At 39.1% G+C, this 72,089-nt stretch overlaps 3 protein-coding genes and 1 pseudogene across 4 annotated transcripts; all 4 read right to left on the reverse strand.

Annotated features, from left to right (window-relative positions):
- Window positions 1-12,238: 12,238 nt before the first annotated feature.
- LOC145088775 (monolignol oxidoreductase AtBBE-like 13 pseudogene) lies at window positions 12,239-13,920 on the reverse strand (annotated as a pseudogene).
- A 1,646-nt stretch (window positions 13,921-15,566) lies between these two features.
- LOC145085901 (outer envelope pore protein 21B, chloroplastic-like) lies at window positions 15,567-18,002 on the reverse strand. The gene is made up of 5 exons (XM_079023585.1): window positions 17,704-18,002; window positions 17,353-17,427; window positions 17,109-17,261; window positions 16,467-16,565; window positions 15,567-15,872 (listed from the first exon to the last, which is right to left on the reverse strand). Exons 1-5 carry the CDS (start codon window positions 17,854-17,856, stop codon window positions 15,789-15,791), a joined length of 564 nt encoding a protein of 187 aa, XP_078879711.1. The 5' UTR covers window positions 17,857-18,002; the 3' UTR covers window positions 15,567-15,788.
- A 2,168-nt stretch (window positions 18,003-20,170) lies between these two features.
- LOC145085902 (FKBP-like peptidyl-prolyl cis-trans isomerase family protein) lies at window positions 20,171-23,118 on the reverse strand. 2 transcript variants are annotated; one of them, XM_079023586.1, is made up of 5 exons: window positions 22,828-23,118; window positions 22,131-22,291; window positions 21,248-21,397; window positions 20,752-20,811; window positions 20,171-20,451 (listed from the first exon to the last, which is right to left on the reverse strand). In XM_079023586.1, the coding sequence occupies exons 1-5, from the start codon at window positions 23,057-23,059 to the stop codon at window positions 20,389-20,391; spliced, it is 666 nt and encodes a 221-aa protein (XP_078879712.1). In that variant the 5' UTR covers window positions 23,060-23,118; the 3' UTR covers window positions 20,171-20,388. The 2 variants fall into 2 exon arrangements, with proteins under 2 accessions (XP_078879712.1, XP_078879713.1); XM_079023587.1 differs by having other exon boundaries at window positions 22,131-22,288; window positions 22,828-23,115.
- Window positions 23,119-28,935: 5,817 nt separating this feature from the next.
- LOC145085903 (uncharacterized) lies at window positions 28,936-37,640 on the reverse strand. Its single transcript, XM_079023588.1, has 6 exons — window positions 37,562-37,640; window positions 33,444-36,351; window positions 32,726-33,253; window positions 31,741-32,313; window positions 30,288-30,952; window positions 28,936-29,546 (listed from the first exon to the last, which is right to left on the reverse strand). The coding sequence occupies exons 2-5, from the start codon at window positions 36,321-36,323 to the stop codon at window positions 30,317-30,319; spliced, it is 4,617 nt and encodes a 1,538-aa protein (XP_078879714.1). The 5' UTR covers window positions 36,324-36,351; window positions 37,562-37,640; the 3' UTR covers window positions 28,936-29,546; window positions 30,288-30,316.
- Window positions 37,641-72,089: the final 34,449 nt, after the last annotated feature.

Below are 72,089 nucleotides of genomic sequence, written 5' to 3' on the forward strand. Positions count from 1 at the left end.
TCCTGTAGGATATACACACAAATGGTTGAACTTATTAATATTGAACATTAGATGAAGGATAATAGCATCCAACCATACTATCCAAAAAGAAAACATAGGAAGAACTCCAATTTAAGAAAAACATCGTACAAGACAGTCGTAAAAAAGAAAAAGCCAAGGAAACAAACAATAATGTCATGTTTAGTTTGCCTTTGTGACCGAATGGGAATTCAAGAATCCGACCCAAACTTTGATGCCTTGTTTGATTTCCAAATTTTGAATATATAATTTTGGACAAAAGTAACCTTCACCTTCACCATTTAAAACGGTTTTGCAATCTTGAATAGATCCACAAAGAGGTACAAGGGTGACTGAAAGGCAAGTTTGTTTCCAATAATGATGATGACAAAAAGGTTGAATCAAAACTAAAAGCACATTTTTTTGGTTTAATAGAATGACTACAATATGATGTTAAGGAAATAAGTGAATGTAACAGATTAAAGTGTAAAAATTATTATAACTTCTTGAAAATGGTACCATTGCTCGCTAAATAGCAGAAATGGTAACCTTCTAAGAAGATGATTACACTGATAACGTTGTTATGATGTAATGGAATCTAATCTTCTGAAACCAGTACCCGATCCACCACATTCCCATCTTAATCATGCCTCCCTAAAACTATCATATTATGAACCTTTTCTCTTCATCTGATGAGACCTACCACAAAGAAAATTTAACAAACAATGTTGTTTAATTTGTTAATCTTATAAAAAATAAACATAAAGACCCATCTTCCTGAAGTGATCAATTTAACAAACAATGTTGTTTAATTTGTTAATCTTATAAAAAAAATAAACATAAAGACTCATCTTCCTGAAGTGATCAATAATAGGTTTAAAGTTTGTTGGTTATTTGTCATCAAAGCATCAATACAAGTTATATTTCCATTTCGTGCTTTTAAGCATATTATTTAATGTAGATTTTAGGTTGCAAAATTAAATATAAATCAATGATGAACAATCAAAGTCATCGTAATAAGATATATTAGCTTAACGATTAAAAAAATACGTTGAAAAGCATACCAATGAGAAGTCCAGAAATACCCATACCTTCTATGGAAGCAAGCTCTATAAGTTTATCCCGCATGTAAAAAGGAACTGCAATTAACAACCTTTAAATCTACAGTAGGAACAATCTTGTATAGTATAATGTTAAAGATGCAATGCCCTTATATGCGTGCATATATATTCAAACTACCAAATATAATAACTTCAAGTTTCATATAACTATGTAATTTACCCTTGAATTTGATGAACCATGGAGGCATGATGGAGAAATGTGACATCCCCAATTTCGCGGCCAGAAAAGACCGATTTTTTTATGCTTTGTTTTAAAATCAGAGTAATCCTTTTTAAGGAAAACAGTTGCGGAATTTGTCCCAAAAACAAAATATGATAACCATTTATCAAAACATTTCTCAAAGAGAATGTATTTTCATTAAATAATAAAACCTCGGGATGTCATGTTCCGATACAGACCAAAAGCATAAACAATATAAATTAGACCTTACAAAAGTTATTTATAACTACTGATCTATAATCCAAATTCTCTCGTCAAGTCCACCAACTTATACCCTTGTGCCATTACCTGTAATGCAAAGAAAACTGAGTGGGTCAGGCTTGGGAGCCTGGTGAGCATATAGGGTTTTCAACCCACAATAATATAATTATTATATTCAATCATCAAACAATCAACCCAATTACCCATCCCCATTATCTTCGTTTATTCTTAAGTACCTTCCCTAAAGAATTATCCTAAGGGTCAACTCCTACATCGTATTTACCTCTCATCTCCTTACATCACATTTCCTTATATGTTTGTTCCTAAGGATCATCGCATGAATACGTAGCCACAACATCACCTGGACTAGTAATTTATAATAAGGGTTAGACTATCATCGCATGAATACGCAGCCACAACATCGCTTGGACTGGTAATTCATAATAAGGGTTAGACTATCATCGCATGAATACGCAGCCACAACATCGCCTGAACTAGTAATTCATAATAAGGGTTAGTCTATCATCGCATGAATACGTAGCCACAACATCGCCTGGACTCGTAATTCATAATAAGGGTTAGACTATCATCGCATGAATACGTAGCCACAACATCGCCTCGACTCGTAATTCATAATAAGGGTTAGACTATCATCGCATGAATACGCAGCCACAACATCGCCTGGACTGGTAATTCATAACCTATCTATCATCACCTAATTATACTCACCTTTCTATCATCACCTATCTCTCATCACCTAATTATCATCACCTATTTCTCATCACCTAATTATCATCACACGTCATCTAATTCATCTACCTATGTTCTACCCAACATATTTGTAGATATAAAATACATATACATATTAACTCATTTATCACCTATATAAAACATCCATTCCACGCTCATCTCAAATAAACAACAATATATAAACACATAGCACGTATTTCATAGCAAATACTTAATATATATATATATATATATATATATATATATATATATATGTTAGAAGAAAGTGATCACATACTCACCCAAAACATATACTTAATACATTCACACAATACTTGTATTAACAACTTTATACATTCACACGTATAAACAACTTTATATTATACACATAGAACGTATTTTATAAAATACTTCATATCTATGTGTAAGATGAAAGTGACTATACACTCACTTGATCAGAAGATGATCGGACAGCACTATGGCTCTAAGAGTAGATATTCTTTGGTGAAACCGGGATTACTTCACACACCGGGTTTCTCGCGGATAGAGCTTCGACTCGAAAACTCTTTTCTTCTCGGGATCTTCGGGTTTCGGAACTTGCTTCGGGTCTCGGGGTTGATACCGGGGCTTAGGGGGTTAAAATAGGGCTTAGAGGGTATATCGGGAGTGGGAGAGAAGGGATGGAGCAACCATAGTCGGCTGGCCCTTCAAATCTATTTATAGGGCAAAATTGGCCCTTGCCACGTCGTGGAACCTTTTTCCCGTCGTGGGCTTGGTCGTCACTACATACGTCATCGCAAGTTGCGTCTGGGGGACTCTCGGAGGTGTCAGGAGACTTGCCACGTCGTGGCATTGCTTGGCACGTCGTGGTCTCTGACACAACTTTGGGGTTCGCGCCCCGAACTTCAGAAATTCATAACTTTCGCATACGAACTCCGTTTTCGACGTTCTTTATATCGACGCGAAGGTGAGATTATGCTATACAACTCTCGTTAGACTCCATTGGCTAATTTTGCCTTTATTTTTAATATATTATAATTATATTACTTATATATTATTTTTAGTAGGCCGGGACAGGAAAACTCCGTTCGAAATTCATAACTCCTTCATCTGAACTCCATTTTCGTCTATCTTTTTATCGTTGGAATACTATCGACGAGATCTTCGAATCTCGTTTAGATTATTTCGGTTAAGAATCACTCGATCTCATATTCGAGTATTCGGGCTACGTACCGCTGAGTCGAAACTTCGGAAAATCATAACTTCCTCATACGAAGTCAGATTTGGTCGTTCTTTTTACGCACGATCTCGGTTTAACGTATTCTACAACTTTAATTTAAATCGCTAAGTTCAAATATCGATCTAACGTAAATTCACTATTTACATCGCGATGTGTCGTACCGGTTCTGTCGCGAAACTTCGACAGGTCATAACTTCTTCGTTATAACTCGGATTTCGGCGTTCTTTATATGTACGAAATCCTTGTAACATATAATACAACTTAGTTAAGATTAATCCTTCTAAATAATATTCCATCAAAAAGTCATTTTTGATGCTTATCGTCTCTAAATTGACTAGTCCGGATCTGCGGGCGTTACAAGAAAATTGGTTCGTATTGTGCATAATAATTAATATGACTAATATTATAAAAGCCCTAAATTTTTAACGTGTAATTGGAAAAAGCCCTAATATTTTTTTTATTATTGCTATAGCCACAACTTTCTCGTAAAATTATCACTCTAGCACACTTAACGAGTTTCATGATTAACTTGGTTAATTTTTTTGCAAAATCAATCCTAAAAGGTTTAAATTTGGTCCTTGAGGTTTGCAAAAAATTAAACCACATGGTTTTTTAACTTAATTTTTTCTTTTTTTGTAAACTTTATTTATTTTTGTTTTTTCATAAATATATATACATTATTTATTTATTTTTTTAATAATTTGTTTTTTTACCTTTTGTTTTCTATTTGTAAACTAGAAAATAGATTTAGGGTGAAAATAATCTTGTTAATTGTACACCTATTACAAGAAGATGTCAAAGTATATAAAGAGGCAGGATCCCTAGACATATGAAACCCTACAGGCCCATGGGCTAAAACTAGGTTAATGCATATGTACAATATTTACATTCCAATACTCCCCCTCAAGCTGGATCATAAATTTTATACATTCCCAGCTTGTTACAAATTGCAGATATCCACAAACCAGGTAAAGCTTTGGTAAAGACATCAGCTAGTTGGCTTCCTGTTCGAACATGAGGAGTAGAGATGGTTCCATCTTCTAGCTTTTCACAAGTGAAATGACAATCTACTTCGATATGTTTAGTCCTTTCGTGAAACATGGGATTGTTTGCAATATGGATAGCCGCCTCATTATCACAATATAGGTTTCATTGGTTTTGATTGAGAAAACCCAATTTCACCTAACAAATTTCGTACCCATATCAGCTCACATGTAGTCTGAGCCATAGCCCTATATTCAGATTCGGCACTTGATCGTGAAACGACATTTTTCTTTTTACTTTTCCATGAAACTAGGTTCCCTCCGACAAATACACAATAACCTGTGGTAGACCGTCTGTTTGTAGGATCTCCATTGTAATCAGCATCTGTGAACCCTTCAATGACATGATGACCATGATTTTGATATAGGATGCCATGACCTGGAGCACCCTTTAGGTACTCTAGAATATGAGTAACCGCATCCCAATGAGAAGTTCGAGGTGACGACATAAACTAACTTACAACATTCACTGGAAAAGCAATGTCTGGACGTGTAATCGTCAAATAGTTAAGTTTTCCCACAACTCTTCTATATATCTTTGGGTTCTCAAGTGAATCTCCATCGTCTGCTTTCAATTTAATATTCGGAACCATTGGTGACTCACAAGACTTTGTTTCAATCATCCTAGAATCTCTCATAATATCCAAGCAATATTTCCGTTGAGACAAACAGATCCCTTTTCGAGTATGAGAGACCTCAATTCCCAAAAAATATTTTAAAGGACCTAGGTCCTTGGTTTGAAATCGAGATGCAAGAAAATCTTTCAGTTTCTTGATTCCAGTTCCATCACTCCCAGTAATCACAATATCATCAACAGACACCACTAGCAGAATGCATCCAGAAGAAGATGAAGCAAAGAACATAGAATGATCATAAGAGCTTCTTCGTAAGCCAAACTCTGTTACCACAACATTAAACCGTCCAAACCAAGCCCGAGGGGATTGCTTTAAACCATACAATGATTTACGCAACTTACAAACCCTGCCATACTCCCCCTGAGCAACAAACCCAGGTGGTTGATCCATATAAACCTCCTCATGTAAATCACCATGTAGGAAGGCATTCTTCACATCCATTTGGTGAAGGGCCCAGTCATAAGTAGCAGCTAATGAAATGAACAAGCGGATGGAAGATACCTTAGCCACAGGAGAGAATGTCTTTGAGTAGTCAGCCCCATAAGTTTGAGCATATCCTTTAGCAACCAACCGTATCTTCAGACGAGCCACAAATCCATCCGAGTTGACTTTCACCGTGAATACCCATTTACAACCAATCGCCTTTTTACCTACAGGTAATTCTACCAACTCCCATGTATTATTATGATCAAGAGCATTGATTTCATCAATCATAGCATCCTGCCATCCAGAATGGTTCAAGGCTTCACCAATCGTTTTAGGAACATGTATAGTATCAAGTGTAGAGATCATAGAGCGTGAAGCTGGAGACAGTTTACCATAGGATACGAAAGAGGCTATAAGGTATGTACATGAACGCTTACCTTTCCTTAGGGCAATTGGAACATCAAGATCAGGTTCCAGTGTATCGGAAGGTGATGAATCGCTCATAGCAAGAGTCTCATCGGTACTTGGATTTGCAGAAGAAGATGGTAGGATCGGGAGTTGATGTAGGTCGTTGGCGTCTATATACGTGAATAATAGGTGGCTTAGTATGCTCTTCACGTTGTGTAGAGTTACATGGGCTAGGAGACTCAGGAGAAGGTATGGTATATACCAACAGATCATCAGACACTCTTGGGTTGGAACAATTGGTCATAGGAAAGAAGGGTATATTTTCATGAAATGTAACATCTCGAGATACAATGTACCGATTGAGTGTAGGAGAGAAGCACTTGTAGCCTTTCTGAAGTCTAGAGTAACCAAGGAAGACACATTTCAAGGACTTCGGATCCACCTTGGTTAGGTGTGGTCAGGTATCACGAACAAAACACGTACTACTGGAGATCCTTAGTTCGACAGGAAACAATGACTTTGTAGGAAATAGAATCGAGAGTGGACTCATACCATCCAAGACAACAGAAGGAATTCTATTAATGAGAAAACAAGAAGTAGAAAGCGCATCAGCCCAATAAGTTTTAGGAACAGACATGTGAAATAGAAGAGCCCGAGCCACCTCTAAAAGATGACGATTTTTTCGTTCTACGACCCCATTTTGGGCTGGTGTGTCAACACAGGAAGACTTATGAAGAATACCATTTTGAAGCATGTAAGACTGAAATGTTTGAGACAAATATTCTTTTGCGTTATCACTACGAAGGGTTTGGATGGCGGTTTTAAATTGTGTTTTAATCTCAGCATAGAATGAACAAAAATGTGTAAACACTTCAGATCGATTTTTCATAAAATAAAGCCAGGTAGTACGTGAATAATCATCAACAAATGTAACAAAATATTTAAACCCAAGTTTTGAAGTAACAGGGCATGGTCCCCAAACATCATAATGGACTAACTCAAATGCGGATGAAACCCGCTTATTGACTCTTGGACTTAAATGAATACGTTGGTGTTTAGCAAACTGACAAGACTTACACTGTAAAGACGTTAAATAAGAAAACTGAGGACACAACTTCTTTAGATTCTGCAGAGACGGATGGCCTAATCGACAATGAAATTCAAATGGGGATGAAGTGGATGACGCCAAAGAGTAAGGTGTTGGATGTTTGAATATGTATAGGCCATCAGATTCCTGTCCTCTACCAATAATCTTCTTCGTCGACAGATCCTGAAAGACACAATAATCAGGAAAGAATGAGACACAACACTTTAAGGCACGAGTAATTTTGCTAACTGATAACAAATTGAACGAGAAATTTGGTAGACTCAATACAGAGGATAAGGAAACAGATGGCGTAAGTTCAATAGTGCCAGAACCAAGAACATGTGGGGTAGACCCATCAGCGATCGTGACATGAGATGAAGATGTGTGTTTATCAAGACTAGAGAAGAGGGTAGGATTACCTGTCATGTGATCTGAGGCACCCGAATCGATTACCCATTTGAGGCAGAAGATAATAGGCATGTATTAGGGTTACCTTTTTCAGCAAATGCAACAGTTGGACCAGTGGAGTTCTCAGTCTTTAAAAGGCGTGCATATTCTTCTGCAGGTATGGTAATAGTGTTGTCTGATGCAGAAGCAACATGTGCTGATGAGCTTTTCTGATTTCTAGACAAGAGCTTCTTACAAGCGCGTTTGGTGTGACCAAAATCATGACAATAATAACACTCAACGTCATCAGAAGTGGAGATAGCAACCCGTGATTCTGTAGTTCAGTCACTATGACCACCTCTAGAACCCCCTCTGTGACCCCCAAGGGATCCTCCTTGGGAGCCACCATGAAATCCTCCTCGACTAACCAAAGCACTATTATGATCAGAAGGTTGTGGAGACTGAATATTCTCATTTCGAAGAACACGAGCAAATGTTTCTTGAAGGGAAGGAATGGCGGATTCATTCAAAAACTGAGATCTAATAGAGTCGAATTCTGGTCGCAAACCAGTCAAGAAACTGATTACAACCACTTGTTCCCTCTGAGTCTACATAGCTTGGACATCAGCACTCAAGGGAAGAAGAAAGTTGAGCTCCTCATATACTTTCTTAAATTCCATGACATAAGTGGTGAGTGATCGATCTTGTTGTTCCCCTCGATGAAAAGACTTACTGTAACACCCGTGTTTCTGGGCTTGCCATTTTTAGCAATGTAATAGTCTAGGTTAACCTTTGTAACCCAATTTGAAATAAAAAAACGTATTATTTGAGTATCATGTGTTTCGTGCTTAATTGCTTAATTATGTGATATGATTAATTAAGAATAAAATGAGCGTCAAAATTTAAGTGTAAAATAAACTCAATATCTTTGGATAATGTTGTAGTAGTTGAAACAAGGTTTTCGAATATATATAGAACGCCCAAATCTGACTTCGTATGAGGAAGTTATGATTTTCTGAAGTTTCGACTTGGCAGTATGCAACCCGAATACTCGATTTGAGATCGATCAGTTTTTAGATGAAACAATCTAAACGAGAATCGAAGATCTCGTTGTTAGTAGCGAAACGATGAAAAGCTAGGTGAGAACGGACGTCGGACAAAGAAGTTATGAATTTATAAAGAAATTTTACTGTCCCGGCCTCCTAAAAATAAATAATAAAAATAAATTCAAAATTAGCCGATGGAGTCTAAATGAAAGTTGTAGAGTATGGCCTGACCTACGCGTGGATATAAAGAACGTCGAAAACGGAGCTCGTATGCGAAAGTTACGCAATTTAGAAGTTTGACGAGTCAAATTACGCTGAGCGTAATTTGAGTACGCCCAGCGTACTAAAGAGGATGCAACTTGTCTGACCAATACTCGAGTGCCACTGATCGACGCATGCAGTGACGTCAAAGTACGCCCAGCATAACCAAGTTACGCCCAGCGTACTGAGTACGCCCAGCGTAATCCCAAACCCAGCAGCCTATAAATAGAAACCAATATCAGCCATTTTCCCTTGTTCAAACTCTTTCTTCTCTCACCTTTTGCCTCAATTTGCGTGCCGTGTATACCCCGAAGCCCTGGTAATATTCCCGAACCCCGAAGCAAGATCCCGAAGAACGTTATTCCCGAGCCGAAGCCCTGCCCGCGAAGAGCCGGTTTTTGTGAAGATCTTCCAGATCTACGGAGAAACACCTCTTCCGCAAGCCGTAGTGCTGCCTGATCATCTTCTGATCAAGTGAGTGTGTAGTTATTTTTATTCCAACACAATATTATGAAGTATTTTATATAAAATACGTGCTACATGTATATATTTTGTTGTTATATGTGTGAATGTATATTTACTCTCTTCTATCTCATAGATCTGATTTATTCTCTATGAAATATGTGTTATGTGTTTGTGGCTCATCTGTTATGTGGAATATGTATTGATTAAAGCATGCTATATAGGTTTTTTTTAAACTATGTATAAAAATGTATATTTTTATCTACTAATATGTTGGGTAGAACATGGGTAGATAGTTGGTGTGTAATAAACAGATGAGAGGCCTCGGTGTTGTTGGTGTTATTCTAGTCATTCAGCATAGTATGGATGACGACCACGAACTATTCTAGACTGTCTTGTGGAACACTAGCAGGCTCATAACCTGTAGGTGTTGTGAACGACGTGTTCACCGGTGTACTCTATCCCCCACATAGTTGCCTTTAGGACACTTATTGTTGAGGAAGCCCCTCTGCAGTAATGTCCGTCTCGAATGAAAATCCTGAATTAGGTTCCTTATAATAGTTGTTATTTTTAGGAACGTAAAGTGAGGATAACGGGAACGGGTAATCGGGTTTATTATTGATTGTTGAAATTAAATATTTATTGTGGGTTGAAAACCCTATATGCTCACCAGGCTCCCAATCCTGACCCACTCAGTTGATTTGTTTTACAGGAAGTGGCGCAAGAGCTTAAGATGGGCGAAATATCAAGTTGTTTTGTTTACAAGTCTGTATATATATATATATATATATATATATATATATATATATATATATATATATATATATATATATATTTGTTGAATGACTTGTAATGCTATCGTTTATGCTTTATGATCTGTATCGGAACATGACATCCCGACCTTTGATTGTCAAATGAAATCATATCTCTTTATGGAATGTTTTGATAAATATCTATTTTATCATGTTTTGTTTTGGGGAACAAATTCTGCATCTCTTTTAAAAACTAAAATGATTTAATCTGAAAACGTTTAAAAAGCATAAATGAAATCGGTCTTTTTTGGCCGAGATTTTGGGGATGTTACACTTACAAACACTATAGATTCGTGAGATGTTGCTTTGTCCAGAATATAAGAAGTTAAGATAGTCCATAAGTTCTTTCACATATTCACAGTGACTAACCAGAGAAGAGACAGAAGGCTTAACAGTATTGACAATCTGCAAATACAAACGAGCATCACTTTGTAGCCACAAATCAGAATCATCACCTTTGGGGGGATCAGATGTCAAATGAGAAGCCATTCCCATGCTTCGGAGGTAGATCTGAATAGTTTTGTTCCACTCAAAGAAATTGGAGCCATTAAGTTTGTTGTCGGTGAGTCTAGCAATTACCGGAAGCAACTCAGGTACTCGTGGACCACTGCTGCTAGATGATTTGTCTCCTCCGGACATCTTTACGAACTAGAAACAAATAAGAAAAGAGAACGGCACTCACAGGATGCCCTAATCAGGAAATGGTGCACTTACAAGGTACTGGAACACTGATGAACAGTACCAATGAACAGTGTCGAAATAGTGCTCGATGAACCGTACTTCGTGAACAGTACTCTCAATGCAAAAAACCCTCCAACCCTAAACCTCGCTCTGATACCATGTAAACTAGAAAATAGATTTAGAGTGAAAATAACCTTGTTAATTGTACACCTATTACAAGAAGATGTCAGGGTATATAAAGAGGCAGGATCCCTAGACATATGAAACCCTACGGGCCTATGGGCTAAAACTAGGTTAATGCATATGTACAATATTTACATTCCAATACTATTTTTTTTTTCTATTATGGTTTTTCTAATATTTTTATTTATTTTGATTCAAGTAAACGAACTTGAATTCAATTTGAATTACTATAACAAGTTTTTTTTATAGAGACCGACTATTATTATATTTTTTGTTCTTTCTTTTAGTTTATTATCAAATTGAAAAATATTATATTGAATTTAAACTATTGATATCACATATAGAAATATGATTTAATTTGCAAGTTATATAACACATTGAAACACTAATTCTTAATAAACAATCTAATTTTTTTAATTTTTACTTTTTCGTAACATAAATATAATAGCACTAAAGAAAAAAAAGAATAAAAAGAAAATAAGTTGGACCGAAATTACAAATATATACATAAATATTTTATTTACTTGAATAAAATAAAAAAGTTACAAAAACTATAAATTATCAAAATTATAATATACTCTAATATATTAATACATTTTATGTTTTTTGAAAAAGATCATTAAAAAGTTAAAAATACTGAGAAAAATAATTGGAAAACAAAATAAGAAAAAAATAAATAAAAAAAAAAGAAAAAACTAAAAATATAATACGAAAAGAAAAATAAAAAAAAACAAAAAAAAGACGGAAAACAAACTCTAATATACTCTATATATAGTTATATACGCTAGAAAATAGAAACAACACGTAAAAAAATCAAATTGTTGAAAAGTTAAAAAATTGAAATTAAATAAAGTATATATAAAAAGAAAATAAAAAACGTATGTACATTTATTATAAAAATAAAAATAAAAACTCGAAAATAAATAAAGTATATAAAAAACGAAAAAAAAAAAAAGTTAAAAAATCATGTGGTGTAATTTTTTGCAAACCTTAAGGATCAAATTTGAACTTTTTAGGACTTATTTTGCAAAAAAATAACCAAGTTAACCATGAAACTCGTTAAGTGGGCTAGAACGATAAGTTATGGTCATAACAATAATAAAAAAAATATTATGGCGTTTTTCAATTACGCGTTAAAAATTTAGGCTTTTCTAATATTAGTGCTAGTTAATAATTAACCACATTTTGGTTTTCCTTAGTGATGCAAATCCACATTTATGAGATATAATTAAAGCGTAGCCACATACAAAGGCATGAATATGACAAACAAAATTAATGCATTATTCATAATTGATTCTACTAACTAGTCCCTCTCGACAATCTCGGAATACTCTGTTCATGGATGAAGAAGTAATCAGGGTCGAAATCAGCCTTGATTGCCACCAGCCTCTCGAAGTTATCTTTGAAATACATCTTTCCCCAAGAAAGTCTTTTATCATCTATATCGTAAATGAATTCATGTTTATCATTCCTTCCAAGATCGAGATCTCTGAAGTTTGCATAGGCTTCTCTTGGAGAATTTGAAACATATTGGGTCATGCATTCGTAGAGCTTCCGAAGCACACCGACATGCTTCTCCTCCATTACAGGATCCATCCATGATGCTACATACTGAATCTTGAAAAGAACCCCTTTTCTGTGAGGAAACGGGGTCGATGACTCTAAAATCTCGTTCATCATTCCTCCATATGGATTCCATATCATCAATGGACTTCCTTCTTCATTCATTATCTTCCAGATTTCATCTAACCCTGATTCCGGAATTACTTGTCTCACAAAATCTGATTTTGCTTTAAAATAGTTCAAGAAAGATGGTTTTCCTTCAAGGAGGACAGAAGGTGGCACGTTTCTTGGGTATCCAGCGAAGAACATTACAGATTCTATCCAACTCATTTCAATACAATCCTCTTTCTGTAGACCCAACTCGGGAAAATTCACGTTCATGATCTGCATGAGTCTATCTATTCCACCAAGAAACAATGCTTGGTAAGTTGTACTTACTGTTTTATTAGTTGTACCCGATACATTCGATCCAGCCAAAGTGACTTTGATAAAGAGATCTTCGTTAAAAACCGAACCCACTTCTTGCCATTTGTAAAGAATCTTGGTGGCGTCTTGTTCTAATGTTTTGGTAACAGCGAACACAGTCACAGTTTCAGGGACATTGACGAGTTCGAGTTTCCATGAAACAATGATTCCAAAACTACCCCCGCCACCACCACGTATAGCCCAAAAAACATCTTCCCCCATCAATTTCCGATCAAGAATATCTCCATTTGCGTTTATGATTCTTGCATCTAACACATTATCCGCTGCAAGACCATATTTCCTCATCATCGTTCCATACCCACCTCCGGTGACATGTCCACCGACACCCAAACTCGTGCAAATCCCAGCTGGAAATCCTAGGGTTTTGCTTCTCTCCGCCACTCGATAGTAAAGCTCGCCGATGGTGGCTCCGGCCTCCACCCAAACAGAATTTTCAGTAGTATCGACGTTAATACCACGCATCTTTGACAAGTCAATTACGACAAAACTAGAATTCATAATTGATGTGTAGGACAACCCTTCGTAATCATGCCCTCCACTTCTAACCCGAACTTGAATCCCGAGCTTTTTGGCACAAATAACTGCGGTTTGGATCTGGGTTTCATTCAATGGAGTGAAAATAGCTTCGGGTTTGGGAGTTGATTGGGTTGTGAAGCGAAGATTTATGGCTCTGGAGGTGAGAAGTGGGGTGAAGTCGGCGGAGTCAGGGGTGAGGAAAGTGTTGGGGACTAGGATGTCGGAAAGACATTGCAAAAAGGTTTCTTGGATTTGATGTGAATATGAAAATGAAGCAAGTGATAGTAGTAGGAAAAGAACAAATCTTGAAGAAGCCATGTTTTTTTTTTTCTGCATGAGATGGAGGGTCAAATACAATTTTATATTGACGAAGGTTTGACCAAATAAAGGTAAAGTTAATTTGGGCAGTTTTCTCTTTATTCATTAAGGTGGTGTCATTGAATTTTGCAATTTAATAACATCTTAATAAGCTCTTTACTTCTTTAAGTGACATTTAACAAAAAAATTGAGTTCTTGAAGATTTTGTTTACGTTGGTAAATAGACTTCTTTTGAAACGTTTAAGAACATCAGAAAAAAAAAAAACATTTAATAAATAGAGTAAGATGCTGTTTGTTTTTTGGAAAAAACCTCTTCAAACCTCTTACTGCTGCACGGCGCAGCACACGCGCAGCACTTTTCATCTCGCAGCTGTTTGTTTTTTAAAAGTCTTTTGAGTCAAAAACCTCTGCGCAGGCTCTGTTTGGCGCAGCACTTGTACTGCCTCTTCTAACCTCTTCCAACCTCTTATTATTCTTTTTTTTATTGCTGAAATTTTGATTATATGTTATTAAAATTTTATTTCATATTTTTTTTCTGTTTTTTTTTTCGTTTATTCTTATTGAATTTATTTTTCATTTTTTTATATTCAATAATGATAATTTCTTGATGAAATATCATTATTTTTTACTAAAATATCTTTATTTTTTTGTTGAAATATCATTCTTTTTTACTGAAATATCATTAATTTTTACCAAAATGTTATACATTATTAAATTTTACGTATTAAAAAACTATTTTTGGTTTATAAAATTAGTTTATTTTAATTTTTTAATATCTGCAGCAGTATGCAGATGTTCAAAAAACAAACATGCTTCTTATTATAGTCTGCAGCCGTTTGGTCCACCTCTTCTACTGCAGAGGGTTGCAGAGGTGGTCCGCAGACTTCATGAATTTTTGCTTCAGAAAATCAAACAACACCTAAATTACACGAATGGTCCTAGGGTAAGTTGTGTGTTTGGTCTTTAACTATTTTTTTAATTCAGAAGATTTCTGCTGTTTGCTTTTGCTATGCTTTTGGTCTCTGTCTTACCTAAAAAGACTATTTTAGCTTTGATTTTTTAATTTATTTAAATAAACACACCCCAACCTCACCCCATCACTTTATCTTACATTACCCACAATTTTTCCCTAGTCTTTTTAGGTAAGAGATGGTTCAAATGCGTAACAAAAACAACAATATGGACCTTCTGAGTTAAAAAAAAATTAGTTAGAGACCAAACGCACAAATTATCCCAATCTATAGGACCATTCGTGTAATTTACTCTAATAAATAAAATGTTACATGTGGTAGAAGTTGGAACTTAACATTCAAATTTTACTATAACAGAAACAGTAGTCGAGACTCAAGAATAATCATTTATATCTCTTTTTATTTTTCTTTTCAAAAGCTAATGACAAGAAAATCTTTTGACCTTTGATTAGATTTTGTGAAAAGTTGGAATTTTATCCATTAGCATTCATCTCAATAGCAGTCAAACACACAAAATGTTACAAGGGTTCGAAAATAAGGTGTTTTGATAAACAAAATATCTCAATTTCTCAAAGATCATGTAAATTCACTTTCCCCTATTGATATTTCTCCTCTACGCCTAAGCTTCAAAAAATTCAATGTGGGATACTCCTTTAGTTTACATTTTATATTTTAGGCACAAAACAGAAAGCACATTAGTAGAGAGTATATAATTGTTTAATAGATAGTATATGGTTGTTTAAAAACCTGAAAAAGTCTTAGAATTGGGGAAATACGAGTATAATATGTTTTAGCCCAATGGATTAACATGAGACAAAAATACACTATTTGGCATTAACAAGATGACTGACTGATTGTGAATAATAACAAGCATGTATCAAAAATCTTAATTTAGGAGTTTTGGGCTAATTCTACAAACCTACACATTAGTTCTTTTTTTTTTTCTTTTGCAATTGAGACTTGTTAGAAAACAACAACATAATGAATTGTCCATCTCATAGGTGGTATCTCACATTCCATCTTCCATTAATATCAACATTAAATGTCCAATTGTTTTCCCTGAGTTGTACATACGGAATCTGCAACAAAAAGACACATGAGATTACAAACATTACCAATAAAATTAACAAACAAAAAAAATTTATTATTATTATTAGAGAAAGCAACTAATTACAATTTTACATGTTGATAAGTTACAAAATGCCAAATTACATAATACCAATGCATTTTATTCTCTCTACCAATATGGACAATCTACTTTATTTTTATCCATCATAGCAACCTACTTACATTTTTAACTCATAATACCTATTTACTTATGTTTTTTTTATCTAAAACAACGCCACTTTATCCTTTTTTTACAAATAATAGCAATGTATTTATATTTGTTACATATTGCTATTATCATTTAAAACCTTCAATTGAAGATACATTGCAATCTATGTGTAAAGAATATAAGTATGTTGCTATTATAGGTTACATATTGCTATTATCTGTTAAAAAGGGAAGTACATTATTATCATGGGTAAGGAGTAGCTGCAAGAAAGCTGATTTTGAAGGTTTATATAAATTTACATAACTATCCCTATCTTTCATTGCATGATTATATGAATTATGATCCTTCAAAGTTTCAATAATTATTTTCAAAAAGACACATTAAATATGGAAAATACCTTGTCAACGATTTCCAAGCCAAGTTTGAGTCTTACATCTTGGTCTTTCTGAAAATCTAGAATGTTCCATACCAACTCAAGAGCTCCCTGTGGTATTGGCTGTTTAAGAGATAAGCAAAAAGTAAATAAGTTTAGAGATTACACAATTATATTCATACCTTGAACACTAGCTAATTAAGAAAGTAACATTTTTTTATTTATGGAAAACGAATCTTGATTTGAAGTTTTCAAATGTGTGCTTTATATCATTTCTGTGAAAATGGACAAAACTTGGATTATATTCAATAGTTTATAACCTCTTAAATTGCTTTAGTTAAAAAAAAGGATCATTACTTTGATAATAGTTTAGACCATGGTATTTGTTATATGCTAGAAACAGTCATGTACTTCCATTGATTTGTTTTTATATCATAGACCTTCATGTCTTCTTATTACAGCATTGTTACTTTGAATTATCTACCCAATTATAACAATGTCATACAAATACAAAGCATATTTCTTGCATTTAGCACTTTAATATAAAAATTATATATGAATTTGAAATAATAGGTAAAACAACATTGGCAGGTCAACCCATTTTCTTTTGACCCATTACTTGACTTGCCACTAAAATACCCAGACAAATAAAATTTCCACACAAACCTGAGTCAAATCTTGGTCAATATTGCAACGCCCTTTAAGAACAAAGTTCACATCACGATTGAATGAAACTGGATATGCTTTTTTCCCACGCAAGGTGCAATGGAGATTTTCATTTTTATCATAATGCAATCCAGCTCCAAGGCTAGCTGAAAGCTATATCAAGTAAGTAGATGTGTTAAAGATTGTTAATTTAAGCCTAGTTTGCTACAAGATTCATAATTGAAGGGTAGAAATTGTAACATACAGTAGGATAGGAGTGTCTAATAAGTGCACACAAGAAAGTTGGAAGCCCAGTTCCTGTATCAAGCTCTCCGCTAAGCTGCAATATTGGAGAATTAGATGTCAACGTAAAGCACAAGTTTTTGAAATCCCTAATTTGAACCGGAGTTAATCTTCTTATCAAATTAATCAAAATGCGACAGAATCAAGAGCTGATTTCTTTCAGTAACGTCATTGATACACAGATAAAACCCAAACAGAAATCCGGAACTCCTTATGATCAACAAATACAAAATCAAATAAAGACAGTTCAAAATTGCTGCCAATAACGATAAGCAAAAGATATAGTTTGAAACAAATGGTGTGAATTTGCGACCTGAAGTAGCGTGTTGGAATCGATTTGGAGCTTCTGCTTAGCGTGGATTTTGAGGGCACTTACATCTCCGGCGTACTTCACCGTAGGAGGATTCTTGTTTGTGGCGATCCTGAGAGCGCGTGATTCTCCACCGTATCTTAAGGAAGTATCCATTTCTGCGAGGTGGATTATCAGAAGCTGTTGATAAAACTAAAACCCTAGCTATGGCGGAGATTCATATATATACTGTACTTCAGGCGTAAGCAATTTTGTCCCTCTTGTGGATAGAAAGCCAACGGAGCATAAATTGGAAGTTTGGGACTTTGGGCAATAAATTTAGTTGTCTTATTTTAGTGATCTCCTTTATTTTATCTTTTTAGACTTTAGATTGTTAATTTATTTTAAAATAATATTTTATCCCTCAAAAAAAAAAAAAAAAAAAAACTTAAAGTAACAAATAATTCTATAAAAAAAGATTTGAACAACCATATACTTATAATTTATAAAATAATAGTTCTTTATGCACATATTTTCTTTATTTTCAAATTAAAACTTAAAACCTTGACTAATAACTAAACAAATCCACCATCCTTAGGGTAGCTTGGAGTTTAATGGGCTAAAGATATGATAGGGACTACTACTATATATGATTTTTTTTTCTTTCTTACATAATTTGCAACAAAATCAGGATTGTTTGATAACATCTATATCTGACATTCATGGGAGTTTTTGAGGGTGTGCGAGGTGGGCGACCGCATAGGACCCACATCATGGAGGGGCCCCAATTTTTACGTAGGATTCATAATAGGAGACTAGTAATCCAGGTCCGGAAACAAAATTGATTCAAGGGTATCACCAGGAGAAAGTCAGTTCACCCTCTGATTCTCGCAAATCTAAGTCGGAAGTCCCTATGACGTTACTCCTTCTCTTGAACCCGCTAATTAAGTCGTTGAAGGTGTGTGTGTTTCACTGTTGATTAACTGATTGTTTCAAAATCAGTTTCGGAAGTCAAATTTGTAAGTTTCAAGATCCAATAAGATCGCTCAATTTCATATTTGTGATTAATTTATTGTTTCAATTTCAAAAATTATAATCGATTTTCTTATAAATCTGATGCTCACTTGTTGTGCTTCAAAATTAGAATCGACCTACTTATGTTGTTTCTTTTGTGTTTGATTGTTTTAATTTCAGTCGATGACATCTTTTAAAACAAGATCTGAACAATAAAATAAATATGAAAGAATTCTGATTTTGCTTCCAAAAACTTGAAGGAATTTGATGACAAATATATTAACTTGTGTTGTATCCGTCTTGAAGTTGCACTTAAATATAGCAAGCAATCAGATGTTGACATCAATGAACTTAATTTGGAGTTATATCTTGTTGACGAGTTCTTACCAAGTGAAACCACTAACCCACCAATGTTTTAAAATATATGAAGAAGTCAATTGTTTTCCTGATGCATATATAGTTTTGCTGACTATTCTATTAATTGTTACGTCTTTAAAAACAAGCTTCTCAATATTGAAGTTGTTAAGTTTCTACTTACGGTCAATAATTTCACAAGAAAGACTTAATGACTTGGAAATGATAGATTTTGAGAAAATATATTTGGTAGATATCAAGAACAATATTTTGGAGAGTATTTATTATGACAAGTCGGTGAACACCTTCGATTCTAAGAATGTTATTAGAACATTGCGATTAATGTAACTATGTAAGATTGTATAGTATGTTATCATTCTTTTTTTTTCTAATAATAATCGACTTATCATAATATTAACGAATTTTACTTATATAATAAAATTATGTTTAAGGGCCCAATTTTATTTTCCGAACAGGGCCCTCAAAATCAACGGAACGCCCCTGCTGACATTCAAATGTTACATCTAAATCGATTGGCATTAGTATCTTTGATTCAGCTTCTAAATGCATCCAAATCCTTTGAACAGTTAAGGAACACGGCCTTCTTTGAACCACAAAAATATAATCATTCGACATTAAATGATTTAGTTTTATGGAACAACCCCTTAGTGAGTTATACCAAAAAATGTGGCATGATGTATTAAGACACCAACCATTTATATGTGTTATTTTTTCTACCCAACTATTCTCACATTAAAATTGATTAATATTTTGAAAATTGTTTCTAGTGTAAGCAAATGGTAACTTAGTCTCTTTCATGTGGTTTATTCAATCTAGAAATAAATAAAGATTATATATACAATTCTTTATCAGACATCATTAAATATTTGACCACTTAATGGGAAAAAAAACCCTTCGATTATAATCACTTGGGAATTAAACACTTCAAATGGAGTTGTTCCAAGTCGAAATTCACAAGACTCAACCTTGGGTGACCCAACATTCAAAAATATAAAGATTAAACAATTTACTATAAACCATGTATTATTATGTCAAATATTTCTGTGAATTTTTTTATGAGCCCAAATGCTTCCAAAAACCTAGATTGTGCTTTTCATGTGAATTATTCCAAAATGATAAAAGGAGTTGGTATATAAATACAGTGTTACAAAGAGTTTTTTGTCACGCAATGTCATGTACAACTTCATATTAAAAAGCTTTATACATCTCATAAAATGGTATGGTAGTAAAATTTGCTCTTTATACCCAAACTACCCCTGCAAACTCATTCAAATCCTGCTAATAAACAAGATGAAGAAACCCACAGTTCCTGGAAACAAACTACTTCCCTTCGGGTCGGATCACTTGCAATAGTTCAAGATTCATCTCAAAGGTCGCTCCAGGCTTCACAATCAACCATAAAAATTTTTAGATACAGATTAGAATCGTATTTGTCTAAATTTTCAGATATTTGGATTGTACAAAAATCTAAAATATATATATATTTGTATATTGCAATTATTCGTATTAGGATGAAACAACTAGGTTGAAATTTCATGTCTAATTTTCAACCTACAACTCACATGAAATTATTAAATTTTGAGAAAAACTAATAGCGACCTTAAAATCACAACCTTTTCCACAATTAAGCAAAGAAATATGGTTTGGAAACAAAGATTAAAAAAAATCAAACGAATTGCTCACCGGAATTTCATTCATGCCCCTTTTTCCATACCCAGCCTCCGGGGGAACAATCACTCTCCTCTGTAACAAAATAATAATAAAAAAAAGGATTTAAATACAGGAAATTATTTAAGATGCGTTTTGTTTGTATAATGTTATAAGAATGAATGGAAGCTGTAAAAGTATTTGGAATACCGAAGAATGTCATTTTGGAGGTGTGGTTCATTGGCAAGAAATGGGAGGATCTCAGTAAAAAAATTAAATAATTTTTGAAATTTTATATATATTTAAATATTTTTGTTTATCGATATATCATATATGTAACTGAATTTTTTTATTTTATGTATTTTAAGATATACAAATGGAAATCACTCTTTCCACTGGAAAATCTGAGAGATTCCAATGGAATTTGAATTCCGTTCATTTGGCAACCACACACGCCATGGAATGGAATTTCGAATTCCAATTCCGTTGGAATCTGTGAACCAAAAAAATGATGGTAAATCTAAGTGACCACCTTTCCACCAACTTTCATCCCCTCAACCACGGTGTACATGGCGGGGGGAGGTTTTGGTGCCGCTTGTGCAGAAAATAAACCGTTGGGATTGTCTACAAAATCGCGCTTTCTTTCCCTTCCCGGAGGAGCTCCAACCTTAAACTCGTAAGGCTACTTAAGGCCATCAAAGGAACATGTCAAAAGGATAAAAATTTTGATCCTTCAAAAAGGTTTATAATGTAAAACACTTATTTTACAGTGAAGGTTTACTTTATATTACCAATGGGCTAAATGCAAAATTTTGCGTTGCACTTTGTGTATTAATGTATTATATCGCATCTTACTTCCATTTCTTTATATGATAGCGTTGTACTTCCAATTTCTTTTGTATTTTGAAAAGGCTGCCCAATTATACTTTTTTTTATTAGCAAATTATATTTTGAAAATTCTATGCAATTATAGCACCAAAATTGTTTTGTATGAGGATGACAAGTTGACAATGGTATAATTCGGTAGATTTTTTGAAGTATAATGCTTTAATATGAAGAATGAAAGTATGTTGCGAGTTCTTGCATTTAACCCTTTACCAAATTATGCAACAAAGTCAATTCATTACCAATTTACGCAGCCTTGTTTCAAAATTTTTTTTTACCAATTTATGCAATAAATTATAAACTAAAACATGAATGCATAAATTAGTAAGAAATCCACTTTGTTGCATAAATTTGTAAAAAAGAAAGTATTGGGAACTAACTGAAACATAGCAGCATATTAGTTGATAGAAAATGATAAGAACTTGAAACATGGATGCATAAATTGGTAAAAATAAAATCCACTTCACTTCATAAATTGGTAAAAGGTAATAGCTTTGTTGCATGAATAAACACAAACTGTAGAAACAAACCTGTGCAATTGTACGATTTCCAGCTAAAATTTTAGACTCCCTGCTTGAAACTGCTGTGATTTTGTTATAAACACAATCAAAGTGAACTTGAACGAATGATCCCTTTTCAGCAGTGGGGCCCTTTCCTTCAGCAATATCATAGTATTTCAGTCCATCAGCTGCTTCAAATTCAAGAAAACTTTCAATACAAGAATTTCCTTCTTGTTTTTAAAGTTGAATGCAAGAAATAAATACCCAATTATAGCAATGTGATTCAAATATAAAGCAAAATTCATTGCTATAATTGGAAAGATTTTTCAAAGTATTATATGCTAAAAGGAAAAAAAAAAGTACAATGCAACAATTATGTAGATTTCAAAAAATCTAAACAGCTATAGCTTTTCGTTAGACATTTCTCTTCAAATATTCACTTTTCGTTAGATATTGTTCAATTTAAGAGGGACTACATGACATAATTTCACATTACAGAAAAAGTTTTAGCAGTAACAAGATTTGAATTTTATGTGATAAGAATCAAATCATGTCAATTTTTTATTCCAAAGAAGACGATTTTGACTATGAAAGTCCAAATCAATTCCATTAGCATACATCACATTCATTTCATCTTACATTGCCAAATGGAGTTTCATTACACAAAAACCAGCCACTCATGGAGTTTCATTAACAGTAATATATACGAGAGTAGTAATTTACTAACAGCTGGTGAGGTAATCTTCAAGAGGGATGACCTTTCTGTTGCGCCTTTCTCTAGCCGCAGATTCTAGAGGGTTAGAAATTAGGGCAAATGGAAGAACAGATATCAAAATTGCTGATCTTCTTGAAATGGGTAACGGAAAAAATGCTTGATTTTGATGAAATTCGTGAGGTTCGTTTATGGGTTTCGAGGAAATCAGAGGACTTTGAAAAGTTATTTTCTGCAAAGAAGCCATGGCCACGTGAAAAAGACAAGAACCCAAATCGTGTAAGGCTATCCACTTTACTTGTACCAAATTCACATCATAATCCCTCCAATTTTGAAGCATTTTTAAAAGGATAAAGTGAAGTTAGAGTGTGGAAAACGAATTGGTTTTTACTATTTACTACCTCCAGAAAATTACTTGTGGGGACTAGGGACATTTCCAACTTTAGTGTATATATATATATATATATATATATATATATATATATATATATATATATATATATATATATATATATATATATATATATATATATATATATATATATATATTTTTACTACTTATAAAAGAAATCTAACTATTTCTATAAATAGATTGAATATAATAATATTATTTTTTTAAGACGTCCAAACTATTAAGCTTGAAGTACAACCCATTTATAATATAATAATATTAAAACTTTAACCTTATCCTTTATCCCCTAAAAATCTCGTATCAAGTTAATAGAAGAATTCATTTGCAAATTGAACCCGTCAATCTCAACACTTCAGCCATTTGAAAAGGTCAATGTCAACAATTTATAGAGGATCTCTTCTCTCACATTGGTAACAAACCATCTCATAATATTTATCTTCGTAATCCCTTCAAAGTAAGAAATATACGCACACTCTCTCGAAGAACCCTAACCAGTAACCAAGACAGTATAACCACCACCACCACAGCCGCTCTGCCTCCTTCCGCCTTCAACCAACCACTATCATGACTACCGCCCTTCCTCTCACCCACGACGTGAACTTTCTTTTGGAACATAACATTTTTCTTTAAAAAAATATCGTTGAAAGAAGCTATTTGTCCCCGCCGCTGTGCGCGGGTAACGGCTAGTGTATATATATATATATATATATATATATATATATATATAGGCTTAGGTTATTTTGTTTTTAGTAAGTATCGTGTGCCAGAATGCACAGATCTGAACCAATGGATGAAATTAATCAATGGACATGATTTGAGAGTGTATGATATTACAATGGGGTAACATGTAGCATATAATCACACAATTTTAAGCAAAAGGGTATTTTGGACAATTAACTACATTTATAAAAGGAAATTTTCGGATTTTTAGGGATGATTAATTATCCTAATTTAAAAAAATCTGAAATTTTTAATTAATTCAATTTTAAATTTTTACCGATTTTATTCTGTCAGAATATTTTTTGTTAGAATGATGTCCTTTCAGAATTTTATTCTAATAGAATATTATTTTCTTAGAATGATGCTCTTTCAGAATTTTATTCTAATAGAATATTATTGAATAATAACAAAATTTTTGAATCAGATGTTGAAAAATAACAAACATTCTAATATATTCTTATACATCCGAACTTAAATACAAATTCATACATATTCTTATAGACTAATATATTTATACATTTTAATATAATTATACATATTCTAAAAGAATATTAAGGTCTTCAACGCCTTCTTCCAGCCATTCCTATCACATATACAACAAAAACTAATAATTGTTAAAAACATGTTACTTGCAATTAACTATCACTTAATATATTCTGATAGAATACATAGAATATGACAGGATATATATAATACATTCTGGCAGAATATGATAGGATATATATAATACATTCTGGCAGAATACATTCTGATATAATATATAGAATACATTTAAAAGTATTGTATTTACTGCTAGTAATTCTGACAGAATGCATACCACAAGGTTAAATTCTTTAAATTATCTTTTAGACATTTCAACAAACACTTGTTAGACATTATCATCAAACAAGCCAAAAACCATATTTGATTTACTTGCAATAGTTTACCTATAAACATAATTTCCAGCAACATGATTTAGAATGCATACCACAAGGTTCAAAGAGTAAATTAATTTGTGTTGATGAAAAATAAAAAGGCACAAACAACCTAGAATTGTATTCTATAACAGAAAGAAAAAAAAATATATGGCAGACCCATTAAAACATAGAAACGTATATGAAATCAGAGATGGCAACAGTCTAAACCTAAGAATCCCAAATGATAATAATATATCAAAAAGGTACATCAAAAGGGCTGTACATTGGCACATAAAATTCAACAAATAAAAAACTAGATAGCAGCCAATACTTCATATAATTAGATATGGAACATGCGAGAGATAAATAAGCATAAATTAAAAGCTTCTTTTTATGCCACATTATGATGAAGGAATAATACCAATATTTTATTTGTCGACAATACTGAGAGCACACAAAATTGATTTATAATCTTGATTTCATGCGTTTCACATAAGCAAATATAATGAAATCATAAATTGAGTAATAAACACATACCAGTGCTACGATTTGAAATGAAACTCCTTCTCTATTATCCAACAGTTATGGTGTTAGTGTAAGACGACAACGGCGGACCTATTCCGACAATGAATAATAGTGTCCGACGGTGGAGAAAGGGGAGGAAGAGGCGGCAATGGTGATATGACGTAGGTGATGATGAAGAACGTGATGAGGGAGGTCGACGGCTAATAGGGTTTTTAAACTGATTTCTCTAATGTTAAAGGGATATTAAATGTTTTAAATCTTTACCATAATTAATTCTAGTCAAGATTACTATCATACCCTTACTTATTTAATAAATTAATAAATTAATTGCTAATTTGTGATTGGTGCATTTAGGCACACAATATTTGCTAAAAACATTTGAACCTATCTCTCTCTCTCTCTCTCTCTCTCTATATATATATATATATATATATATATATATATATATATATATATATATTATGGGAAAATGAGTTGATAGGGTAATTATTTTTATGGTTTTGTTTGTATTTAGGTAATTTTTTTTATTTATTTTACATATTTAACTATTTAACTTGTTAATTTAAATAATCACAATAATAACAAGTTAAATAGTAATGTGTAAAAAAAATTCTAAATGCGAACAAAATGAAAAGTTAATTATTCTGATAAGTCATTTTCCCCACTTTTAATAGTGATTTATTTTTCATATTTGTTTGTATTATTTTTTTTCAAACGTTATTTTTAAAATATCCATAATTTTCTAAATATTGATTTAATTTTAAACTTTACTTTTTAATTAATTAATATGTTTTTGTTTTGTGAAATATTTTATATAGCTTCTTATAATTTTTTTTCTTTTGTTTTTAAGTATATACAATATTTTTAAAGTAAATAGTATTTAACAATAAAATTAAATATGTTACAATAAGTATGGAGGATTTTAAAAAAAAAATAAAAGAAAATATTACTTAGCAAATAAAAAAACAAAAAAAAATCTATATAATGTAAATGTTTTAAAATTATTCCAACTTTTAATAATTTTTTAATTAGAAGTTTATAAAATTTTAGTTTTTTTTAATACAACATTTTAAACTAGTATATAACGAAAATATTTGAAAATATAATAAAAAATATATTAAATTGTCATATATCAAATCTGTGAAACACTTTAAAAATGTTGTAAAAGAAAGTTTAGAAATAAATGTATGAAAGTTATAAAAAAAATTATATAAAAATGTAAAAAAAAAAAAGTTAAGAATTATAAGAAAATTTTAAAACATTTATAAAATTTTTGGTTTAAAAACACTTGTATTAAAATTATATGAAAGTATAAAAAAAAGTTTAAAAAAATTATAAGCAAAGTTTAAAACATTGTATTAAAAAAACATATAAGAAAAAATATCATAAGAATGTCTTCGAGTTTGAGGTAACATTTTTAGTTATATTTTTACCTCTAAAGGTCCAAGATATTTGTAGTTCCTCAAACTCCAAAACATCCAAGAAATTATAAAAATATCATAAGAATGTCATATTAAGCTTTGGAGTTCCTCAAACTCCAAAACATCCAAGAATGGGACCAAAACCAACCAATAATGACCAACAACATGGGTATCAAAGGAACAAGGTCAAGGTGCAAACTTTTTACCTCTAAAGGTCCATAAACTTGAAGAAGATGGTGGATCTAGTCTTGCTCTATGCTTCTTTGTGCCAAGAAGGAGTTACTTGCTTCACAAGCCTCACCAGATTAAGAACAACCTTGAAACCAAGTAAACAAGATCTTAATATTCCATGGATTCTAGGGTTTCGTAATGGAGAGGTGGAGGCTAGAGGATATGCCCTAAACCAAGAGTTAAAGCCTTTAAATATGAATGGAACCCTACAAATTATGGGCTTGGGTTGCAACAGCTGCTACGTCGTGGCTATCTATTTGCCACGTCGTGGTAACCAAGCTAGATGTGATCCTTATTAAGTTGTTACGTAGAAGCCTGGATAAATTTTAGAAAGTAAATTAACCCATAAATGTCTATGAGGTTAAACAGAAGCCTGGATAAATTTTAGAGTAAATTATTGAAATGGTCCCTATGGTTTGGTCAAAATTACATGTTTGGTCCCTAACTTTTTTTTTTTTTTTTTTTGCACTTGGATCGTCCCTGTGGTTTGATTTTATTGCATTTTTCGTCCCTTACATACATAAAGTTAAGGACCAAACGTGCAACTTTGACCAAACCATAGGGACGAAAAACACAACAAAATCAAACCACATGGACGATCTGAGTGCAAAAAAAAGTTAGGGACCAAATGTGTAATTTTGACCAAACCATAAGGACAATTTCAGCAATTTACTCTAAATTTTATAGTAAAAGACGATCAATTCAAATGATATACAGTTTTATTATACAATATAAGATTCACCAAAATACGATCGGTTGTACTTAACAACATATAACTAAACTATTTTAAAAATGCAAGACTTGAATAACCTATTCAAAACCTACATTTTGTGTGTTAAGAACAACCTTTTTATAAAACATAATATATGAACATTTGTAACAATTATTCAGTCTTATCATTAGGTATGTCAACACTTGCAACAATGTTGGCAGATTGTCTTTGTGTTGTTGACTTTCCTATGTTACTCGGTTTGACTTTGACTTGAGCATCTATTGGTTGATTGGTTAAACTTTCTGATCTCATGTTTCTCGTTTCCTCTGTCCTTTTAATATGTTTATGCCAATGCTTGAGAATTTTTTTATGTGTGATCATCGAAAATAGACTTCTTCATCATTGAAACCATTTGAAATTTCCACAATAAAGATACTTTACTTATATGGTTAATAGAGATGCACAAAACCCGAATCCGATCCGATCCGATCCGGATCCGAATCCGATCCGGTTTCTCTTACATCATCAAAAATCCGATCCGGTCAAAATCCGATCCGAATCCGGTCAAAATCCGATCCGGTTCTAACCAAAATCCGAATCCGATTCTAATCCGATTTGAAACCGGTTTAAACCGATTTTAGTGGGTTTTAATCGGATTTTGGGGCGGATTTGGATCCGGTTTTTAGCGAATCCGGTTTACGATCCGGTATCAAATCCGATTTGGAATATAGGATTAGGATCCGATTGAAAATCCGGTTTTAAATCCGATCCGATCCGGTTTGGTCAAAACCGGTTTTGACCCAATCCGGTTTCGGATTGGATCCGGTTTTGAATAGTGAATCCGGTTTTTGTGTGCATCTCTAATGGTTAATCAAATAAATATCAATGCAATTTCATTTATTTTCTTATTACAACAGTTATATTTTGAAAATCTACCTGGTTATAACAATGTTATCCAATGTCTATTTCTATAATTTGGTAGATTTTTCAAAGTGTAATGTCTTGATTTTTGTAAGCAAAATGTTATAATTAAATAGATTTTTATAATTACAATGTCTTGATAAGAACAGGTACATTGCAATAGAAAGAAATGAAATATGTTGCTATTTCGTTCATCTAATCTTTAACCTTGAACTTGTATCATGTCTAAAATAAGAGGTACTTAGGATTTAATGTTGGTAATCCCATAAATCTTATGAATGCGGTCGCCATAGAAGAAGATATAATTGTGAAGAAGAAAAAAAAATGGAAAATATAGTTGACAGATGAGAATGTCGAGAAGAAGAAGCACGATTGACTAGGGTTAGGAGAAATTAGCATGATACCATGTTGATTGTATATTTCCCATAACAGGCATATAGCCTTTCCAACAATATATATAGATACGAAATGGACTACCAATAATTACATGTGCTAATGTTCTAACAAGGCTAAATACTAAAGTGGGCTAATAACGAACAATATAAACAATACAACAATTACATATGGGGGTGTTTGAGATTGTTTATTTAAGCTTCTTATTTGCTTATACCATTTTGGTACCGGTAATAAGCAAATTTTAGTGTTTGGATAGGTACAAATTATAAGCACTTATTTGATCAAATAAGAAGTTTTTAATAAGTTGGTTTCTCCTTAGTTATTTGAAACTCCTTATTAAGATATAATACCTAATTACTCATTTACCCCTAATTTACCTTAAAATACTCCTTGTACATCGACGACTTTTTATTTTTTCGTGACTTTCTTTGTTCACGAACATCACAGACAATGTTCCCCTCCTTTTCTTCAAATCCATGTTTCGTAATTCTCACCTTGTGCTACAGTAATGTAAAAAATTAATATTATATTGATTCTTGATTATTGGATAAATTATTGGTTGGTTAGTATTTATAATATATTGATTCCTATCATGTAATATACATGCATTCCTCTTACAGTGAGCTATCAAACCACCTGCATTTCAAAACATTGATTACATATAAACCCTTTTAATAAAATCATAACACCTTTAACCCATTAATAATAATAATAACATCTAATTTAAACATAGCATGGAGTACATGTTTTAGTTTACTTGAAAACTGAGTGTTTCTAAAAATTTCATAGAATTGTTTTCTTTAAAAATTAATCAACATATCAACAACAATCAGCTGATCAAACTGTAATTTCACACATACAATCAGTTATCCATAGTCTAAAGGAAAGCCAGAAGATTGGGATGAGTAAAATACATTGTAATATGTTACATGTCCTTTTCGATCATTTTATACAAATAAGCACAAACTGCTATAAACTAAAAAACAACTTATCAACTTATCAGTTAATAAGCACTTTTACAAAAAAGCATAGGTTGTTTTAAATAAGCAAATCCCAAACACCCCCATAATACGTCTAACAGTAACTAAAACAAGTTTCATTCGGGTTTTCGTTTTAGTTAGATATGGAAAAAATGGATTATGTAAACTTGTAATGTGCTTAATAATGTTTTTACTTGACATCATGATTTTTCTTAATAATCAAATGATATATGCAAGTGAAAATTATATAAACAATTATACCTCCTGAAGCTTCCGAGTAGTAGTGGTTGTTACATGCTAGTTAAACCAGCATTCAGGACTATGTTTGGCTGTTTGCCTGAGCTTGTTTCCACATACTTGAGCTGTGGAGCTGTCGACCCACCAGCTGTGAACACCTTCATCTCTGGGCAATCCTTAATCATAAGATAATCCAATGAAGGCCAGTGGAACTCATGATTCGTCCCTAAAAAGAAACCCACCACCTTTGGTAGATCAACTAGTTCAATAAGCTTTAAAAGAGGAAAAACCACAGCCTTAGAAAAAGATGCCTTTGTTTTTTGCTCTCCATCATCTTCCTCCTTCACCACAATCACTTTCATTGCCTTGCAATTCTTTATCATTAACTCTTCAAGTTGCTCGAGGCTTTCAAGTGTGGAAAATGTGAATATATGTTCCAAAAGGTCACAGCTATAGATTTCCAATCTCTTGAGGTTTCTCAGTTCAAGCATAGTAACACTTTTGTTGATCCATTGAGTTTCAAACACCTCCTTCATCCTGTCGCAAGACTTTATTTTCAGCACTTGAAGCTTTTGCATCTGTCTTGCTGTATACCATGGAATCAAACTTGACAATGCATTGCAATTACTTATGCTTATCTCTCTAGGATATTGGCATAAGCTCCAAGAAACACTGTCCACTTCAGAAAACTGCAGTAAATGACAAAAAGTTAATGTAAATTATTGTTTGATTATTAACAAAGTTTAATTTTTTGTTCCCCACCCATGCACTTGTTTATAAATGTAATTTAATTAAACATTTGGTTCTTTGCAATGAATTGACTCAATGCCCACGACGTTGAAACATAAAAGCTATATATGGGGCTAAAATTTTGAAATGCAAGATTAGCCACGTTAAGAGAGCATATGTTAAGATCAAGATTAACCAGGTTAAAATACACTAGAAGTTTATATTTTTTACTAGAAATGAGGAACGACCTGGCCAATGATTTTGTAATACTTTGGTTAATGATGAGATGTTTTCTTATAAGATATATAATAGGAGGGGTAATATATATATATATATATATATATATATATATATATATATATATATATATATATATATCATTAGTTGTTGACTATCATGTATAAATTAAAAAAAAAAAAAAACACTAATGTTAGCCATAAATTAATTTGAAGAAATTTATTAACATGTGTTACATAATAGAAATTTGAGTTTCATATTGTTGGAAATACATATACACATACATGAATAACTCAGAATCCAATTACAAGCTATAAAAATTTCATTCTCTTGCAATTTTTATGCCTCCTAATCTCATCATTGGATTTGTATAGCAGCTAACTTTTTCAATATCTTGTAAGTGATTTGTTGAATTTTCTAGAATATTACTAGTAATTGGAGAATATTTCCAAAGAAGTAATGGATTTTTGAAAGGAAGTTGAATAGGTAGCTGAATATGTTGAAAACATACCTTAGAATTATCAAGAAAGGAGGTAGTTTTAGTGGTACTGTTGAAAGATATTTTATTGTTCCCAGCCTTGGCCCCACCACCGCCAATACACTTGAGATTTTGCAGGCTTTTTAAAGTGAGAGAATCAAGAAGAGGGAACAGAGCGGTGCTTGAAGTTATTTTTTCTTCTTCTTCGTCATCGTCTCTGTTTGAAACAATTTCTTCCATACCATCACACCATTTTATCTTGACTTTCTTTAGGTTGGAAAGAAGTTTTGCCATGAGAGGTGAAAACAAGTACTTGATACTATGACAATTTCTCATTTCTATGGTTGTGAGGTTGTGGAATGGAAATTCTGACTGTTTTCTGTGAAGAAGTAGGAACTCGTTCCAGTTGCACTTCCACACGTGACTCAGCCTCTCCAAATCATTTATATACAAATTCTCAAGGTAGGGAAGTATTTGGTGTTGATTATCCTGATTTCTAGGAGTACTCTTGATCTCAAATATCACCTCCACTCCTTTATATTTCACCAATTCAAATTTACGGAGGTTATGAATCGAATGTATGAGATAGGCTGGGAACAGAGTATTCTGCACATATATCACAACAAGAAATGTATTAGTAACTGTAACAGTTAAGCTAAAGTCGAATTACCTCAACCATTTGTAACTGAATATCCCTTCACAAGTCCTTTTCTTAAAAAAATTATATTTGAGAAGGATTATTTTGATTTTAAGTATTCTTTCAAGAAATATTTGGAAACTATGGAAATAGTCAACAATGTTAAGAACATTCCTACCTTTGTCCTTAAAATAGTGAACTTTTTGTTACTTGAATAATAAATCATGAAAAAGCAGCATTAGTTCCTACCCACAAATTTTTTTTGGGAATCTATTAAAGAAAATGTGAAATATTTTAAAAAAGAGTAGGAGTTGGTGATTAGTTTTGATAAGCAATGGTAGTTAGTTAAATACAAACCAAAATTCATTAAACCATACATACCTCGTGCCCTTGGCTACTTTCCACCAATCCATATTTTCTCCCAATTTCTCCCGAATTAAGTATAACCATAGAGGTAAGGGCCCCCAAATCAAAATTTGTGGTGGTAGGTGTTAACAAATAACTAAACCTCTTACATTCGTAAATACTTATGCTTTCAACAGCTTGAAAGCCACGGATAGGGAGACCAGAGTTATTTTCACCACGTTTTATTCTCCACACCTCTCTTAGATTCTCTAATTGATATATTCCAATGCTTCTCAAGCTGCTGCCTTCTCCAGTCTCATCAACATAATCCATGTCAATGTTGAATAATGCTTCAATGGAACCACAATCCCTGACTTCAAGTTGTTCAAGATGACGTAACAATGGGATGGGATTGCAAGGAAATATACTCACAAGATTCTCACAATGGCGCACTTCAATCTTTCTCAACTTAACTTCCTCACTCGTACTAAAGTCACGAGGCCATATCTCCTTCAAATTCTTTATACCCCAAATGCACAGATGCTCCAACTTAGGAATCAAAACCTGAAAAATAATGAAGATCTGTTTATAGCCCCTTACAAACTATACATCATACAGTCAACTTTTAAATAATTTTTCATATATTTCAGTATTTCACCGATTATTAAACATAAAACACAACGTGAATCAACAATTTTTTGAAACATTTAATCTTAAAGACTGGTTGAACAGTATTAGCATAAAACATCTTTACCTCTTCGTTTGACAAGAAAGATATTGCCAGTTTATTCTTGGAATAAATGCTTGTGATATTTGGAATGCCTCCAATTTCTAAATCCACAAGTTGTGGTAGCGCAATTACGTTGACATTTTGGCCCAAACTCAATAGCTCCCGTAGCCCACTCAACAATAGAAGCTTCAACTTGGGAAATGTAATTGTCTCTTCGCCTCTATCCTCGTTATGTATGAGTTCTTTCATAACAGGGCAATCACAAACCTTGAGATATTCAAGATTTGACAGAGTTTTTGCAACACTGAGTGTGAAAAGGTATTTCAAATCTGCACACTTCAAAACAACAAGGATTTTTAAATCACGGAACGAAGATGACTGAGGACGAAGTGTAATTGTCTCTTCTCTTCTATCCTCATTATGTATTAGTTCTTTCATAACAGGACAATAAGAAACCTTAAGATGCTCAAGATTTGATAGAGCTTTTGCAACACTGAGTGTGAAAAGATATTTCAACTCTGCACACTTTGAAACAACAAGGATTCTTAAATCAGGGAATAAAGAGGATTGAGGTCGAAGTGAGGGCTTCACCACAACACTTTCAAGATCATTCATATCATCCACACTTAAACAAAGCACCACCGTTTTCTCAACCAACTCGTTAATTCTAGATCCCGATACTTCACCTTTCTTCATTACCAACTTCAGTGTGTTTTCGAATGAATGTTTGCTCTCCATTAAATATTCTCCTTTTAAAGAGCGTCCCACTGAGATCTTGAATCGTTCAAGATTCTTAAATGATAGATTCTTCCATTGAGCATTGTTTTCAAAGAACTCAAATTCCAATGCAGAAAGGTTTTTCCAACGTTCTGCCACTTCATTACAGTTATCACCTGTAAAGCTAATGATCTCTTCATGATAGCTTAAAGAGCATGCATAAAGCTCTTCAAGTCTTACTAAATTTTTAAAGACACCAGTATCCATACGAAGACCGCCACAACCTGTCACATCCAGTACCCTTAACTTCTTCAAATTTCCTATTGTGGAAGGTAGATATTTAATTCTAGATCTAGAAAAGTTGAGCACTTCCAGATTCAACAAGTTTCCAATAGAAGAGAAATCAAACGCCAATGAGCAATGTTGTAGACAAAGCACTCGAAGGTTGGTGCAGCATTCAAGTGATGAGGAAAGCAATGGATGCTCCATATAATCATATGATATAACCTGAAGGTTTCCCATTTGTTCATAAAAATTACAAGGAAACCTCAGCGACTTATCTCCATGCATAAGTTTTAAAATCAAGACATTTGGAAACTTGAGGTCACTAGGAAACTCAATCATACCCTTGCATGTTAATGAGATTCTTTTGCAGGAGGTCCTGATCACATCATTTTCAGTTTCAGGCCACCCAGGCTTACTACTACCATGGTTGACAATCGAAGCATGCTCCGCTTTACAAAACATATCCAAAATAAAAGCACGCACCAGATCGTGCAACTTGACGCACCCAACAACATCACTTTCAATCAACAAATTGGTATGCACGAGCCGCTCAATGCAGGCGTTCAACTGGTATCTTGCTTCTCTTACAGAATCCACTCCCTTGAATAATTTTAAGCCCCATCCATACTTCAATAAGTCTTCAGTAGGAATATCGAAGTCCTCCGGAAACAATCCACATAGCAAAAAAGTATCTCCAGTCACCTCATCTTGGAGATTGTCATAGCTGGTTTGAAAAACAGTAGGCGCGACTGTGTTAATGTCATGGTGCTGTAAACGAGAAAGTGCATTCTTCCATGTATCCTTGCTTTTACTTCTAAGAGTGCAGGCCATGGTTTTTATTGCAATGGGTAAACCACAACACTTCCTTACAATTTCTTCTCCGATCTTATGGAGCTCAGGATCGACATCATCAGAAGGTTCCCAAAGTTGGCAGAATAAGCTTTGTGCTTCAGCTTCCTCTAGGACACTCACCTTGATAACTGAATCAGTTTGAACTCCCATCTCAGTGCAAACAGCTTGGTCCCGTGATGTAATCAAGACCTTGAAGTCGACACCTTGATTTGGGAAACGACTTAAACCAATATCTTCCATATCAACCGGATGCCATACATCGTCTAGTATTACTAGGAACTTCTTTCTTCCTCCATCTGAATTGTCAGAAAACCATGCACGTAGCTTATCGGTTCTTGCTGCCTTAGTGGTTTCTGTTAGAATTATACCAAGGTACTCTGCAACGGCTTGCTGAATAGCAATGGGGTCCGTCTTCTCCCCTATAACCGCCTCCACATAATGATTAAACATTTTCTTTTCAACCACAACCTCTTTCAACTTCTTCATCATTGTCGTCTTTCCCACTCCACCCATCCCACATAAGGCTACCATGTGGGAACTGTTGTTGGGTCTGAGTGATTCCATTGCCTCCCTAAAAGTATGCTCTCTTGAGCGGAAGTCATTTCGATCACTTGATGCTGTAGATGTGGATGCCATTAAGGAATCAATTCTCCCCACAGGAATTTGTAATTCAGTCCCTCGGATCTCAGGGCATCGTCCCATAACACTTTCGATCTCTTTAAATATCTTGAAGGCTTTCCTTCCAAGCTTGTGTCTACTGTTGAGATCGAGACAACCGAGGACTTCTTCACTTGGAAATTCTTCCACATTTTTATTCATCTGTTCTGCTTCTATCAACCAAGGGTCGACTTGGGCAGGAACCTCAAGACGTCTTTCTCTGTTTTGCTTCTTCTGGGATTCCACGCTGACTCTTGCAGCATCCAGATCCCTCAATTTGGCATGCATATCCTTCACATACTGTTTGTAGGAAATTAGGTAATCCAGTTGTTTTTTAACTGGAACAATGAGGACCTGAACAACTCCTCTCACTATTTCACTAGCAATCTCCATTGCTGGCAATTCTCAGTTGTGGTAGCACCTGCATACATTGTATAGCAGCCAACTAGTTAGCAACGGGAATTCGATGGAAATCTATAATCGAGCAATTACATGTATCCAAGACTGATAATTTTATTTTTTTAACCGGTAGAAAGTGTGGATCTCATAATCTACAGCTAAAGCTTTGATAACTTTATACAAAATGATGTTAATAGAATCAACAAAATGGCTTTTCAGTATTGGCAACTTTTTAGGGGTTATATTTTCTGTTTTAAAAGGAAAAATCAAAAACATATATGAAGTTTGAATAATTAGAAGAAGATTAATATTTGAATATTTAATTGTTATTATATAAATGTAATGATAAACAAAAAATAAAAATATGATATTGTGATAAGTTCAGTCCACAAGGACAACCAAATTGGTGAAATTAGCTTTGCGTTGTTTGATATTTATATTAATCATATATGGTTTATCCTAGTGATCATTATTTGCACTTAACATCTCTCTCATCATCTAGGTTAAAATGAAAAAGACCCATGTTAATGACCATCACCATGTTTGAGTCTACCAGCAATGTTATCTAGATACAATATTTTCATAGATTTATTTGGGCAGATTTTGCAAAGTATTGTCGTAACTCTTGACAAATAAAAAATGAAACTATAATGCTATAATGGATGCTTTTTTCAGAGTAAAATACATTATTATATATGAAATTTTCTTAAAGTACAATGCATTTATATGGAAAATGGAAAATGAAAACTGAAAATACAACTTTGTAATAGAGAAAAATAAAAGTAAGATGCATGTTATATTACACACATGAATGATATTGGGTTGCTATTTATTGCATTCAACACTTCTTATGTATATCAACCAACATTAAAGAGCTTTTACATCAATTGTCATGTAGAAATTGACATGGACTCTTTTCATGCACATTCTACTCAACATCAGATATTGTTTCATGGCTTACCAAGTAACAATCAAACTAACAATCACGGTTAATATAAAATGTAAACTAGTAATTAAAACTAACCAATTAACAATTTAAAACTAATAAATAACAATTAAATAGAAAAATAATCTTCCATGTTTGCCTCTGCGTTTCCATATAATTTAAAAAAAAAACCCAAATACTTAACTCTTAAGACTAATAAAATAACCATAAATAGAAATAACCATGAAAAATATCAGATATTGATAATTAAAACTAACAAATATTAACAATTAATAATAAGAATTACCTCAAGGGTTTTTAACTCGGTCTAGGGAAATCTGATAGTAAGAGACAGATGGGTGACTAGAGCTAGACTAGGAGAGGAAGATATAAGAGAATATAAGAGAAAGATGTGTGGCTATAGACTATATATATAGACTAACAACAGAGAATTATTCCCTAAAATTTCAAAACAAAAAAAATCTAAATGGGACACCAGTAGTATCTGGTAAAGGTTTGAATGTTGGGATATTTATGAAAAAAGTTAACTGCAAATATGTTCCCTTTGGTTTATAATATTGTCTAAAATTTCAAAACAGGAAATCCAAATGGGATAGCTGTAGTGTAGTAAAGTTTTGAGTATTGGGATATTTATGAAAAGAGCAAACTACAAAAATGGTCCTGTGGTTTATAATGTTTAGTAGGAAAAGTAAAAAAAGTTTCCAACTTGGATTTGTTGTGGTTTAATCTCTATCAAACTTAAAATGACTATTATATCCCTAATACATTTTTTTAAAACTTAATTTTAATATTTTACATTTAGAAAATATAAAAAAAAGTTCCCACACCCCACCCCACCCCACCTCTTTTACTCTTAGTAGGGAGTGAGGATATAACTGAACCAAAAACCGACCTATCGTGTGAGGCTTTTGACACGGACAATCTCTTTTTCACTACTTGATAAATACTACTCATGTGCAAACAACCCAAAGACACAAAATTATTAGAATACCCTTATCTAGCAGAATTAAAAGCTAAAAATACCCAAACTGCCCTTCCACTACCAAAGATGCTCTTTATTTGCTGATATTCCCTTCCAATCATGCGAGACTGAAGTGGATGTGTAGCAATACCTCACCCCAAAAGATTCACCACTCTTTTGTGCCTCTTGCAATTTGCTTTTTGTTGTACAACTTCAATCATGTTCTCAAATCACCTATATGTGCAGGTCACTATGAGTGTCTCATCAATGTCAAATGATTTGCAATCAATCCCCAGTCTTGTTCACACCACCTCCCTTACAAATTACAATGGGTTTCCAAAATCAAATTCAAGGATTTTACACCAGGCAAAATACCCTTTTCTTTACAAAAACCTCCAGCGTATGAAGGAACTCATATTCGTCAATTTGGTTATCTAGCATCACAAAAAGTATCCAAATTAAGAGATTTTTCAGTAGGGGTGCAGTTCTGCTGTTGAATCATTTTGTCATACAGTTGGAGTTTATTGTCACCCATTCCCCTTTCGTCTTGGATTCTATCGTATTTTCCCTGATTCTTTCATTGTTGTTGAGGACAAGATTGTCTGTGCGCCGATCGGCAGAAGCGGACGTAAACGGTGGTGGACTCGTTGCCAATGGTGGGGCAATTGTGTTATAGTTGATTTTAGAAAAAATTGCAGAAATGGTTCCTGTGGTTTATAAAAACGCGCCAGTCCAATTTTTTAGATAACCCGTAGGGGATGAACGTGGTGTGGTTCGGTGCGGTTATTGTTCAAAATCTCATCACTAACCGTAAATGTGGTTAATCCATATTCAAAACCGTTTGATGCGGTTATTGCAGCAAACTTCGAGGACGAAGTCTGATTCAAGTGGCGTTGAATTGTAACACCCGTTCCTCGAGGTATTACTTAATTGTTTTGAGTTAATAATTGTTTTGGACTATCACTTGGACAATGGATTCATTTGGAGTGGACTTAGGAAGTGGGCCGAGAAGATGGGCTGCCCATAAGCCGTACGATGGGCATAACCTGGCGTACACGGGGCGTAATGGCCATTGGATTCGAGTAACGTGAGTACGTACGCCTGACGTACCAAGAGGTACGCCCAGCATACGCGGGCAAATGCTAAACCCTAATTTTAGGGTTAAGGACCTATAAATACATCATTATAGCCTCCCCTTTTGGCCTCCTCACCTATCCATCACCCTCAGATAAACCCTAACTCGTTTATACTCTTCCTTGTGTGTGTGTTTGAAATTTTGAGCTTATTTTTGGCAAAGAAGGACTTAGAAGAAGAAAGTAAAGGTTGGAGAAGAAGCCCTTGAGTACCTTGAGCTCAAGGATCTGGAACAAGCTCACCATTTGACACCAATAGGAGGTATAAAGCTCCTACCTTTCCTCCTTAAAGTCTAGATCTAGGGTTTTAAAGATTTGGACCTTTTAGGTCCAAAGATTTGATCTTCACCTTGCAAATTCGATTTTGAGCTTAGGGTTGCCACCTTTGAATCTCAATGAGTTCCTTTAGTCATAAAGTTGCAAGCTTTGAGGCTTTTATGAAGCCATGCGAGAGATCTAGCCATTTTTATGGAAGTTCATTGTTATTCTTAGTGTTGGGCTCATTTGGTGGGTTGCAAGCCACCAAGTGATCAACTTTAAGGGTTAGGACGAAGCATGGGACTTAGATCTGTAGTTTGAACTTAGGGTCTTAAGGGATTAAGTTGTTTTGGAGAAAAGTGCTTAACAGGAGAGTATGCTTGGCGTACACGCCGGTATGCACAACGTACAAGCCTTTTCAGCAGTATGCGTAGCGTACATAGAGGTACGCCTAGTGTATACTCAAATAGTGGACTTTTTTTATTGGGCCTTGTTTGGGCCATGTCCTGGATATAGTAGTAATGGGTTGCGATGGGCCTTTAGGAGTCAGTTAAGGGCCTAAGGATTAATGGGCTTGGTAGGAAAGCCCATTTGAAGAGTTGGGCCCAATTTAGAAAATTGGGCCACTTAGGGACTTGATGGGCCTTAGTGAAGACTAGAAAGGATTGGGCCTAAGTCATGACCCAAAATAGATCACAGGGGTAAAATATTCATTTTACCCATGGGAGAGTCATCAGTTTTTGACTAAATGTTTATTTGGTCATTATAGTCGAGGAGTAGTTGGAGCAGCCGACAATGTCACCTTTGCATGGGGTATTCAGCAGTCAGTTTGAGATGTGAGTTTTTCCTCCAGTAGGAACGGGTCTAAGGCACCCATGTCGACCTGTATATGTAGTTGCAGTACGCCAGGGTAAGCCCGATGCCAGGGTGGTCCCGAGAAGTAGTTATTTATGCTTGATGTCTTTGTGATTCATACATGTTTATGCTATGTGTTATATGTTCATGTTTATGTTATGTTCAGTTATTCCAGATTTCGGTCTGATGCCAGGCGGGGCCCAATTTATGTCGGACTTCGGTCTGATGTCGGGCAGGGCCCAATGCAGTAGGCAAGGCCCAATATGTGGTATATTTGTCATTGTATGGTATGTGGTAGTTTGGGGGAGCTCACTAAGCTTCGTGCTTTCAGTTTTCAGTTTTGGTTTCACGTACTTCCACTAGCAAAGTGAAGGGTTGGGGATGATTGCATGGCACATACCATAGTCATAACCTGGGAGTTTACATTGCTGTTTTGTTATAAGATTTTGATTTGAGACAGATACTATGATGTTTTATGCTACATGATTTATGATTTTTCTTATAACTTTGGATAGTTTATGATTTTAATAATGATTTGAAAACGAAAGTTTTGGTCATATTTTTGGGATGTTTCAAGTTTGTATCAGAGCCTTGGTTTGAGGGATCAAACACACTTTTGGGTGTGTTTGCATTCAAACTAAGGAAGTGGTATGAAATTTTCAGAAGAAAATCAGTTTTACAAAAAGGATCTTGAAAATAGTAAAGAACTTTGAAAAGAGAAAAGGGTGTGGTGCATGCAATTAGCTGAGCTCAAGTAAGTACTCCTAAATTACCCATATAAGTTTATGCTATGTTATGATTATCAGCTTTATTGGAACAACATGCTAGATTAGGACTAAGGATCTAGGAAGGATGCCTTATGTGCCTGTTATATGTGTCAACTTTATGAGAACTGCATGCTAGTACAGATTAGTCAGTATGATAGCCAGAGTAGTATATGCTTGATTATGTGTACTCGATGCTCGAATGCTGCTTGCTTTGTGCTTTTAGGAGTCATAGTTATCTTTTACTAACTAGTAAATGAATATGTTATGTTACATGTTGCGAGGATTAAATAATTTCAGAAGGTTAGGTCTAGCTCTATTGCGCAACTCTTGTTTGAGTCCAACCGTTGTAGGGTAGGATCTCTCATTCGAAGAATTATATAGTCTTAGTGATATGTAATAGTATTCACAAGCTAGTTAGGGGAGGTAGCAAGGATTTCTTATACAGCTGATCGTGGAGAGTGGGTTGGTGATTACCCTAGGGAAAGCCTAGGAAGAGTTTAGTATGAGATCAGCAGTAGCAGTAGTAGTAAAAGGGACTTGGTGGAGTTGAGGTAGTTCTTGAGGAAAGTATGGATATATGTGGAAGGTAGTATGGGCCCGTACTACTGAAAGCAGAGGATTCGTACTTAAATCAAGGAAGGCTGAGATAAGACCAGGAAATTTGTAGTGTATGTGATCTCTCAAGTTATGTTAGTATTCTGACGTTTGTTATGATGTGTTTTCATAATGGTGGTTTTACGCTTTATGTAACACCCATAAAATTTGAGCCAATTTAAAACTTTTTAATTCATTTGAAACCATTCAATTATTACAATTTGTTTTCAAAATAGTTTATACATCAGAGTTCCCAGAAATCATAATCGTCAATCGAGGAAATGTACGGTCATGCCTTCGCCTACTCGCGTCTGTGAAAACCCAAAAATTTCCATCCAGTTCAGTCTAACACTTCATTGAAAGTCAAACTCATTCCTGCTATCATTTAGCATAATTAGAAGTTTATTTGAGCGTTCTGAGCCTTGTACACTTAAGGAATAAGTGTCAGGGTTTATCGGCTGAAGTTATAGCTCAAAGAAATGACCTTAAACACTCCTGCAAGGAGTTCACGGCCAACACATGGGAGTTTACGGCTGTAAACTCCATGTGCGTTGTAAAATCTTGCTATTATGATGAAGAGGTGGTCATTTGTTCATTCCTCCCTTTCCTTTGGCTGGAATCCTCTCAAGTATCATCCCGATCTTCGTCCCCGATCTTCAAATCTAGTAAGTTTATTGTCTTAACTAGTTGATATCTTGCATGAACTAGTAATCTTACATGATTTCATCCGTGAAATCATTCCATTTTGTAGATCTTCAAGTTCCACCAAGAACACCAAGAACACACACTAGTGTTCTTGGCCAAAAACGACCATTCAAGCTCCTAGATCGTAAGTACTCTTGTTCTAACTCATTGTACACTAGGTTTATCAAGTTTATGGCTTAGAAAACATAAGGAATCATAGGATTCAAGGAGTTTACGCTCAAGACATGTTCTTGGGCCGTAAACCCCTTTTAAGGGTGTTTTGATGCCCCTAACACCTTAGTAAGCCTTGGATATTAGCATAGAGCCTTACACCATTGAACTAAGGACTTCAATACACAAAATGGTACTTCTTACCATGAGTTTACGGCCATAAACTCATGGGGAAGTGGTCCCAGGGCCGTAAACACCATACAAGGCCATTCTTGGACCTTAAACCCACCCAACCTCTTGTTTAAGCCTTGGAACACTTAACCACTTAAGTCTTTATAGCTTTGAGCCTCATTTGGTGACCCAATTGAGAGTTTATGGCTAGGAGTAAACTCCCCTGGGTCGTAAACTCCTTAAGGTATGGTCTATTGGCCATAAACTCCCGTATAAGGCCTTGCACTCCTTTGTTGCAACCCGATAGCCTCCTAACACTTTGACAAAGGTGTTTTCCTCACATTAGGATGTTTATACATGTTTAATTAGTGTTATAATCACTAATTATATATATATACATATGTCTTCATATGTTATTAGGATCATTGTGTGTGTTTAAGTCTTCACTTGACACCGAACACGTGTCCGCCACTTCCATCCGATCCACTCACATCAGGTGAGTTCATACGCCTTAATTAACCTTTTAAATATTTGTAAATGTTTATAAATGCTTTATGGGGGGGGGGGGGAATACAAGTTGAATCATGCTAGTTGTTACATCAATCACATGTGATTAATAACTAGCATGCAAATGGATTTACTATACGTTAACTGTTTTACCAAACAGATTTCTTCAAATGACTTTCTTAAACATTTTTATATGTTTAAAACTCTTTATTAAACTGTCTTACATACTCTATGTTTCCTTTTAAACCCTATTACAACTGTGTTTCAAACAAAGTTATTCCTTATACTTAAATTGTATTATCGAATAAAATACTTTCAAATCATTTTATAAACTGACATTAAGTCATCGTTTCTTAGTATTAAACTTTTCAAAGGTTTTACAAAATTTCTTTTATGCTTTTATATTGTCAAATGCATGCCTAGATATGTATAGTTATATAAATAATGTTTAAAGGACTTAGGACGGTTAGCTCGCTTTATTTCCTTTTCCTCGTTGGGATGTGGCCTTAGGGCATCGGTTGCTTGTCCGAAGGTCGTCTAAATATTAGTTATATATCATGTATACATATATAGACATAAAAGTTCCCTCAGTCTGTTCAGTACCTTTGGGTAGCAAAGGCATACTTTCGGTTATACACGTACATTACTAGTAACTATAATAGGCATAGTTAGGAGATACTACTTACCATTCCAAGTACAAGGAATCACACAAGAGTCAGTTCATTCACGAGTCTATACTAATACATTACATGTTACATGAATACGTTTACATAGATACGCTTACATGAATACGTTTACATAGATACACTTAAATGAATACGCTAACATGAATACGCTTACATGAATACGTTTACAAAGATACGCTTACATGAATACACTTACATGAATACGTTTACATAGATACGCTTACCTGAATACGCTTACATGAATACGCTTACATAAATACGATTACAATACATGATAATAGAACAGACATAACAAGGTGCTATAGCATGGAAAAATTTCAGGATCTAACTATACCAATGAATCACTAATGTATTGTGATAGTTATATTGGGTATACATGATCATAGTAATGTGGATGTTCACGGCTTGCAATCATGCAGGGGTCACGTTTGGTTCCCAAAATCTCTTGACAGGGAGCGTTGAGTATGAGATCTAGCCATCACATTATGCCTTAACCCTCAATTAAGGAAAATTAGTACAAAAGTAGTCACTTATTACAAATACTACAGTACTTATACGACAATTACAAAAGGATAAAACTCTAGTTAATAAATTATTTATACCTTTACCATGTATCATATTCACATAATCAATGAGGTAGATTACATAATAATAATAATGGTTGTACAGTTGGGTCTTGGTAGAGGCTACTTTCAAAACAGTCGGGTCTTGGTAGAAGGCTAATCTCAAAACAGCCGGGTCTTGGTAGAAGGCTACTTTCAAAACAGTCGGGTCTTGGTAGAAGACTACTTTCAAAACAGTTAGGTTTTGGTAGAAGATTACTTTTTATACTAGTAGGAAATATGGGATTTTTCTAGGGTTTTCAAACGTTTACAATTACTTACAAACATTTTCACACTTATACAAACTTTTCTCCAAATGTTTACAAGTCTTTACTTTACAATTTTTACAAGACAAAGACACATAAATACTTATGAATCCACCAGCTTTTTGGCTGATACTCGCTTTTAAAATTACTTGTATTATCAGGTCACAAATAGACAGGTACGACGACCAGGTTTTGTGAAGACGGAGCAGTCGTATAACAGCCCGGAATTTCAGGTATTGCTTTAAAACTATTTTTGGGGCATTTTAGGAAGGGACTCAGCGAGTTGGTGCCTGACTCGCCGAGTAGGACCACAAGCTTGGTCGCGGGTTCGCGACTGGACTCGACGAGTCCAGATATGGACTCGGCGAGTCGACGCTGTTCAGTAGAAACCCTAGCCGTTTGGTTTGGATCGTATATAACGCCTCTTAGGCCGTCATTGTTCGTCTTTTGGCCGATTGAGAAGAAACCTAATCGTTTGTGGACGTCTAGAGCAGGAGGGAAAGCTATTGGAACTTTGAGGAATTTGTTAGGCAAGAAGAAGAAGAGTTTTGGCCAAAGGAATATCAAGGAGGATCGAGTCCTGAGGTTTGGAGACACAGAGAGTGCGTTTTCAGGTAATACTCGGACCATTTCTGTTATTTTGATGTGTACACGAATCTAGGGTTTATGAAACCCATTTGGTGATTAGATAGATTATAATGTTGTTACCCAAACGTTTATACCGCAGTAATAGGATATTTAGAGGTCCAAAAAGTCCCATGATTGCGTATTTCGGGACCATGCGTATTTCAGGAAGCAGTTGATCGACTGCATGGCATGGACTCGCCGAGTCCAATGATCAGACTCGGCGAGTATCTTGAAGATCCACTGGGACTCGCCGAGTTGTTCTTCAAACTCGGCGAGTAGCTTGAAGATTCACTGGGACTCGCCGAGTTGTTCTTCAGACTCGGCGAGTGGAGTCGGGGTGGCCCCGCGATTCTTCCACGAGGATCTCGTCGAGTCAAGAGGGATACTCGACGAGTAGAAAGGGGAACAACAGGGAAAGTTGGGGAGGACGTCTAGACTCACCGAGTCGCCTTTGCACTTGACGAGTCCGGTCAAGTTGACCCTTGACCAGAGTTGACCTGCATGTAAATTCTTAGGGTCAGTTGTCTTGAATGATAAGAGTATTAATAAGGGTATATGGTATTATAGGGAGTCTGCAGATCGGCGGATCGAGTGCGAGTAGTTTCAAGAGTTGATAGCTTACATTACCACGAGGTGAGTCTTCTCACTATACTTCACCCGGAAGGGTTTGACTGTGAGACCGGAAGGTCGTATATGATATGTGTTATTTATGCTATAAATAGAAAGGTAGTTGCTATGCGTGATATGTATGTTTATATGGGCCAGAAGGCGATATGTTATGTGACAGAAAGGTCAGGTATGATGTATGATATATGTGCTATGTGTGTTATATTAAATGTATTATATGTTGTAAATGTTATGGGCCGGAAGGCAATATACTATGGGCCGGAAGGCAATATACTATGGGCCGGAAGGCAATATGATACGGGCCGGAAGGCAATATGATATGGGCCGGAAGGCGATTATTTTACGGGCCGGAAGGCGAAGTGTTGTGGACCGGAAGGTCAGGGCCTGGAAAGGCGTATATGTGTAAGTCGTATACTGGGGAACTCACTAAGCATTTATGCTTACAAGTTGTTATGTATGTGTTTCAGGTACTAGCGAGGACCGTGGGAAGGCGCCGGCATGATGCATACACACTGCTGCTATTTGAGATCTTGGGGATTTTTATATATGTATTTGATATGGAACATGGAATAAATACTTTTGGTTGAATGGAATCACTTTATTTTAAATGAAAATTTTATTTGAAAATTTGCGTTGTTACAATTGGTATCAGAGCCTTGGTTTGAGAGATTCAGGTGTACCTTCGGGTGTAACTGAACTCAAACAGAGGATTTGAGGAAAAAAAAAATCTTTTAAAAATAATAAAGACATAAATTTTTATAAAGGGTAAAGTGGTAAACAAGAACGGAGCAGTGTGTACGATCAGCCAGCGCCCGAACGGTAAAGATCCCCAGGATACCTTACAATGTTACGATATGCACTGAGTTATGAATTGTTATGCATGCTAGAAGACTAGGTATTCATGATAGGACTAGAATGGCCTGTTTTGTGATGCCTTAGTCTAGGGAGGTTGCTTGTATGAGATATTCGGTAGCGTGCAGGTAGATAGTGCATACGAGAAGTAGAGTACTCACTATTCGGGGTTTGGGGAGGAAGATTTGGGACGAATACTGACACGGTGTGGTCGGTAGTATTGGGCCCGTACTACCGAAGACACCGGGTCGGTGGGAGACCCAAGTAAGAATCCCTGGATATCGGAGACTGAGTATGGTTGCGTTATCGAGTACAATTGTACTTGATGGAGTCTCTGATAATTTTATGTTGTATTTCAGAGACATCATGGTTACCACACGTCATGGGGCGAGTTCGAGCAGTGTGAGTGACGAGGATATTCGTCAGATGATCCAGGAGGAGGTAGCTGCAGCGATCCGGGCTGAGATCCCGGAGATGTTTGGGTCTATTAAGACCACACTGATGGAGACGTTCGAGGAGCGGTACGCCGCACTGACTGATGCTGCAGCCGCTGCCGCTACCGCAGCTGTGGCCGCTGCCAGGCCGCAAGGGGGCGATTCGTTGTTGTTCCGGGAATTCAGCAACACGAAACCCCCTGAGTTTGATGGGACGCAGGATCCGATTGCTGCGATGAGGTGGATCGCCGACATTGAGGGGTGCTTCTACACTTGCTCATGCCCGGAGCACTTGAGGGTACGGTTCGCCTTGAACCAGCTCCATCTGGGAGCGAAGGATTGGTGGAAGTTCGTGACGGCGAACTTCACTCTAGCGGAGATTACAGCAGTGACATGGGAGAGGTTTACCGAGATGTTCAGGGACGAGTACGTTCCCCCAGTAGAGAGGGAACGATTGATTCAGGAGTTCTTGACCCTTAAGCAGGGTACTGATTCCGTTGCAGTGGTCACACGGAAGTTTCATGAGAGGGCGATGTTCTGCCCCGAGCTGGTATCTACAGAGCAGTCACGGATGAGCCGGTATTTGGGCGTTCTGAAGAGGGATATCCAGGAGTTTGTGTCAAACTCCACCTATCGTACTTTCACTGAGCTTCAGGCGAACGCCAGGAAGCGCGAGATCGAGTTGGAGACCCAGGCCAGGGAGGAGGCTGAGTCTCGGCAGGTGGATCGGCGGCCGGCTCAGTCTCAGCCGGCAGCCAAGCGGATCAAGTCCGCTGATTCGAGGATGGGAGGTCCGAAGGGCCGCACTTGCGGAAAGTGCAGCAAGGGTCATGAGGGGGCGTGTCGAGTTGGTGGTTGCTACAAGTGTGGCAAGGAGGGACACATTGCCAGGGATTGCCCTAAGGGGTTTATGGTTTGCTTTCACTGCAACCAGACAGGCCATCGGAAGGCCGAGTGCCCGCAGCTTCCTCAGGGATCTACACCTACTACCAGGACTACTGAGACCCGACCGGCGAAGGTCGAGGCCCCGAGGGCTCGCGGGAGAGCCTTTCAGGTGATTGCGGAGGAGGTCCGTGCTGCGCCCGATGTTGTGGCAGGTATGCTGTAATTCACGTATTTACTTTAAAGTCGAAATGTTATGCTTATGTTAATGTATGTGTAGGTACTTTTCTTGTGAACTCTATGCCTGCTCTAGTGTTATTTGATTCGGGTGCGAGTAGATCCTTTGTATCTTTAGCTTTTAGTCAGCATATCAGCATTAGTCGTGAGCCGTTAAGTCGGCCTCTGAGCGTTTCTATAGCGGCCGAGAGGGTGGTTTGTGCCACGGAGGTTCTTCGGGGATGCGTACTAGAGATTTTCAGGGTTGCGTTTCCGATTGACCTAATTCCTATTGCGATGGGGGATGTCTGTGTCATCGTGGGCATGGACTGGTTGAGCCGATTCAGCGCTGTCATCGACTGCGAGCGTCAACTGGTGACTATACGAGACCCTAGTGGGGGAGTTCTTACGGTATAAGGCGAGGGTACCCGTTCGGGATCAGCTTTTTGTTCGGCCGCTAGGGCGAGGCAATGTCTACAGCAGGGATGTAACGGTTTTGTGGCGTATGTGATGGATACGCGGGAGGCTTCCGAGAGACCGAGGACAGTGGAGGAGGTTCCAGTGGTGCGTGAGTTTCCAGATGTTTTTCCCGAGGAGTTGCCGGGAGTACCTCCTGCGAGGCAAGTAGAGTTTGGTATCGACCTGATTCCGGGGGCTGCGCCTATTGCGAAGGTGCCTTATCGTCTTGCACCTCCAGAGATGCAAGAGTTGTCCTCGCAACTCCAGGAGTTGCTGGGGAAGGGATTTATTCGGCCGAGTAGCTCGCCGTGGGAGCACCGATTCTGTTCGTCAAGAAGAAGGATGGTTCACACCGGATGTGTATTGATTACCGGGAGTTGAACAAGGTGACGATCAAGAACCGCTATCCGTTACCGAGGATCGATGATCTATTCGATCAGTTGCAAGGGGAATCTTGGTTTTCCAAGATCGATTTGAGATCAGGGTACCATCAGGTAAGAGTGCGGGATGAGGACGTCCAGAAGACAGCATTCAGGATGCGGTATGGGCATTACGAGTTCGTGGTGATGCCTTTCGGGCTCACCAATGCCCCGGCAGTGTTCATGGACCTCATGAACAGGGTATGCAGACCGATGCTGGATCGGTCTGTGATTGTATTTACCGACGACATCCTAGTGTATTCGCGAACTAGAGAGCAGCATGAGGGACATTTGAGGGAGGTCCTTGAGGTACTGAGGTCGGAGAAGCTATATGCAAAATTCTCCAAATGTGACTTCTGGTTGCGGGAGGTCCAATTTCTTGGACATGTTGTTAATCAGGCAGGGATATTGGTCGATCCGGCCAAGGTGGAAGCAGTGATGAGTTGGGAGGCACCGAAGTCACCTTCCGAGATCAGGAGTTTCCTTGGGTTGGCAGGGTACCATCGGAGGTTTATTAGGGACTTCTCCAAGATTGCGGTACCGCTTACCAGATTGACCCGGAAGGGTGTTACATTCTCATGGGGACCCGAGCAGCAGACTTCCTTCGAGACACTTCGTCAGAGCCTGTGCGAAGCCCCGGTATTAGCTCTCCCGGAAGGGATGGAGGACTTTGTCGTATATTGCGACGCATCGATTTCGGGACTGGGTGCAGTGTTGATGCAGAGGGGCCATGTGATAGCTTATGCATCGAGGCAGCTAAAGCCTCACGAGGCGAGATATCCCACGCATGACTTAGAGTTGGGGGCAGTAGTGTTCGCTCTCAAGATTTGGCGTCACTACCTGTACGGGGTTCGTTGTACTATATACACGGACCATAAGAGTTTGAAGTATTTGATGGATCAACCCAACCTAAATATGCGTCAGAGGAGATGGTTGGACGTGGTTAAGGATTATGACTGTGAGATCCTATACCACCCAGGCAAGGCTAATGTGGTAGCCGATGCATTGAGTCGTAGGGGGGAGAGCATTCCATTGCGAGATGTATGTCTGAGACTGACGGTGATGACCCCGGTATTGGATGCTATTCGTGGGGTGCAGGCCGAGGTTGTGAGATCCGAGATGCAGAAGAAAGAGAGGGTCGTTGGGTTAATTTCAGAGTTCGTTAAAGATGGACGAGGACTTCTGACGTTTCAGGGTCGGATTTGGGTACCATTCGTGGGCGGTACGCGTACTATTTTGATGGAGGAGGCTCATAGATCGAAATTCTCGATCCATCCCGGTGCTACGAAGATGTATTTGGACTTGAGGAAGGAATATTGGTGGCCTTGCATGAAGAGAGACATCGCTTGGTTCGTTGAGAGGTGTTTGACTTGCCGTAGGGTTAAGGCCGAGCACCAGAGACCGCATGGTAAGTTGCAGCCCTTGGAGATTCCTGAGTGGAAGTGGGAACAGATTACTACGGATTTCATCACCAAATTGCCGAGAACTGCCAGGGGATTCGACGCAATTTGGGTGATTGTGGATAGATTGACGAAGAGTGCACACTTCCTTGCCATTAGCGAGAGTTCGTCAGCGGAGAGGTTGGCGGAGTTATACGTGAGAGAGGTAGTATCTCGGCATGGAGTGCCGATCTCGATTGTTTCAGACCGTGATGTACGCTTCACTTCCAGGTTCTTGAAGAAATTTCATGAAGAGCTGGGTACTAAACTACATTTTAGTACCGCATATCACCCCCAGACAGACGGTCAGAGCGAGCGGACGATTCAGACACTGGAAGACATGCTTAGAGCGTGTGTGTTAGACTTCGGGGGTAGTTGGGATGCGCATTTACCCTTGGTTGAGTTTTCCTACAACAACAGCCATCATTCGAGCATTGGTATGCCACCTTTTGAGTTGTTGTATGGTAGGAGGTGTCGGACTCCCATTTGCTGGGGAGAGGTGGGACAGAGAGTGATGGGCAGTACAGAGATCGTACTTCAGACGACCGAGCAGATTCAGCAGGTTAGGCAGAGGTTATTGACCGCCCAGAGCCGACAGAAGAGTTATGCGGACAGACGCCGGTCCGAGCTCGAATTCCAGGTTGGCGACTTCGTTCTCCTAAAGGTTTCTCCTTGGAAAGGAGTGATCCGGTTCAGAAAGAGGGGCAAGTTGGGGCCCCGGTTCATAGGTCCATTTCGTGTAATTGCAAGGGTAGGTCGGGTAGCTTATCGGTTGGAGTTGCCAGCAGAGTTGGGACAGATTCACAATACCTTTCACGTATCACAGTTGAGGAAGAGTATAGCCGATGAATCGACAGTGAATCCGTTAGAGGATATTCAGGTGGATGCGAGCCTGAATTACGCCGAGAGACCAGTAGCTATCAGGGATCGGAAGATCAAGGTTCTGCGGAACAAGGAGGTACCTCTGGTGTTGGTTCAGTGGCAACACCGGAAGGGATCGGAGATGACTTGGGAGCCGGAGCGTGAGATGCGGGAGCAACATCCGGAGTTATTCGCAGAGTGAGACTTCGAGGGCGAAGTCTAGTTCTAGTGGGGGAGAGTTGTAACAGCCCGGAATTTCAGGTATTGCTTTAAAACTATTTTTGGGGCATTTTAGGAAGGGACTCGGCGAGTTGGTGCCTGACTTGCCGAGTAGGACCACAGGCTTGGTCGCTGGTTCGCGACTGGACTCGACGAGTCCAGATATGGACTCGGCGAGTCGACGCTGTTCAGCAGAAACCCTAGCCATTTGGTTTGGATCGTATATAACGCCTCTTAGGCCGTCATTGTTCGTCTTTTGGCCGATTGAGAAGAAACCTGATCGTTTGTGGACGTCTAGAGCAGGAGGGAAAGCTATTGGAACTTTGAGGAATTTGTTAGGCAAGAAGAAGAAGTGTTTTGGCCAAAGGAATATCAAGGAGGATCGAGTCCTGAGGTTTGGAGACACAGAGAGTGCGTTTTCAGGTAATACTCGGACCATTTCTGTTATTTTGATGTGTACACGAATCTAGGGTTTATGAAACCCATTTGGTGATTAGATAGATTATAATGTTGTTACCCAAACGTTTATACCCCAGTAATAGGATGTTTAGAGGTCCAGAAAGTCCCATGATTGCGTATTTCGGGACCATGCGTATTTCAGGAAGCAGTTGATCGACTGCATGGCATGGACTCGCCGAGTCCAATGATCAGACTCGGCGAGTATCTTGAAGATCCACTGGGACTCGCCGAGTTGTTCTTCAAACTCGGCGAGTAGCTTGAAGATTCACTGGGACTCGCCGAGTTGTTCTTCAGACTCGGCGAGTGGAGTCGGGGTGGCCCCGCGATTCTTCCACGAGGATCTCGTCGAGTCAAGAGGGATACTCGACGAGTAGAAAGGGGAACAACAGGGAAAGTTGGGGAGGACGTCTAGACTCGCCGAGTCACCTTTGCACTCGACTAGTCCGGTCATGTTGACCGTTGACCAGAGTTGACCTGCATGTAAATTCTTAGGGTCAGTTGTCTTGAATGATAAGAGTATTAATAAGGGTATATGGTATTATAGGGAGTCTGCAGATCGGCGGATAGAGTGCGAGTAGTTTCAAGAGTTGATAGCTTACATTACCACGAGGTGAGTCTTCTCACTATACTTCACCCGGAAGGGTTTGACTGTGAGACCGGAAGGTCGTATATGATATGTGTTATTTATGCTATAAATAGAAAGGTAGTTGCTATGCATGATATGTATGTTTATACGGGCCGGAAGGCGATATGTTATGTGACAGAAAGGTCAGGTATGATGTATGATATATGTGCTATGTGTGTTATATTAAATGTATTATATGTTGTAAATGTTATGGGCCGGAAGGCAATATACTATGGGCTGGAAGGCAATATACTACGGGCCGGAAGGCAATATGATACGGGCCGGAAGGCAATATGTTATGGGCCGGAAGGCGATTATGTTACGGGCCGGAAGGCGAAGTGTTGTGGACCGGAAGGTCAGGGCCTGGAAAGGCGTATATGTGTAAGTCGTGTACTGGGGAACTCACTAAGCATTTATGCTTACAAGTTGTTATGTATGTGTTTCAGGTACTAGCGAGGACCGTGGGAAGGCGCCGGCATGATGCATACACACTGCTGCTATTTGAGATCTTGGGGATTTTTATATATGTATTTGATATGGAACATGGAATAAATACTTTTGGTTGAATGAAATCACTTTATTTTAAATGAAAAATTTATTTGAAAATTTGCGTTGTTACAAGTCGAGACTCGTCTTTTATTTTGAACATTTATTATGTTGTTTATGATATGAAAGAACACACATGTATTTAAAATTATACTATTAATGCAATGGATGATGTTGTTGCTTGTTTACTACTTTACATTGTTGTGATACATTACATGTCGTCCTCCACCCCAGAATGTTTCCACTGTTCTCGGGTTTGGGGTGTGATAGATCATCCGCTAAACCTGAAACAATAAACTGAAACTGTAAGCCCAAAATCTTAGTGAGTTACCCCCAAAATACCAACATCATATAACCATAATCATATAATATCAACAAATACAGAATAGCCATGCATCTCGAGTCTACAGTGTGACTGGTCCGCCCGCACCGGGCCTTCAGTCCACCTGGTCCACTCTCTGTGTAACAGCTCAAATTTTCAAATAAAATTTTCATTTAAAATAAAACATCATTATTCGACAAAAGAGTTATTTCCAATTTTATTGCAAAAGTATAAATAATAAATCCTCAAGATCTTCCGCAGTGGCAGTGTGTACGTGTCACGCCGGCGTCTTCCCACGGTCATCGCTAGTACCTGAAAAACATAACCACAACTAGTAAGCATAAATGCTTAGTGAGTTCCCCAGTATACGACTTACCCACATACGCCTTCCGGCCCGGACCTTTCGGTCCACATAACATTGCCTTCCGGCCCGTAACATAATTGCCTTCCGGCCCATAACATTTCGCCTTCCGGCCCGTATTACAATGCCTTCCGGCCCATAGTATTTTGCCTTCCGGCCCATATTAGTATAAAACATAACACATGTAACATATCACACATAACACGTAAGTCATACATCATACCGTTCTTTCTATCACATAAAGTCTCGCCTTCCGGCCCGTATAAGCATACATCACATATAAGCATACATCACATATAAAGCATCTACCTCTCTAGACATAGCATAAATATAACACATACGACCTTCCGGTCACGCAGTCAAACCCTTCCGGGTGAAGTATAGTGAGAAGACTCACCTCGTAGTATGCAAGCTATAAACTCTTCGAGCTACTCGCACACGATCCGCTAATCCGCAGGTTCCCTATAATACCACATCCTTTATTAATGACCTTATCAAACAAGACAACTGACCCTACTAAGTTATATACAGGTCAACGGTCAAACTTGACCGGACTCGTCGAGTGCAAAGGGTAACTCGACGAGTATAGGCACCCTGACTCCACTCGCCGAGTCTGAAGAACGACTCGACGAGTTCCAGTAGATCTTCAAGCTACTCGCCGAGTCTGAAGAACAACTCGGCGAGTCCTAGTGAACCTTCAAGATACTCACCGAGTCTGAAGAACAACTCGGCGAGTTCTAGTGAATCTTCAAGCTACTCGCCGAGTCTGATCATTGGACTCGGCGAGTCCTCGCCATGCAGTCAATCCGCTGCCTCCTGTATTTCACATGATTTCGCAGCATATAGGTATGGGACTTCCTGGGCTTTCACATATACTATTACAGGGTTTTTAAACACTTATGCAACAATATAATCTATCAAACCCTTAAATGGGTTTCCTAACCCTAATCACGCATTCAACGTAAAAACTACAGATTTCGATCCGAAGATTACCTGGAACGTGTTCCCTGTGTCCCCAAGCCTCCAGTACTCAATTCCTTTGATCACTGACTTGCTTCTCCTTGTCTAACCACCTCTTCAAGCCTCCTCAAGTCTTCTCTCTTGCCTCAGACGCTCACACACTCCCAAGATGTCTTCAACCGGCCAAAAGACGCGACATGACGGCCATAAGGTCGTTATATACGATCAGAAATGAAACGGCTAGGGTTCAGCTGAAACAGCATCGACTCGCCGAGTCCTTATTTGGACTCGTCGAGTCCAGTCACGTATCTGCGACTGCGACCAAGACTATGGCCCTACTCGGCGAGTCATGCACCTACTCGCCGAGTCCCCCTTTAAATATGCCCAATAATAATTTAAATAAATACCTGGAATTCCGGGCTGTTACAACTCTCCCCCACTAGAACTAGACTTCGCCCTCGAAGTCTCTCATTCTGCGAATAACTCCGGATGTTGCTCCCGCATTTCTCTTTCTGGCTCCCAAGTCATCTCCGATCCTTTCCGATGTTGCCACTGAACCAACACCAGAGGTATCTCCTTGTTCCGTAGAACCTTGATCTTCCGATCCCTGATAGCTACTGGTCTCTCGGCGTAATTCAGGCTCGCATCCACCTGAATATCTTCTAACGGAACCACTGCTGCCTCATCGGCTATACACTTCCTCAACTGCGACACGTGGAAGGTATTGTGAATCTGACTCAGCTCCACTGGCAACTCCAACCGATACGCTACCCGACCTACCCTTGCAATTACCCGGAATGGACCTATGAACCGGGGCCCCAATTTGCCCCTCTTCCTGAACCGAATTACCCCTTTCCAAGGAGAAACCTTTAGGAGAACGAGGTCGCCGACCTGGAATTCGAGCTCGGATCGGCGTCTGTCCGCATAACTCTTCTGTCGACTCTGGGCGGTCAATAACCTCTGCCTCACTCGCTGAATCTGCTCGGTCGTCTGAAGTACAATCTCTGTACTCCCCATCACTCTCTGGCCCACTTCTCCCCAGCAAATGGGAGTCCGACACCTCCTACCATACAACAACTCAAAAGGTGGCATACCAATGCTCGAATGATGGCTGTTGTTGTAGGAAAACTCAGCCAACGGCAGATGCGCGTCCCAGCTACCCCCGAAGTCTAACACACACGCTCTAAGCATGTCTTCCAATGTCTGAATCGTCCGCTCGCTCTGACCGTCGGTCTGGGGATGGTATGCGGTACTAAAATGCAGCTTAGTACCCAACTCCTCATGAAATTTCTTCCAGAACCTGGAAGTGAAGCGTACATCGCGATCCGAAACAATCGAGGTCGGCACTCCATGCCTAGATACTATCTCTCTCACGTACAACTCCGCCAACTTCTCTGCTGATGAACTTTCACTAATGGTAAGGAAATGTGCACTCTTTGTTAGTCTATCCACAATCACCCAAATCGCATCGACTCCCCTGGCAGTTTTCGGCAATTTGGTGATGAAATCCATCGTGATCTGATCCCACTTCCACTCAGGGATCTCCAAGGGTTGCAACTTACCGTGCGGTCTCTGGTGCTCGGCCTTAACTTTACGGCAGGTCAAACACCTCTCCACGAACCAGGCAACGTCTCTCTTCATGCAAGGCCACCAATACTCCTTTTTTAAAATCCAGATACATTTTCGTAGCACCGGGATGGATCGAGAATTTCGATCTATGTGCCTCCTCCATCAAAATAACACGCGTACCGCCCACGAATGGCACCCAGATCCGACCCTGAATTGTCAGAAGTCCCCGCCCATCCGTAACGAACTCTGAAATCAACCCGACGACCCGCTCCTGTTTCTGCATCCCAGACTTCACAACCTCGGCCTGTGCCCCACGAATAGCATCTAATACCGGAGTCATCACCGTCAATCTCAAACACACGTCCCGCAATGGGGTACTTTCCGCCCTACGACTCAATGCATCAGCTACCACATTAGCCTTACCTGGGTGGTATAGGATCTCACAGTCATAATCCTTAACCACGTCTAACCATCTCCTCTGACGCATGTTTAGGTTGGGTTGATCCATCAAATACTTCAAACTCTTATGGTCCGTGTATATGGTACAACGAACCCCGTACAGGTAGTGACGCCAAATTTTGAGGGCGAACACTACTGCCCCCAACTCTAAGTCATGCGTGGGATATCTCGCTTCGTGAAGCTTCAGCTGCCTCGATGCATAGGCTATCACATGGCCCCTCTGCATCAACACTGCACCCAGTCCTGAAATCGATGCGTCGCAATATACGACAAAGTCCTCCATCCCCTCCGGGAGAGCTAATACTGGGGCTTCGCACAGTCTCTAACGAAGTGTCTCAAAGGAAGTCTGCTGCTCGGGTCCCCACGAGAATGTAACACCCTTTCGGGTCAATTTGGTAAGTGGCACCGCGATCTTGGAGAAGTCCCTAATGAACCTTCGATAGTACCCTGCCAACCCAAGAAAACTCCTGATCTCCGAAGGTGACTTCGGTGCCTCCCATCTCATCACCGCTTCCACCTTGGCCGGATCGACCAATATCCCTGCCTGGTTTACAACGTGCCCCAGAAATTGAACCTCCCGCAACCAGAAGTCACATTTGGAGAATTTTGCATATAGCTTCTCCGACCTCAGTACCTCAAGGACCTCCCTCAAATGTCCCTCATGCTGCTCCCTAGATCGCGAATACACCAGAATGTCGTCGATGAATACAATCACAGACCGATCCAGCATCGGCCTGCATACCCTGTTCATGAGATCCATGAACACTGCTGGGGCATTGGTGAGCCCAAAAGGCATCACCACGAACTCGTAATGCCCATACCGCGTCCTAAAGGCTGTCTTCTGGACGTCCTCATCCCGCACTCTTACCTGATGGTACCCTGATCTCAAATCAATCTTGGAAAACCAAGATGCCCCTTGCAACTGATCAAATAGATCATCGATCCTCGGTAACGGATAGCGGTTCTTAACTGTCACCTTGTTCAGCTCCCGGTAATCGATACACATCCGGTGTGAACCGTCCTTCTTCTTGACGAACAGAATCGGTGCTCCCCACGGCGAGCTACTCGGCCGAATAAATCCCTTCCCCAACAACTCTTGAAGTTGCGAGGACAATTCTTGCATCTCTGGAGGTGCAAGACGATAAGGCACCTTCGCAATAGGCGCCGCCCCTGGAACTAGATCGATACCAAACTCCACTTGCCTCGCAGGAGGTATTCCTGGCAAATCCTCGGGGAAAACATCTGGAAACTCGCGCACCACGGGAACCTCCTTCAATGTCTTCGGTCTCTCGGAACTCTCCCGCGTATCCATCACATACGCCACAAAACCGTTACATCCCTGCTGTAGACATTGCCTCGCCCTAGCGGCCGAACAAAAAGCTGATCTCGAACGGGTACCCTCGCCGTATACCGTAAGAACTCCCCTACTAGGGTCTCGTATAGTCACCAGCTGACGCTCGCAGTCGATAACAGCGCTGAATCGGCTCAACCAGTCCATGCCCACGATGACACAGACATCACCCATCGCAATAGGAATTAGATCAATCGGGAACGCGACCCCGAAGATCTCTAGCACACATCCCCGAAGAACCTCCGTAGCACAAATCACCCTCTCAGCCGCAATAGAAACGCTCAAAGGTCGACTTAACGGCTCACGACTAATGCCGATGTGCTGACTAAAAGCTAACGATACAAACGATCTACTCGCACCCGAATCAAATAACACTAGAGCAGGCATAGAGTTCACAAGAAAAGTACCTACACATACATTAACATAAGCATAGCATTTCGGCCTTTAAATAAATACGTGAATGATAACATACCTGCCACAACATCGGGCGCAGCGCGGACCTCCTCCGCAGTCAGCTGAAAGGCTCTCCCGCGAGCCTTCGGAGCCTCGACCTTCGCCGGTCGGGTCTCAGTAGTCCGGGTAGTAGGTGTAGCTCCCTGACGAAGTTGCGGACACTCGGCCTTCCGATGGCCTGTCTGGTTGCAGTGAAAGCAAACCATAAACCCCTTAGGGCAATCCCTGGCAATATGTCCCTCCTTGCCACACTTGTAGCAACCACCAGCTCGACACACCCCCTCGTGACTCTTGCCGCACTTCGCGCAAGTGCGACCCTTCGAACCTCCCATCCTCGAATCAGCGAACTTAGTCCGCTTGGCTGCTGGCTGAGACTGAGCCGGTCGTCGATCCACCGGCCGAGACTCAGTCTCCTCCCTCGCTTGAGTCTCCAACTCAATCTCGCGCTTCCTGGCATTCGCCTGAAGCTCAGTGAAAGTACGATAGGTGGAGTTTGACACAAACTCCCGGATCTCCCTCTTCAAAACACCCAAATAGCGGCTCATACGCGACTGCTCCGTAGATACCAGCTCGGGGCAGAACATTGCCCTCTCATGAAACTTCCGTGCGATCACCGCCACGGAATCAGTACCCTGCTTAAGGGTCAAGAACTCCTGAATCAATCGCTCCCTCTCCACCGGGGGAACGTACTCGTCCCTGAACATCTCCGTAAACCTGTCCCATGTCACCGCCGAAATCTCTGCCTGAGTGAAGTTTGCCGTCACGAACTTCCACCAATCCTTCGCTCCCAGACGGAGCTGGTTCAAGGCGAACCGTACCCTCAAGTGCTCCGGGCATGAGCAGGTATAGAAGCACCCCTCGACGTCGGCGATCCACCTCATAGCTGCAATCGGATCCTGTGTTCCATCAAATTCAGGGGGTTTCGTGTTGCTGAATTCCCTGAATAGTAATGAATCGCCCCCTTGCGGTCTGGCAGCAGCCACAGCTGCGGTAGCGGCAGCAACTGCAGCTTCAGTAAGTGCGGCGTACCGCCCCTCAAACTCCTCCATCAGCGTGGTCTTAATAGACCCAAACATCTCCGGGATCTCAGCCCGAACCGCCGCAGCTACTTCTTCCTGAATAATCTGACGAATCTCTTCGTCACTCGCACCGCTCGAACTCGCCCCATTGCGTGTGATAGCCATGATGCCTCTGAAATACAACATAAAATCATCAGAGACTCCACCAAGTACAATTGTACTCGATACGCGCCCTACCCAGTCTCCGATTTCCAGGGATTCTTATTTGAGCCTTCCACTGATCCGGTGCCTTCGGTAGTACGGGCCCAATACTACCGACCACACCGTATCAGTATTCGTCCCAAATCCTCCTCCCCAAATCCCGAATAGTGAGTACTCTACCTCTAATATGCACTATCTACTTGCATGCTACCAAATATCTCATATAAGCAATCCCCTAGACTAAGGTATCACAAAACAGGCAATTCTAGTCCTATCATGTATACCTAGTCTCCTAGCATGCATAACAATTCATAATTCAATGCATAACATAAACTTTGTAAGGTATTCTGGGGATCTTTACCGTTCGGACGCTGGCTGCTCGTACACACTGTTCCACCCTTATTTTTTTTTTAAGAAAAAGTTTTTCCTCAAATCCCCGGTCTGAGTTCAGTTGCACCCAAAAGTACACCCGAATCCCTCAAACCAAGGCTCTGATACCAATTGTAACAGCTCAAATTTTCAAATAAATTTTTCATTTAAAATAAAACATCATTATTCGACAAAAGAGTTATTTCCAATTTTATTGCAAAAGTATAAATAATAAATCCTCAAGATCTTCCGCAGTGGCAGTGTGTACGTGTCACGCCGGCGTCTTCCCACGGTCATCGCTAGTACCTGAAAAACATAACCACAACTAGTAAGCATAAATGCTTAGTGAGTTCCCCAGTATACGACTTACCCACATACGCCTTCCGGCCCGGACCTTTCGGTCCACATAACATTGCCTTCCGGCCCGTAACATAATTGCCTTCCGGCCCATAACATTTCGCCTTCCGGCCCGTATTACAATGCCTTCCGGCCCATAGTATTTTGCCTTCCGGCCCATATTAGTATAAAACATAACACATGTAACATATCACACATAACACGTAAGTCATACATCATACCGTTCTTTCTATCACATAAAGTCTCGCCTTCCGGCCCGTATAAGCATACATCACATATAAAGCATCTACCTCTCTAGACATAGCATAAATATAACACATACGACCTTCCGGTCACGCAGTCAAACCCTTCCGGGTGAAGTATAGTGAGAAGACTCACCTCGTAGTATGCAAGCTATAAACTCTTCGAGCTACTCGCACACGATCCGCTAATCCGCAGGTTCCCTATAATACCACATCCTTTATTAATGACCTTATCAAACAAGACAACTGACCCTACTAAGTTATATACAGGTCAACGGTCAAACTTGACCGGACTCGTCGAGTGCAAAGGGTAACTCGACGAGTATAGGCACCCTGACTCCACTCGCCGAGTCTGAAGAACGACTCGACGAGTTCCAGTAGATCTTCAAGCTACTCGCCGAGTCTGAAGAACAACTCGGCGAGTCCTAGTGAACCTTCAAGATACTCGCCGAGTCTGAAGAACAACTCGGCGAGTTCTAGTGAATCTTCAAGCTACTCGCCGAGTCTGATCATTGGACTCGGCGAGTCCTCGCCATGCAGTCAATCCGCTGCCTCCTGTATTTCACATGATTTCGCAGCATATAGGTATGGGACTTCCTGGGCTTTCACATATACTATTACAAGGTTTTTAAACACTTATGCAACAATATAATCTATCAAACCCTTAAATGGGTTTCCTAACCCTAATCACGCATTCAACGTAAAAACTACAGATTTCGATCCGAAGATTACCTGGAACGTGTTCCCTGTGTCCCCAAGCCTCCAGTACTCAATTCCTTTGATCACTGACTTGCTTCTCCTTGTCTAACCACCTCTTCAAGCCTCCTCAAGTCTTCTCTCTTGCCTCAGACGCTCACACACTCCCAAGATGTCTTCAACCGGCCAAAAGACGTGACATGACGGCCATAAGGTCGTTATATACGATCAGAAATGAAACGGCTAGGGTTCAGCTGAAACAGCATCGACTCGCCGAGTCCTTATTTGGACTCGTCGAGTCCAGTCGCGTATCTGCGACTGCGACCAAGACTATGGCCCTACTCGGCGAGTCATGCACCTACTCGCCGAGTCCCCCTTTAAATATGCCCAATAATAATTTAAATAAATACCTGGAATTCCGGGCTGTTACACTCTGAGTCTACAGTATGACTGGACCGCCCGCACCGGGCCTTCAGTCTATCTGGAGTGCTCTCCGAGCCTTCGACACATTTGGACCGCCTCGCAGGGCCTCCAACCTATCTAGACCACTCACAGGGCCTTCGGTCCGACTGGACCCTGGTCGGGTCTGCAGTATATCCGGTCCGCCCAGGGTATGTTGGCCGTCAGCATAAAGCAGGACCGCCTCAACCCAACCCGCAATCAAACAAACATGTGCACATACATATCATACACTAGCATACATAACAATCAAACCGATCTAACATATCAATAGCATAGCAAAATCCTATAACCACGATACCGACCTAACTAGGTTACTAATATAGAATCATCCTATATCCAGGATACTGATCTAACCGATCTGTAACATAAAAACCATCCTATAACCAGGGTACCGATCTAACAGTTCACTAACATAGCATAGTCATATAAACCAGGACACAGACCTACCAGGTCCTAAGCATATCACTATCATAACTACCAGGATGTAAATCAACATATATATACCAAATGCTAGCTACCATGAACAGCTAGTCATATAGATCTAATAGATCTGTAACAGCCCGGAATCTCAAGTATTGTTGAAATTATATTTATGGGGTGTTTTAAGGGGGGACTCGGCGAGTTGGAGCCAGACTCGCCGAGTAGGATCGCAGACCTGGTCGCGGGTTCGCGACTGGACTCGACGAGTCAGATAGGGACTCGGCGAGTCTGCGCTGTTTAGCGAAAACCCTAGCCGTTTAGGGTTGGGACGTATAAAGGGGGCTTATTGGCCGTCATTGTTTGTTTTAGCCTTCTGGGAGGAACCCTAAACCGATTGTGTGCATCTGGAGCAAAGCTAAGGGCCATTGGTGATTTTGAAGGAGTTGTTGTGCAAATAAGAGAAGGGCTTGGCTAAAGGAACAGCAAGGGGGTCACATTCTGAGGATTGGGGACACAGAGAGCACATTATCCAGGTAAGAATTCGTGTATACTCTGCTATGGTGATGTATTTAGAGGATTAGGGTTTATGGAACCCTTTTATGGATAGATTGAATATTACCCTTGTTCCCTAAACGATTGTAACCCTGTATTAGGACCCTTGGAGGTCCAGATTATCCCATGTCTGTGCATTTCGGGAATTGGTGAAGGTTTTGGATTGAAATCCTTATGCCTTAGGTTAACATGTGAATTATAAGTCTTAGGGTGTAGCATGAGCACCTAAATGAAGACCTTACGTGATGGACCAGTCTAGGAGGGCCAGACCTATGAAGGGTCGGAGCAGTTCTGACCTTAGGAAGCAGTTTGAGCGGCTGTATGGCATGGACTCGCCGAGTCAGATGAGCAGACTCGGCGAGTAGCTTGAAGAATAACTGGGACTCATCGAGCTGTTCCTTAGACTCGGTGAGTGGAGTCGGGGTGGCCCCGCGATTTTTCCAGGAGTAACTCGTCGATCCAAGGAGGATACTCGACGAGTAGAAGAGAAACCTTAGAGGATTGGAGGACGACTAGACTCGCCGAGTCGCCAGAGTACTCGCCGAGTCCGGTCGAGTTGACCGTGGACTGTTGACCAGAGTTGACCCATGTGTGATTTCTTAGGGTCAGTTAACGTGGAAGATAAAAGTATTAATAAGAGATATATGATGTTATAGGGAGCTTGTAGCTCGGCGGATCAAGTACGAGGGATTTCAGGAGTTGCTAACTTTCAGTATCCGCGAGGTGAGTCTTCTCACTATACTGTACCCGGAAGGGTTTGACTGTGTGACCGGAAGGTCGAATATGATATGTGATATACGTGCTATATGTGGTAAGATAATTACTATGTGTGCTATGTATGTTTATATGGGCCGGAAGGCAATATGTATGGGCCGGAAGGCAATATGCTACGTGACCGGAAGGTCGGATATGATATGTGATGTATGTACTATATGTGGTAAGTTAATTGTTATATGTGCTGTGTATGTTTTATGGGCCGGAAGGCAATATGTTATGGGCCGGAAGGCAATATGTTATGGGCCGGAAGGCGATTATGTAAAGGGCCGGAAGGCGGGTTGTGTAGTGGACCGGAAGGTCAGGGCCTGGAAAGGCGTGTATGTGTAAGTTGTATATTGGGTAACTCACTAAGCTTCGTGCTTACAGTGTTTTGTGTTATGTTGTTTTCAGGTTCTTTCAGTAACACAGGACGGCACCGGCTCGATTGTACACACCAGAGAAAGAGTTATATTTTGGAGGATCCTGGTTTTCCATTCGAGTGAAAATGAACTATGTTTTGTAATTCAATCATGAATGAGATTTTAAACAGGTGTTTTGATATTAAAATGGTTATTTTAAATGAAAATTTTGCCCTGAAATTTACGGTGTTTCAAATTGGTATCAGAGCCTTGGTTTGAGGGATTCGGATGCGCCTTCGGGTAAATCTGGACTCAAACTGAGGAAGTAAGAAAAAGTTTTCAAATAAATAGTCTTCTAAAAGTGAATAAGAGTTCAAAGAGAAAGCAAGAAAGAGCAGTGTGTACAATCAGCCAGAGCCCGAACGGCGATTTCCCAAAATACCCTTATTTTTGTGTTATGAGATATGTATGATGCACTTTATGAGATATTATTGCATGCTAGAGACAGGCTAGGTATTTCATATGTTAGGACTAGAGTGGCCTGATTTGTGATGCCTTAGCCTAGGACTCGTTGTTATATGTGTTATGTTTTGAGTATGTGATGAGTGAGAATATCCAGTTAGAACCCATGAGGGGTAGAGTTACAGAGTTCAGGGGTATTTCCGAGGATGAGCCGAGAAGGTGGAGTTATCACAGATAAGGAGTCCTATGTATTCTTCGATGCTCGAATGCTGCTTGCTTTGTGCTTTGTGGAACTCTCGATGATGGGAGTCAGCTACTAAGTGAGTATGACGATATTCAGGAGGTAGATGGCTGACATCATTAGGAGCTCTTCAGCAGCTGATAGCAAAGAAGTGGGAGGACGACGGAAGAGACTAGGGAGTAAACCTAGCCAGATGAGTGCGCTGGTAAAGTAGAGGATTTCGCTGGAGAGCGGGCACGTGCGATGGGATTGGTGAAAATGCAGGTCGAGCAGCTACTTAGGAGCTCTGGGATGGTCCGTGTGGAAAGTATGGGTAGATGTGGCAGGTAGTATGGGCCCGTACTACTGAAAGTAGAGGACCCATACTTGATACAGGGAGCATTCTGAAGGTCCTAAGGAACGGATTGAGGAGTGATGTTATGGTTCGAGTACCATACATCGGAGTAGATTGAGAAGTGATGCTATGGTTCGAGTACCATACATCGGAGCAGATTGAGGAGTGATGTTATGGTTCGAGTACCATACATCGGAGCAGATTGAGAAGTGATGCTATGGTTCGAGTACCATACATCGGAGCAGATTGAGGAGTGATGTTATGGTTCGAGTACCATACATCGGAACAGATTGAGGAGTGATGTTATGGTTCGAGTACCATACATCGGAGCAGATTGAGAAGTGATGCTATGGTTTGAGTACCATACATCGAAGCAGATTGAGGAGTGATGCTATGGTTTGGGTACCATACCCCGGAGCATATTGAGAAGGGATGTCATGGGATGAGTACCATGGTTCGTAGTGAATGATACTTGTGATTATCTTGTTATCCGGTCATGATCGATGAGGTAGAGATCGGACGCTATGGGTTTTAGGCCTGTAGACCATGATTAAGTATGAAGAGGCGTCCCTCGAGAGGAAAGGCGAGTGCCTATCAGAGTTTTTTGGTAAGGAGTTAAAGGAAGAGGAAAATTTCGGTCTGATTTGAGAAATCAGTCGATAGAGAAGAGGTCATCTTCTAGGTGGGTGGTGCTATTTTTGTTCGTGTGCAAGACACGGGAGGCCTGATGTTTCAGTTTTGGGTTTGGGGGTACACCCTACAGGTCGTATCGGTGATGATTTTCCCCAGAGTATCAGGTAGCATGTGTGCCGGGAGGCAGTGACTTATCGGGAGCAGACAGTCAGTTGGGACTGAGGTAGTCGAGGACCACACCACACCTAATTGAGAATAGTTGGTTGTGTTATAGTGGTAGTAGTGGGGAGTTCAGTTGAGTTTTGCAGTGCAGGGAGTTTTCGTCTATGTTGGGAGTGGGTCCCTGTCCTTGGGACAATTCCGGTGTTGGAACATTGGTTGATGAGTTGGGGTGAGAGGAACGATGATTTTGTGGTGCAGTCTATGAACCAGGGATGTTATTGAGTAGTTGAGATGCTTAGTGTTAGATTGGTATGAGATTTGGAACGATTAGAGGCAGTCGTGATGAGAAGTTCTTGAGGAGTTCATCAGAGGTTTAGAGTATAGGGGTTGATTGATTTCCTTAAGGGGGAATTATTGGGTGTTGCGTAGCACTTTCCTGGGGCAGGTGCGATTTTGCTGGTGGAAAAATAGTCGTGGGTTGGTTGTGTGCTAATTGGTAATGGTTCGAACCCTAAGTGGGGGAGAACCGGGTACAGTATGTAAGGGAAGCAAAGATTTGTCAAGAGTAGTTATAAGTGAAGTATAGAGATATGCTGTAAGAAATCATGAGACCAGAGGTGTTGGTGATCGAGGAAAGGGGTCAGAGTGAGTTAATGCGGGAAGTACTTGAGGAGGAGGATGAATGTATCCATGACATGTGATTGGTGTTGTTGCAAGTAGATAGAGAATGATTGGGCAGCCAACTCCCGGGGTCTGTATGCGTATCCTTGTTTGGATTTTGAGCGTCGGGAAAAAGGGATTTCGGAGAATTATCAATATGCGTAATCCAATCGAGAAATTATATGCACCGAAGTTGTAATATGGGAAAAATGTAGATCTAATTATGGGGTTCAGAGGAAACGTATTATTGTGTTTATATGATGCTTGGGGCAGGAGATCAGTGGTTGTGGCAGGATCTTGTGGTGTTCTGTTGGGGTACTCTGAGATATCCGGGTATGATATCTTTATTTAGGAGTTACTAGTGAATCCTGAATTGAATCGACGTGTGGAATATCAAGTATCTGTGAATCTAGTGGGAGCCCTTCGAGTATGGGCATCCAGGGAGATTATTTGAGAGAGTGGATTTTCGCAAAGATGGGCATTTGTTATGTTGATTGCCTCCAGAGTCTGTGATGGACATTCGAGCCGTAGTACTCCCTACTCAGAGGGTGTTGTGATGCTGCGTGGAGTTGCAGTACTCACTAGATGGCAAGAGAATTTCGATGTTGGAATGTTTTTCGAGCAGTGCATGATGTGGAAGAGTTGGGTTTGAGTAGCCCTGGTATTGAGTCCTTGGAGCTTGGATGTTGAGTCGGGGGTGAGACGGGGGTCTTCGTCTCTGTCAGGAGATGCGGGGAGATACGCAGGGAATATGCGGAGCAGAAACCAGAGATTTGAGTTGAGACGATCCTCGGTTGGATTGTATTTTTCTCGCATGAGGAAAAGAGGATTTCGTGACTTGCGTGTCACTGGGCCGGGATAGTGGTCACGGGGAGGAAGTTAGTGGGATATTTGGATCATGATATGGGTGACGTTGGGGGCTCAGCTGTGGAGCCAAAAGCTGACCTGGTACTCAGTCTCGAAGAGGAATATGAGAAAGGAGCTATCCTGATGACATCTAAGGACACTTTAGAGAGAGTGAACGATTCAGACGCTCGAAGACATGCTTCGGGCATGTGTATTAGATTTCAGAGGAAGCCGCGGTACGTATTTATCCTTGGTTGAGTTGTTCCATAACAACAGCCATCATTAGTGCATTGGTATGCCGCCCTTTGAGCTGTTTCATAGGAGGGGGTATCGGACCCTCATTTGCTGAGGAGAGGTAACGCATGGACCCGAGAGTCCTTGCGAGCAGATACAGAGCATGTGCGATACATGGAGTAGTGGCAAGGTCGTCAAGCAGAATTTCCCTAGGCAAGGGAAGAGAAAGGTATGTTGGGGCTAGTGCAGCATGTGTATGCGATTGCAAGAGGAGAACTCGTGAGAGTTGCTCTGAGAGTGAGAATGGGTCTCTCAGTCGTTCCGAAATGGATACAGTGGGCTTTGGATCAGGGATCCGGTGATTCATGGTTTCCTAACCCTTATGGGCCGAGTGATCGTTGAGATTTAGAGCAGAGTTGCATCTTGGGTAATTCTCGGTTACAGGAAGTGGCGAGCAGTACAGAGATCGTGCTTCAGTCGACAGAGCAGATTCAGCAGGTTAAACAGAGGATATTGATCGCCTAGAGCCGACAGAAAAGTTATGCAGACAGACGCCGGTCCGAGTTTGAGTTTCAAGTCGGCGACTTCGTATTCCTGAAGGTCTCTCCTTGGAAAGGAGTGATTCGATTCAGGAAGAGGGGCAAGTTGGGGCCCCGGTATATTGGGCCTTTCGTGAAATCACGAGGGTAGGACGGGTGGCCTACCGTTTGGAGCTGCCAACGGAGTTGAGATAGATCCATGACATTTCTCATGTGTCGAAATTGAAAAAGTGTATAGCCGTTGAGTCAACAGTGGTTCCACTAGAGAACATTTAGGTGGATGCGAGCCTGAATTATGCTAAGAGACCAGTGGCCATCAGGGATCGGAAGATCAAGGTTCTGAGGAACAAGGAAGTACCTCTGGTGTTGGTTCAGCGGCAACCCCGGAAGGGATCGGAAATGTCTTGGGAGCCGGAACATGAGATGCAGGAGCAGCATCCGGAACTATTTTCAGAGTAAGACTTCGAGGGCGAAGTCTGATTCTAGTGGGGGAGAATTGTAACAGCCCGGAATCTCAAGTATTGTTGAAATTATATTTATGGGGTGTTTTAAGGGGGGACTCGGCGAGTTGGAGCCAGACTCGTCGAGTAGGATCGCAGACCTGGTCGCGGGTTCGCGACTGGACTCGACGAGTCGGATAGGGACTTGGCGAGTCTGCGCTGTTTAGCGAAAACCCTAGCCGTTTAGGGTTGGGACGTATAAAGGGGGCTTATTGGCCGTCATTGTTCGTTTTAGCCTTCTGGGAGGAACCCTAAACCAATTGTGTGCATCTGGAGCAAAGCTAAGGGCCATTGGTGATTTTGAAGGAGTTGTTGTGCAAAGAAGAGAAGGGCTTGGCTAAAGGAACAGCAAGGGGGTCACATTCTGAGGATTGGGGACACAGAGAGCACATTATCCAGGTAAGAATTCGTGTATACTCTGCTATGGTGATGTATTTAGAGGATTAGGGTTTATGGAACCCTTTTATGGATAGATTGAATATTACCCTTGTTCCCCAAACGATTGTAACCCTGTATTAGGACCCTTAGAGATCCAGATTATCCCATGTCTGTGCATTTCGGGAATTGGTGAAGGTTTTGGATTGAAATCCTTATGCCTTAGGTCAACATGTGAATTATAAGTCTCGGGGTGTAGCATGAGCACCTAAATGAAGACCTTACGTGATGGACCAGTCTAGGAGGGCCAGACCTATGAAGGGTCGGAGCAGTTCTGACCTTAGGAAGCAGTTTGAGCGGCTGTATGGCATGGACTCACCGAGTCAGATGAGCAGACTCGGCGAGTAGCTTGAAGAATAACTGGGACTCGTCGAGCTGTTCCTCAGACTCGGTGAGTGGAGTCGGGTTGGCCCCGCGATTCTTCCAGGAGTAACTCATCGAGCCAAGGAGGATACTCGACTAGTAGAAGAGAAACCTTAGAGGATTGGAGGACGACTAGACTCGCCGAGTCGCCAGAGTACTCGCCGAGTCCGGTCGAGTTGACCGTGGACTGTTGACCAGAGTTGACCCATGTGTGATTTCTTAGGGTCAGTTAACGTGGAAGATAAAAGTATTAATAAGAGATATATGATGTTATAGGGAGCTTGTAGCTTGGCGGATCAAGTACGAGGGATTTCAGGAGTTGCTAACTTTCAGTATCCGCGAGGTGAGTCTTCTCACTATACTGTACCCGGAAGGGTTTGACTGTGTGACTGGAAGGTCGAATATGATATGTGATATATGTGCTATATGTGGTAAGATAATTACTATGCGTGCTATGTATGTTTATATGGGCCGGAAGGCAATATGTATGGGCCGGAAGGCAATATGCTACGTGACCAGAAGGTCGGATATGATATGTGATGTATGTACTATATGTGGTAAGTTAATTGTTATATGTGCTGTGTATGTTTTATGGGCCGGAAGGAAATATGTTATGGGCTGGAAGGCAATATGTTATGGGCCGGAAGGCGATTATGTTAAGGGCCGGAAGGCGGGTTGTGTAGTGGACCGGAAGGTCAGGGCCTGGAAAGGCGTGTATGCGTAAGTTGTATATTGGGGAACTCACTAAGCTTCGTGCTTACAGTGTTTTGTGTTATGTTGTTTTCAGGTTCTTTCAGTAACACAGGACGGCACCGGCTTGATTGTACACACCAGAGAAAGAGTTATATTTTGGAGGATCCTAGTTTTCTATTCGAGTGAAAATGAACTATGTTTTGTAATTCAATCATGAATGAGATTTTAAACAAGTGTTTTAATATTAAAATGGTTATTTTAAATGAAAATTTTGCCTTGAAATTTACGGTGTTTCAAGATCAATAATCATAACATGAAATAACCCAAATACAAATCCGATAAGGGCCGGAATTGGTGCTGTAGACCCTGTCAGTATAGTGAGGAGAACTCACCTTGCAATGCCGAACTGAAGAGGTAAGATCAAATCCCCCGATCACGGCCACGAACTCCACCACCTAAAACTCTGATGAAACCATATCTACAGGTGCCCAAATTACCATAATACCCTTGGAAATCAAGCTGGTCAACTCTTGGTCAAAGTCAAAGTCCTGGTCAAAGTCAGCCTTCCGGATTGACCTACTTGCCGAGTCAGCCCATTGACTCGCCGAGTTCCTAAACTCAGAAAATCCTCATATCACGATTCTACTCGCCAAGTCACCCCATGACTCGTCGAGTTCATCTATCCCCGAGTCCTAGCCTATCCAACTCACTGAGTCACCACTCAACTCACTGATCCTTATCATAGCCAGATGGGTTAGGGTTTGCGACCCGACTCGTCGAGTTCACTTAAGTCATCCTCATTCAAACGATTTCAGTCCATCCCACTGCTTCCAACTCATAGATCTGGACTCCTAGGGCTAGCTTTACACGTAACGTTTCCAACTTTACGTGCATGTATGGTGATTTTGGCTCAATACAAGCTAGAGAGAAGGTTCAAGACAAGAGTGCTCATAAACAAGCTAAAGGGTTGATACTTTATGCCTCCATGGACCAAGATAAGTCTAGACCTGAAGTTGCAATGCCAGATCTAGTCCCAAAATCGGAAATGGATTCCAAACATGCTAAATAGCCCCAAATCTTCATCCAAGAATAGATCTAGATGGGAAGAGCTCAAGGCAACAACTTGTTACCTCCAAAATGTTTCCAAGATGAAGTAGATTCTGGATCTACATGAATTCCTTGATGCTAGCCTCTTGACCTACAAGTTTCCTTCACTAGAATCACCTTCCAAAGCTCAAAACTCTCACCAATGGCTCACACACAATTTTAGGGTTTACTGACTCTCAAGGGGTAACAAAGAGGCTGGGGGTGAGGACATAAGGTCCTTTAAATAGGGTGAAAACCCTAAAATTTAGGGTTTTCTCTTCGTAGCACTGACTCGTTGAGTCCCGCCGCCGACTCGGCAAGTCGAGTCACTTAACACGTGCCTAACACCCGCTTCGACTCGACGAGTTAAGATACCTACTCGTCGAGTCTACTCCTTT

The sequence above is a fragment of the Lactuca serriola genome, chromosome 2, assembly GCF_051521515.1.
Source record: "Lactuca serriola cultivar US96UC23 chromosome 2, Lser_US96UC23_V15, whole genome shotgun sequence".
In the NCBI taxonomy this organism is placed as follows: domain Eukaryota; kingdom Viridiplantae; phylum Streptophyta; class Magnoliopsida; order Asterales; family Asteraceae; genus Lactuca; species Lactuca serriola.

Excerpts from the sequence above, each read along its gene's own strand:
- LOC145085901 (XM_079023585.1), bottom strand. The coding sequence starts at position 17,856 with ATGGATACTTCCTTAAGATACGGTGGAGAATCACGCGCTCTCAGGATC. Across the intron at positions 17,428-17,703 it reads ATTCCAACACGCTACTTCAG|CTTAGCGGAGAGCTTGATAC; the intron begins GTCGCAAATTCA and ends CCAATATTGCAG. Across the intron at positions 15,873-16,466 it reads GCTTGGAAATCGTTGACAAG|ATTCCGTATGTACAACTCAG; the intron begins GTATTTTCCATA and ends TTTTTGTTGCAG.
- LOC145085902 (XM_079023586.1), bottom strand. The coding sequence starts at position 23,059 with ATGGCTTCTTTGCAGAAAATAACTTTTCAAAGTCCTCTGATTTCCTCG. Across the intron at positions 22,292-22,827 it reads TGAAGATTACCTCACCAGCT|CAGCTGATGGACTGAAATAC; the intron begins GTTAGTAAATTA and ends TTGAATTTGAAG. Across the intron at positions 21,398-22,130 it reads GAAATCGTACAATTGCACAG|CCTTACGAGTTTAAGGTTGG; the intron begins GTTTGTTTCTAC and ends GGCCTTAAGTAG.
- LOC145085903 (XM_079023588.1), bottom strand. The coding sequence starts at position 36,323 with ATGGAGATTGCTAGTGAAATAGTGAGAGGAGTTGTTCAGGTCCTCATT. Across the intron at positions 33,254-33,443 it reads CTTTCTTGTCAAACGAAGAG|GTTTTGATTCCTAAGTTGGA; the intron begins GTAAAGATGTTT and ends ATTATTTTTCAG. Across the intron at positions 32,314-32,725 it reads AAAGTAGCCAAGGGCACGAG|AATACTCTGTTCCCAGCCTA; the intron begins GTATGTATGGTT and ends ATATATGTGCAG.